Raw genomic sequence first — 71,467 nt, 5'->3', positions numbered from 1 at the left:
TTACGTGAGTGATCCTCAGATATGTATGCAACTTTCATTCAATTTGAGCATTTTCATTTGAGCAAGTCTGGTGCCTCGATAAAATTCGTCAATACGAACTGTTCTGTTTTGACAGATTCTGCCTTTTATTTCGCATTGCCTCTTTTGCTATGTTGGATGAATTTCTTTGATCCATTAATGTCCAGTAGCTTTATGCAATATCCAGAAGTGTTAAGAATGATTGTGTCACCTCTGAATATGTTAATTTTTATTGTCACTAACCCTCTAATGAGTTGTTCTAAGTTTGGTGTGGAGAAAGTTTTCAAGGATCAAGAGAGGAGTATGATACAACATGATCAAGAAGAGTGAAAGCTCTAAGCTTGGGGATGCCCCGGTGGTTCACCCCTGCATATATCAAGAAGACTCAAGCGTCTAAGCTTGGGGATGCCCAAGGCATCCCCTTCTTCATCGACAACATTATCAGGTTCCTCCCCTGAAACTATATTTTTATTCCATCACATCTTATGTGCTTTGCTTGGAGCGTCGGTTTGTTTTTGTTTTTTTCTTTTGTTTGAATAAAATGGATCCTAGCATTCACTTTATGGGAGAGAGACACGCTCCGCTGTAGCATATGGACAAGTATGTCCTTAGTTTCTACTCATAGTATTCATGGCGAAGTTTCTTCTTCGTTAAATTGTTATATGGTTGGAATTGGAAAATGATACATGTAGTAATTGCTATTAATGTCTTGGGTAATGTGATACTTGGCAATTGTTGTGCTCATGTTTAAGCTCTTGCATCATATGCTTTGCACCCATTAATGAAGAAATACATAGAGCATGCTAAAATTTGGTTTGCATATTTGGTCTCTCTAAGGTCTAGATAATTTCTAGTATTGAGTTTGAACAACAAGGAAGACGGTGTAGAGTCTTATAATGTTTTCAATATGTCTTTTATGTGAGTTTTGCTGCACCGGTTCATCCTTGTGTTTGTTTCAAATAAGCCTTGCTAGCCTAAACCTTGTATCGAGAGGGATTACTTCTCATGCATCCAAAATACTTGAGCCAACCACTATGCCATTTGTGTCCACCATACCTACCTACTACATGGTATTTCCCGCCATTCCAAAGTAAATTGCTTGAGTGCTACCTTTAAAATTCCATCATTCACCTTTGCAATATATAGCTCATGGGACAAATAGCTTAAAAACTATTGTGGTATTGAATATGTAATTATGCACTTTATCTCTTATTAAGTTGCTTGTTGTGCGATAACCATGTTCACGGGGACGCCATCAACTACTCTTTGTTGAATTTCATGTGAGTTGCTATGCATGTTCGTCTTGTCTGAAGTAAGAGAGATCTACCACCTTATGGTTAAGCATGCATATTGTTAGAGAAGAACATTGGGCCGCTAACTAAAGCCATGATCCATGGTGGAAGTTTCAGTTTTGGACAAATATCCTCAATCTCATATGAGAAAATTATTAATTGTTGTTACATGCTTATGCATAAAAGAGGAGTCCATTATCTGTTGTCTATGTTGTCCCGGTATGGATGTCTAAGTTGAGAATAATCAATAGCAGAAATCCAATGTGAGCTTTCTCCTTAGACCTTTGTACAAAGCGGCATAGAGGTACCCCCTTGTGACACTTGGTTAAAACATGTGCATTGTGATGATCCGGTAGTCCAAGCTAATTAGGACAAGGTGCGGGCACTATTAGTATACTATGCATGAGGCTTGCAACTTGTAAGATATAATTTACATGATACATATGCTTTATTACTACCGTTGACAAAATTGTTTCATGTTTTCAAAATCAAAGCTCTAGCACAAATATAGCAATCGATGCTTTTCCTCTATGGAGGACCATTCTTTTACTTTCAATGTTGAGTCAGTTCACCTATTTCTCTCCACCTCAAGAAGCAAACACTTGTGTGAACTGTGCATTGATTCCTACATATTTGCTTATTGCACTTATTATATTACTCTATGTTGACAATATCCATGAGATATACATGTTATGAGTTGAAAGCAACCGCTGAAACTTAATCTTCCTTTGTGTTGCTTCAATGCTTTTACTATGAATTATTGCTTTATGAGTTAACTCTTGTGCAAGACTTATTGATGCTTGTCTTGAAGTGCTATTCATGAAAAGTCTTTGCTTTATGATTCACTTGTTTACTCATGTCATATACATTGTTTTGATCGCTGCATTCACTACATATGCTTTACAAATAGTATGATCAAGGTTATGATGGCATGTCACTCCGTAAATTATACGTGTTATCGTTTTACCTGCTCGGGACGAGCAGAACTAAGCTTGGGGATGCTGATACGTCTCCGACGTATCGATAATTTCTTATGTTCCATGCCACATTATTGATGTTATCTACATGTTTTATGCACACTTTATGTCATATTCGTGCATTTTCTGGAACTAACCTATTAACAAGATGCCGAAGTGCCGATTCTGTTTTCTGCTGTTTTTGGTTTCAGAAATCCTCGTAACAAAATATTCTCGGAATTGGACGAAATCAACGCCCCGGGTCCTATTTTGCCACGAAGCTTCCAGAAGTCCGAAGAGGAGACGAAGAGGGGCCACGAGGGGGCCACACCCTAGGGCGGCGCGGCCCCCCCTTGGCCGCGCGGCCCTGTGGTGTGGGGCCCTCGTGCCGCCTCCTGACCTACCCTTCCGCCTACTTAAAGCCTCCGTTGCGAAACCCCCAGTACCGAGAGCCACGATACGGAAAACCTTCCAGAGACGCCGCCGCCGCCAATCCCATCTCGGGGGATCCAGAGATCGCCTCCGGCACCTGCCGAGAGGGGATTCATCTCCCGGAGGACTCTACGCCGCCATGGTCGCCTCCGGAGTGATGAGTGAGTAGTCTACCCCTGGACTATGGGTCCATAGCAGTAGCTAGATGGTTGTCTTCTCCCCATTGTGCTTCATTGTCGGATCTTGTGAGCTGCCTAACATGATCAAGATCATCTATCTGTAATTCTATATGTTGCGTTTGTTGGGATCCGATGAATAGAGAATACTTGTTATGTTGATTATCAATTCATGTCTATGTGTTGTTTATGATCTTGCATGCTCTCCGTTATTAGTAGATGCTCTGGCCAAGTTGATGCTAGTAACTCCAAGAGGGAGTATTTATGCTCGATAGTGGGTTCATGTCTCCGTGAATCTGGAGGGGTGACAAGAACCTCTAAGGTTATGGATGTGCTGTTGCCACTAGGGATAAAACATTGGTGCTATGTTCAAGGATGTAGTCACTAATTACATTACGCGCAATACTTAATGCAATTGTCTGTTGTTAGCAACTTAATACTGGAGGGGGTTCGGATGATAACCTGAAGGTGGACTTTTTAGGCATAGATGCATGCTGGATGGCGGTCTATGTACTTTGTCGTAATGCCCAATTAAATCTCACTATACTCATCATAATATGTATGTGCATGGTCATGCCCTCTTTATTTGTCAATTGCCCAACTGTAATTTGTTCACCCAACATGCTGTTTATCTTATGGGAGAGACACCTCTAGTGAACTGTGGACCCCGGTCCAATTCTCTATACTGAAATACAATCATCGCAATAATCTTGTTCTACTGTTTTCTGCAAACAATCATCTTCCACACAATACGGTTAATCCTTTGTTATAGCAAGCCGGTGAGATTGACAACCTCACTGTTTCATTGGGGCAAAGTACTTTGGTTGTGTTGTGCAGGTTCCACGTTGGTGCCGGAATCTCTGGTGTTGCGCCGCACTACATCCCGCCGCCATCAACCTTCAACGTGCTTCTTGACTCCTACTGGTTCGATTAAACCTTGGTTTCTTACTGAGGGAAACTTGCCGCTGTGCGCATCACACCTTCCTCTTGGGGTTCCCAACGGACGTGTCAACCACACGCATCAAGAGCCAGAGAAGAGCCAAAGGGGGGGGGGCAAGGGCCCCCCACACCATAGGGGGCGCGGTCCCAACCCTGGCCGCGCCACCAGGTGGGGAGGGCACCCTGGGGCCCCTCCGAGGCCGCCCTTCCGCCTATATATTCTCCGAGATGCGAAAACCCTAAATAATCCGGTCTTCCTCCACGAAAAGTTACGTAGCCGCCGCCATCGCGAAGCCAAGTTCGGGGGACAGAAGTCTCTATTCCGGCACGTCGCCGGGACGGGGAAGTGCCCCCGGAATCCATCTCCATCGACTCCATCGCCATCTTCATCGCCGTTGCTGTCTCCCATGATGAGGAGGGAGTAGTTCTCCCCCGAGGCTGAGGGCTCTACCGGTAGCTATATGGTTCATCTCTCTCTCCCATGGTGTGATCTTTATGTGATCATGAGCTTTGTAATCTAGTTGAATATGTAGATGTTACTCTTGTCTATTATGCACTCTAGAGGTTACTTTAATATGAACTCCGGAGTTACTCTCCACGGTGTGATGGTGACAGTGTGCGCATCGTGTGTGATTCCTTTATGAAGTTGTGGAGCTTGTTTACTCCGGCTTGAGGTGTGCTTTTGCAGCCCTACACAATGAATGGTGTTTGTTATCCAACAAGAGAGTGTTTGAGAGTAGCATTTATTTATTCAATTATGTGATCATTGTTGAGAGTGTCCACTAGTGAAAGTATGATCCCTAGGCCTTTTTTCTAAGCATTGAAACACCGTTTCCAACAAGTTCTACTACATGTTCGCTTGCTGCCATTTTTATTTCAGATTGCAATTACTACTTATAATCATCCATACTACTTGTATTTCACTATCTCTTCGCCGAACTAGTGCACCTATACATCTCACAAGTGTATTAGGTGTGTTGGGGACACAAGAGACTTCTTGTATCTTAATTGCAGGGTTGCTTGAGAGGGATATCTTTGACCTATACCTCCCTGAGTTTGATAAACTTTGGGTGATTCACTTAAGGGAAACTTGCTGCTGTTCTACAAACCTCTGCTCTTGGAGGCCCAACACTGTCTACATGAATAGAAGCGTGCGTAGACATCACCCATCTAATTTCTTAGTATGTAATTCATGAATTGTTTCATGGAGTATGACTACCCCTTCCAAAATATTCCTACCTGGCATAAATGCGGATTAGGTTGGCTTTATAACTCTTGGGGCAATCCCTGAGATGCGATTCGTACCAACCTTAGTAAATATCTTAAAACACACATTTAGTAAACAAATAGGTTTGTATTGTTGTATTTGGACCGCATTATCTTTTTAGGTAACAAAGTAATAACACCAAAATTTAGTTTATAAAGGGGCAAGTCCCCTCTGCTAAACTGTGAAAATAAAGCCATCAGATCCACTTTTATTACATTCCAAAAAATTTGGTAAAACTCAGCTGGAAAACCATCTGGTCCAGGAGCCTTATTCAGTTCCATCTGAGAAATTTCCTCAAAAACCTCCTCTTCCATAAAGGGGGCCGTCAAGATGTCATTCTCAATTGATGAAATTTGCGTAATATCACGGATGTCCTCTTTAACTAGAGAAATATTGCTTGGTTCCGGTGCCCCAAACAATTTCTTATAAAATTCAGTAATGTAAACCTTCAAATTATCTTCCCCAACAATAGTCCCCTCTTGTTGCTCTAACTGAAAATTTTCTTTTTACGATGTTTACCATTGGCTATTAGGTGGAAGTACCTTGTATTATTCCTCCCTTCCTGAATATGTTTAACTTTCGCTCTTTGGGCCCATTTAGACTCCTCTTCTCTTCTTAATATGTCCAGGCTATCATTTGCCTTTTTTAATTCCGCTCTTTCATCTATATTCAAAGTATTTGTTTCCGCTTTCAAATCAAGGTGATCAATGATATTTAACAATATTTCTTTTTATTTTTTATATTTTCCACTTTGGTTTTTTGCCCATCCCTTAAGGAATCTTCTTATATGCCTTAACTTATTCAACCAAACATCCATCGGACTGGCTCTACCTACAACTGAATTCCACTCCTTTACTATCATGTCAAAAAAAACCTCTTGTCGCAACCAATGTAACTCAAAGGAGAATTTTGCCTGATTACCCAGGTGTGCTTTCACCCCTGAATCAATCAGTATTGGAGTATGATCGGAATCAGCTCTAGTTAAAGCTCTTACCGTTACCAAAGGAATTTTTTGTTCCCACGATATTGATGCTAGTACTCTATCAAGTTTCTCATATGTAGGTTCTTCTCTCCTACTTGCCCATGTAAATTTTCTTCCAGTTAAAGCAATTTCCCGAGAGTTCAAATGTTCAATGATCGCATTAAAAACAAAGGGCCAACGCGCTTTGAAATTATCATTATTTTTCTCTTGTCTCTTGCGAATAATATTGAAATCACCTCCTACCAACATAGGTAATGTTTCAGATTCGCAAGTTCTCACTAATTCTGCCAAAAATTCTGCTTTGTGCAAGTCTTGGGCCGCCCCATAAACCGGCACCAGAATCCATTCAAAACCATCTCTCTTACATTTAATGTGAAGTTTAACACAAAAATCTCCCGTACTTACTTTTAACACCTGTAGCGTGTCAAAGTTTATTCCCACTAGAATACCCCCCCCCCGAGCGGCCATGTGGTGGTAAACAGAACCAAGAGAAATTATAACCCGCAGCTAATTGATTCAAAAAAGGAATCGAGAAATTAGATCTTCCAGTCTCCAGCAAGGCTATGAAGTCTAATTTATGTTCCCGAATCGCCTCTTTGACAAACAAATGTTTAGCAGTATCACCAAAACACCCTGGGTTCCAATTAATTCCTTTTAAATTCTGCATTATGAAAATTGTTTTTTAATTCTTTTCCTGGTGCTTTTGTGAATATTGTTAGTATTATACACTTTTCTCTGTCTAGTATTTTAACCTTGACCACTGGTTTAATATGATCCAAGTGATCCTCAAAATCCAAAGAGGTCTCATCATCGTCTATTAAATCCTCACAAAGGGTGGAAACTTTTGACAATACAAGAGTCTCTAGACCTTCCTCTTTATTCTCGTTCTCAGTTTCTTTCTTTTTCAAAATTGTTAAAATTTGACCCTCTTCCACCATTTTAATCCCTTTAATCGATTTGTCTACCTCTCATGCTGAGGTTACTAAAGATACCCCTATCCGATTCGCTCTCTTAACTATCTCAGAATCTGGAATATTACAAATAGAGTGCATGGGGATCGCCGACTGACCTGTTGTAAAAACCTCATCCCGCAAATGTGCATTCTTCATCGCCTTCTCCAACCGAGGCATGTCGGCATCTGGCTGGCCACCGAGTCGTTTACTCGACCTCACTCCAGCGGTGGGCTGTGGGATCCCTCCAAAAGCAATAACCTCCTCTGTAGAGGGATATAGAGACATATTATCATTATCCATTAGAGACAACTATAAAGTGGGAATAACAGTATTAGTTTTAAAAGAGGTATATGACTCACTAGTAATTTTCCTAGGTGAGGCAATCCTCAACCTATCCTGGAGATCAATTGTCTTCTTCACCCCTTTCATCTCCAAACTGGCATTCCCCATCTTATCCATCACGGCGTTCCCCATAGTACCAATCCAAATGTTTCTCAAAAGAGCCCACTAAAGTTGAGTAGGAAGCAGGTCCTACATCATTAATATCATTCCCATAAGATGCAAATGGAGCAGAAAATCTTGGTATAAACTGATCAAAATCAAAAGAGTTATTATTGAAAAGCAGATCATCAGGAACCACACCTTTACCCACAGCATTCTTATTCACAGAGGATCCCGCCAGACTGGACAAGACTGGCCCAATCATTGGCTCATCATGGACCGGATGATTGGCACGGTTGCCAGTGAGAGCAGCAGGCTCAACAGCTTGCACAACCCGGATCTTCTGTGGCGATGAAGTGGGAATCAACTACTTGGTGGTGGACTGAACGCCCACAGACGATCCCGCTACCCTGTTGCGCTGGTCCCGCGCAGACCCGACCACCTGATGTACCTCCTGCATGCTGTCGACGCTGACAGTCGTCAGCTTTTCAGGCGGTCCCTGCTGACCATGGACGAACGGCAGCGCGCCAGCTCCTCGCACAGTGCCCACGTCCACGTCAAGCGAACACATGGGCACAGCGGACAGGTCGGCCAGCTGCTTGTCGCTGGCAGACGCACAACAATGGCCCTGCCTGGCACATGATCCCACCTCTGGCAATCCCGAGGAGGATCCAACTGACAACGAATCTGCATGGAAATCAGTGAAAACTTTGTTGTTTAGTGATGTCTACGGGTGCTTCTATTCTTGTAGACAGTGTTGGCCCTCCAAGAGCAGAGGTTTGTAGAACAGCAGCAAGTTTCCCTTAAGTGGATCACCCAAGGTTTATCGATCTCAGGGAGGAAGAGGTCAAAGATATCCCTCTCATGCAACCCTGCCACCACAAAGCAAGAAGTCTCTTGTGTCCCCAACACACCTAATAGGTGCACTAGTTCGGCGAAGAGATAGTGAAATACAAGTGGTATGAATAAGTATGAGCAGTAGTAACGGCACCAGAAAAGTGCTTTGCTGTCCAGGACTGGCGTGTGGTTGATGGTGGTAATATTGCAGGCAGTACAAATACAGTAGACCAGTAAACAAGCAGTGATAGCAGTATTTAGGAACAAGGCCTAGGGATTATACTTTCACTAGTGGACACTCTCAACATTGATCACATAACAGAATAAATAGATAGATGCTAGACTCTACACCCTCTTGTTGGATGATGAACACCACTAACTCTGTAGGATTACACGAACCCTCAATGCCGGAGTTAACAAGCTCCACAATATTCGATGTTCATGTTTAAATAACCTTAGAGTGTATGACAGATCAACATAACCAAACCAAGTACTAACATAGCATGCACACTGTCACCTTCACGCTACGAAAGGAGGCATAGATCACATCAATACTATCATAGCAATAGTTAACTTCATAATCTACAAGAGATCACAATCATAGCCTACGCCAAGTACTACACGATGCACACACTGTCACCATTACACCGTGCAGGAGGAATAAACTACTTTAATAACATCACTAGAGTATCACACAGATAAATTATGATACAAAACACATTGCAATCATAAAGAGATATAAATAAGCACTTCACTATGCCATTCATAACAGTGAATAAGTATTCTGTGAAATATAGCCTAAGAGACCCACATGGTGCACACACTGTCACCTTTACACACGTGGGACAAGGAGTCTCCGGAGATCACATAAGTAAAATTCACTTGACTAGCATAATGATATCTAGATTACAAGCATCATCATATGAATCTCAATCATGTAAGGCAGCTCATGAGATTATTGTATTGAAGTACATAGGAGAGAGATTAACCACATAGCTACCGGTACAGCCCCGAGCCTCGATGGAGAACTACTCCCTCCTCATGGGAGACAGCAGCGGTGATGAAGATGGCGGTGGTGTCGATGGAGGAGCCTTCCGGGGGCACTTCCCCGTCCCGGCGGCGTGCCGGAACAGAGACTCCTGTCCCCCAGATCTTGGCTTCGCGATGGCGGCGGCTCTGGAAGGTTTCTCGTACCGTGGCTTTTTCGTATCGAGGTTTTAGGTCGAGGACCCTTAAATAGGCGAAGAGGCGGAGTCGGAGGGTCAACGAGGCGATGTCACCACAGGGGGGCGCGGGCCACCCCTGGGCCGCGCCGGCCTATCTCCTGGGGGGCCTGTGTCCCCTCTCTGGCGGCTCTCGGGTGTTCTAGATGCTTCCGGAGATTCTAAGATGCTAGGCGTTGATTTCGTCCGATTCCGAGAATATTTCCTTACTAGGATTTCTGAAACCAAAAACAGCAGAAAACAGCAACTGGCCCTTCGGCATCTCGTCAATAGGTTAGTTCCGGAAAACGCATAATAATGACATAAATCAATAATGTGGCATGGAACATAAGAAATTATCGATACGTCGGAGACGTATCATTTAGTGACATATTTTCAACATGAAATATAGGCTTATTAATTCGATTTTCTTCACCCAAATTTGGAAACAAAGAAGCACTACCTGTAGGGGATAGTTGCAACTTTATTGTCCCAATTAGAATACCATCCATTTGTTGACATTGCTCTTGCATCCCTTCAACACCATCTTTTGTATTATTTTCATCTTGCCCATTATTGTTGGAAGTTGCAACTACCTCCGACCCTTTAGCATCCATATCCATCTCATTTCCACCATCAACATTGCTTGCCCTATTATTTGGATCTCCTCCCCCATCTTTGCTATTATTTACCGCAACCATATTCACCTCTTGAGATACAAGAGCTCCCTCCACCTCAAAATGAAGTTTGTAGAAACCTCTCCTAATGAAAACATCACTATCCGCAGGAATAAGGTGACGACCCAAGCACCCAATCTTGATCCTAGGTAGCTTATTCTTTCGAGTAAATGGCATGTCCACATCTAATGTTTTTTCCAAAAAGAGACCCAATTCCCCATAGAGACAAATAATCAGTTCTCATGTCAGATGGCACCCCAGAGACACGTACCCACACTTCGGGCAACATATATATTGGCTCCTCCACCGAAGACCAAAGATCAAAGAACAAAATAGTTTCCTTCTGTGGGCACATGTAAGAACCAAAATTCTTTAGCCTCTGAACTTCGTGCTTGCTTGGTAGTTTCACTCTATAGATATTATGTTTATAATGGAACACTTCCCATCGAAATTTCTCGTACGGTACAATCCTCTTCAACTGTTCAATTATCTCCGGTATGGTCATTACCTCTCCCTCCACAGTCACTTTGGCAAGCTTAGGATTCTCCACCTTAGCTTTGAAAGCCCCACATGGCATCTCAAAGAACATAAGAGCCTCGTTGGCATACCCATGCATAATGACTGTAGGTTTTGGCGCTTGCAAAAGATGACATGCGGAAGATAAATGATGAATTGACTCACAAATATCACAAAAAGGTGTGGTGCAATCATCAATATGGTGCCCAGGTTTCTTGCAACGAAAACAAGCATCCTTGTCTTCTTTCTTCTTCTTAGAGGGTTCTGGTCCTTCAATCTCTTTTGTAGGAGCTTGAGCCACTTGGGGCTCCACTGCCTCTTTGTTGGTCATGGTTGGTTGTTGCAAAACCCCAGTAGGTTCTATCACCAGCAATACCTAACCCTGAGAAGTAGGTGTCCCAACCGAAGTTGATGCATTTTTTACTTAGGGAACCTTCTGAGCCGCAGTTACCGCTGCAACAACAACCTGGACGGTTTGATGAAGCAAATCAGCATCTATAGGACCTCTGGTCGCTGCACCATCTCTAGTACCACGATAACGTTGCTGAAAACCACCTCCTCTTCCACAATTATTCTGAATGACCCATCTCTGCTGAGTATTCCCATAACCAGCTCTAGAATTGTTGTGAAAATTTGAGTTATAAACTCTCTGGCCGCTACCCCAATCATCTCTAGAACTTGCATAGCTACCCATGCCGACAGTCCCCCTGGATTCACCTTGTGCATAATTCCGACCAAAGGGAGCATTGCCATTACCTTGATAACCGCATCCGCCAGCAAAGCCTGGCCCTCCTCGACCGCTGCCATGACCAAGGCGTCCCCTGGCGGCAGAGCCAGAACGCCCATTACCAAAGCCCCCTCGAGTTGGAAAACCTCCACGGCCATGGTTGAAACCACCCCTACCAGGGTGAAATCCACCATTACCACCGTCACCGTTCATTGGCGAGTTGGACACCCGCCGTTGGACGACCTGTTCCCCTGTTGCGATCTTCCTTCATCCAAACCCTAGAAAATGACGAAAGGCTCGCCCAGCGACGACGCCTCCGACCTTTACCTGGATAGGCCGATCGGTCTGAGCCGATCGATTATCGATCGCGTGTATCGGCCTGCGGTGGATCGGCAACCCTGAGCCACCCCGACAAACTGAATCGGATCGAGGCCTTAGATTCATCGGGCCCATGCCACGATATTTTGAACCCCCCGAAAATTTCGGATCAGACATTTTCCTGTCGGACGCCGGCGACCAACACCGCCGAAGAACGACGGTCCAGCCCTCCTGACCGTCATCAACGAACACAAACGGCTCAAGGACAGGAAAAACCAACGGCTTACTCTTGGAGACAGACATGCCCAATGGCATCTTGACCGGAGAGACCGACTCACCTTCAGCCTCCATGAACTCCATGGCGGCTCTTCGTTGCTGTTGCTGTCAGTTGATGCGCTTGATTGCTCTCCTCGCCAACTCCTGAGGAGATTCCTTCATATCTCTGTCCGTCTCCACTTCCGGTGATCTCCACAGATACCGTAAAGTCCCGATGTCATCGAGTGGCGATATGGCCTCCCTCTCTTCACCATCTTCATCCTCCGATTCCAGCACCCAGAAACGTCCGCCGATAGGACGCTCCGGAAACTTTACACCATTGTTGTGTGCCTGGACGAACGCCGGCGGCGGTGTGACTGGATCGCCGCCCGAGTCGCCCACCGCGTCGCACGCGCCTCGCGTAATGGTCATCTCCCGTTTCCCGCCATCTCTGGAGTGGGGAACCCAGTAAATCCTTCGCTGCATGAGAGTATGAAAGCTCCTTTGTGATCCCTGAAAACAGCTCCCCAACCCATACGTCGTTCAGCAGGGAACAGGGCCGCATCGACATTTACACAGATCCATCCCGCTGGTGGAGGAATCCAGCGTGGTACCATTGTATTTGTCGCATCCCTAGTCGCACTAGCGCTGTTGGGTACATTGGTTTTGAAACAGGAGTTCATGATCATCTCCACATAGGCCACGACCTTGGAAGCAACCCGTAGAGGATGTAGTTGTACCTCGTTATTTCTAGTGTCATTTCGAGCCTCCCACACGTACCAGCAAGTGACTGCCAAAACAGTGGCACCTCTGTCGCTATCTCGTTTCAGAAACTCAAAGATCCATTGCTTCATATTGGCTCCTTTCGGCAAAGCTTCAGCCGAAAATGCTCCTTCACCTCGCGAAGGGGCACAGTAAGAATAAGTGCTCCACCCGTTCCAGCTTGCTGCAGAAAAAACAACGATCATCCGCTGGTATATGTCGGTGTGAGAGTTGATGGCTAGTAGGGAGGCAACCGTGGATCATGCACCAAAGGACAATCTTCATCTTACTTGGCGCTTGGATAGCCCATACCGCCTTCCACATTTTTGCCTCAGCTTCTCGGTCAGAGCCAGATCCCTTACCAGCACTACTCCGGCTCGAGAAGAACTCATCAGTTTTTGCCATGTTATAGGCTGATTTCACAGTGTAACAGCCGTGCTTGTCATGCGTCCATGAGACAAAATCTTCTCCACCATGCTTGCTAATTGGAAATTGCAAAATAGTTTCGCCATGTCTTCATGAAAGAAAACCCGAACAGTGTCCTCCACCCACTCTGTACCATCGCCGCTCATCAGGAAACGAACTCTAGCGTTGTTAGGATCGGAGACAAAGGTTTGAAAGTACCAGCCGCGGTTCCTGGTATCCAATTGTCTTTGGTGATACTGATCCTCTCGCCATTCCCAAAACCCCATCTGATGCCTCGAACAACGCCTGTGCCTTATTGGATTGTTGTTTAGGGCCTGTTTGATTCCCAGCCACACTTTGCTAAGCCTAACTTTGGCAAGTGTGGCAGCCACAAAAGTGTGGCTAGGATTTTGGAAGCCACAATGTGTGGCAAAAGTTGGCAAAAAATTCACTCTATAACAAGTGGGCCATATGAATAGTGAAGTGTGGCAGCTCTAAAGTGTGGCAAGAACCAAACACATGTTAAATTGCCAAACTTTGGCTTGGCAAAGTGTGGCTGAAAACCAAACAGACCCTTAGTCCCGTCGTTTCTATTTTGTGATGAAGTTAAGCAGGTGAGCTCTGTGTAACCCAGCGGTTTTTTGTTAAAAAATGATATTCCAAGCATGACCCTAAGGTTATAACACGAGTGTGCACTTTACCCTCGAAAAAACACGAGTGTGCACTTGATGCTATCGCTTTATTGTACTGTAAGCTCGATTTAGTTAAAATATAAGCTAAATGTATCTAAATTCATTGAATCCAAGACAAGTATTTAGAACCGGAGACAAGTATCTAAATTGTCTTTCAGTAGTTCTCTCCTTGCTACAATTACATTGTGGGTCCTGAGCTTTGGATATATCCAATGCCCAAGATCATTGTACCAATTATCCTTATAACTACTATATTAAACCTTAACAAACATCTTTTTTCTCCTAATTTTGGGATGATTAGAAGATTAACCTCGCAGCGACACGTGTTCTTTTATTTCACTTGCATTTTTTCGTGTACCATTTGGTACCGCTTAGCAATTTCGGGTAATATGCTACTTTGCTGGTGAGCTGTTGTGGTACGTAACTGGTGTGGTCATAGCTACAAGGTGGACTGACGATGTGTCCCTGGTAGCACCGCTTTGACGACTATTTTGTCTCTTTACATCCGGAAATCCTCTCCCCCCTCTCTGTGACTCTGTCCATATATTCCTCGGAATTTTTTGCCGACGCGAGCTTCTTCCTGCCAGATTGTCGTCGTGGCGAACGAGCAGATGCCATGGGATGGCTTAAGTTGGGGCCGAATGGGCGCTAGAGGATTCGGGGGAGGGTTTGCGACTAGATGGGATGAACTTCCGGATGCTTTCCTCAAGAACACAACCAAAGGCCGGTATGCAAGAAGAGAGACAAGAGGAAGAACTCTTTACTAGATCGCCTGCTTCATTGATCTCAACATGATTACAGGTGCTTGGATACAAGTTCTATCGTCTAATCTCCTCTGTGGACACGCGCCCGTATGAGGCAGTGCCCCCTCTCCTTATATAGGGGAGAGGGTGGCTTACAGAACAAGAAACCCTAATGGCATCTTTGACTGGACAAACTACTTTACAAAGCTACTTTAATCATAGATGACGCCGGAATCTTCTTTAATCAGGGACGCTGACGTCCTCCGGCTTCTTTCAGCGTCATCTCTCTCTTTGGCGCCAGGGCTCTGATTAAAGCCGCTTTGCTTAGCTCATCCTTGTCTTCTTGCTCTGAAGAGAATCTTTGACCAGTCCCGCCGACAGACCCTTCTCTCCGGTATCTTCTTTACCGGGTTCCGGTATACCCCCCTTGGGGATACCGGCTTAGCTTCACTTAGCCCAAACTCTTACCTTTGTGTTCCGGTTAGAATATTAAACCGGTATCTCGATGGCTCAAACCATCCGGTTTGGCATGCCTTTGGCATACCGGGGGTCATCCCCCCAACATTAGTCCCCGAAGCTGGTATAGTCTGGCGGATTCTATCCTACAGACCATGCCAGGTTTTTATCTTTTTAGGATACCGGTTTAATCTCTCCGGCTTTGAACTTGGATCCGGCATCTTTGCCCTTATTTGTCTTTTCTCTCTTTGCAAGGCATCCCCCGGCATCTCTTTTCTCCGGTATCATTCGCATTTACTCTTTCCTCGGCGAAGTCGAGAATATCTCGGACCCCGCGCACATCGGTGACATGCGCATCAATCGGCGCGCGCCGATGTCAGTTGTCACTTCGCTTCGACTCCCGCGCGTTCATTAAATGCACCACTGCGGATCCCACTAGCCACTTCGGATCTGTGTGTGCCTCCGTGTGGCTTCTTATTTTTTCGCGTGTACTTCCTCGCCACGTGGCGGCCCGTGGTGCGAACCGTCGCGGCCCGCGAAGCGAACCGCCGCGGCCCGGCGGTTTTCGGCCCACCTCCTCTCTTCTTTATAAAGAGAACTGCCCCTTCTTCTTCCTCTTCTTGCATTCCCCAACCTTCGCGCATAGTACTCCTCGCCTTCTGCGCCTTCGCTGCTCTTCGTCCGCCGTCGTTCGCTTGAGCTCTGTCGCCCGGCGAACTCACGCCGTGTTTCCGCCGGACCTCGCCGTGCGGAAATCTTCCGCAGCACCTCCGTCGCGACCGCAGCATTCTTGCTTCTCCGCGCCCGTTCCCGCTTCGCCGTCGACGGTGTACGTCGGCGACCGTAGGCCCGCTCCTTCGCCGGTGAAAGTCCTCTCCAGCGACCGCACCGCCTCAGGTTAGTACCAATCTCACTTTGCTTGCGCTTTGCTCGTTTTCTAGATCTTGGGTCGACAGTGTTCTTATTTCCCCTTTTTCTTTGATTTTCTTCTTACTCGTAGATCTTCGCGCGGGGTTCAACTGTGGGATTTCTGTTTTTTCACCCCTAGAACAATGTCCAGTGAGGAATCTTCCTCTGCCTCTTCTTCTGCTTCCTCTTCCGGTAGCCGGAGTGGGCAAGCTTCCAGTAGATCTATGGCCTCAGATCCGATGGATACCGATTCTGGCAGCCAGCAGGAATCCGGTAGCCATCAAGAATCTGGTAGCTCTAGCCAAGCTTCCGGCGCCGAGCCTTCCCCTATCACCCGCGGAGCCTGGATGGGCTCCAATGTTACCGAATTCGAGATCGACTGGCTTTACCGGTCTCGGAGGATTCCGGAAGGAGTATCTTGCCGGCTTCCCGGTGACGAGATCGTACCGGTGCTCCAGCCCGGTGAACACGTTGTTTTTCTTGCTCATTTTGAGCGTGGCTTCGGCCTTCCTGCCTCGCCTTTTTCTGGGAGTTCTTAGATTTCTATGAACTCCAACCTCATCACCTTCCTGGCAATGCCATCTTTTACCTTTCCTGCTATGCCACCTTCATGGAGGCCTACATCGGCATTCGTCCCACTCGTGAGACGTTTGCCCGCTTCTTTTCTCTGCGGATTAATTCCGTTCAGGGCAAGGAAATTCCTAAGCCCAAGCCGCCTGTGGAGTGCGGGTCCTGCATCGTTGGCTCCCGCCAGGGGAGCCCTTTCTTTAAGTTCACCGGCCTCGAGTCCTGTCGCGCCTGGCAAGGAACTTTCTTCTACGTGAAGAACAACGGCCGCGCGAATCTCATTGATCTTCCGCCGTTCAAAGTGGGGCCTCCCAGTAGAGCCAACTGGAGCTATAACCCGAAGACGGATCACATCGAAACCAACCGGGTGGTACGCTTCATGGCCACTTTGAAGAAGGAGACCAATATCTGCTCGGATGATATCATCCGCACTTTTATTTTGCGCCGGGTGCTTCCTCTCAAGCGCCGGGTGCATAGGATGAGCGAGATGTACGGTCCTGGCGATCCCACCAAGATCACAGGCCGTCCCCTTAGCAAGAAGGACGTCGTCCGCAAGGCTAGGCAGATCTGCCAAACTGCCATTCCGTTTGACTGGGAATGGGGCCTCCTTCCCCTCAGCACTACTAACCCTCCGACCCAAGAAGTAAGAGATTACACAATTAGGGTCGGTTTTGCCGGTAACTTTTTTGCTCTTGTTAACCCTCTTTTTTCGTGTTTCAGGCCAAGGACCGCTTCCCCCTCATTCAAGCAGAGCGGCATGGGATCTGCGTGAAGCGCGCCCTTGACTCCGTCGACCCGGATCCTTACATTTTTTGGAAGGATCTGAAGATGGGCAAGACCCCAGCCTCGCGCCTTGGCAGGTCTCCGCCGAAGCCAACCGGTTCTTCGGATGATCTGACCATGCTTGAGGTATTTTTCTTTTCCGGTTTCTTCTTCTTCTTTCATTGTTGCTTTTTCGCGAATCGCTTCTTAGCCATTTTTAACTCATAGGTCCATGAGCACGCGCCGCCCTTGCGCGCCGAGGCCGGCTCCGAGTTTGTGGACAAACTCATGGCCCAGGGCCAAAAGAACAAGATGCCGGCATCTGATGCTGGTTCCAGTCAGGCCCCTCCCTCCAAGCGCTTCTGGACTGAGCCCTTGGGGGAGAAGGAAGTGGGCATGCGTCGCTACGGGCGCAAGCAGATGCCGACTGCCTCCGGGTAAGTTTCTTGTTTTCTTGCTTGCCTCTTTTTGCCAAGTTCTTTTTCCGGTTGCTTTTTTCCAACTGTTTTTCTTTCTTTTTCTTAGCCCTGCGCTCAAGCTTGGCTCAAGGCCAGCGGGCTCTGAAGGTTCCGCAAGGACCTCAACCCCTCCTCCTCGCTCAAGCTCGGCACCATCTGGTGCCGGCAACACCTCTGCCTCCCCTCTGGGGGGCACAACAAGTTTGGGGCGTGCGGCCCCTACACCGCCAGAACACCGCACGGAGGAGGATCTTTCCTTCCCTCCAGAGAACCAGGATACCGGCGCCAGCAACATCGGCGCCGAGGAAGAAGCTGCCGGGCGGGCGGAGCCTTCGGCTCCTCCCGTCCTTGAAAAGAAGACAACTTCCGCGCCGGAAACTTCCGTGACGGAAAGTTCCAGCTTGGGTGGTGCCCCTAGCGCACCCCCTTCTCCAAGAACTACTCCAACGCCGCCACCGGATGCGCCTCGCCCCAAACCTGCCGGGGCTGCTCCAACTACGCCGCCGCCCAAGCTCTCCAAGCTAGTCAAGGGGAAGGCGACGGCCTCCAAGGCCCCTTCCGGTGGACAGCAGCCCTTGGTGCTGCATCTCTCCAAGGCCGCCAGCGATGCCAGCGGGAAGGCCACCGGCTTGCTTGGCCGCATCACTGTGGTGACCCGGCATACCACTGCATGGTGTAGTATGCAAGTCTGATATAACACCAATGAAACACCGTTCCACTAGTATTATATCGCTCAGAGTGGTACAACAGAAACATATGCGGGTCCAAGGCATGTCTATAGAATTACAACAATGACTCTGTTACATAAGATCATCACAGCCTCCTACTTTACAATGAGGTAAATCTGCAAATAAACTCCAGAAGAACGACTCGTAGTCTAATCCTATCACGAACTCTATTTGTAGAGTATTTAACTATCTATAGAGGCTATGAATAGATTCTAGCTAAATAGGAGCTAAGTTTAGGAAGCTAGTTCCCTTCTATGGCTAAACTAGGTTTTCTCCTTGTTGGATGTGGTATCTGACTCCTTTGACAGGGTCCTGTATCTTGAAGTAGTTGTTGACTCCTCGTTCTTCGAGTTGCACTGTAGATCCTCCTTCGATGCCTCCATATCTAAGCAGGGGATTTAAGAGTGGGATGAGTACGAGCGTACTCAACAAGTTCATTATAGGAAAGAGGTGTTTAATGCACTAGCTACGGCATTAGACCAGAAAGTCTAATACCAATGCAAGTTTTCATAACCATTTCTTCAAAAGGTTGCTTTTATTCAGAAGAACTATGTCCGTCAGCCTTCACCGGTTTACTAGAACTTCATGGAGCTCCTTTCCGGCCGCGTTCGCAGTTCCTTATCCCGGAACAGGGAGTGACAGGTCACGGTTCTTTACACTCTGCAGAGGTGTGTTGCTTTACCCATAAGAGATCTTAACCTTGGTGCCAACCGAGCCGCGAGCTCGTCCACACTTTCTTTGGTGTGAGGCCCGGTATAAGGTCATAGCCAATCATATTCCTCCGCTACCTCGCACACCCCGACCCTGGGTCCTCGTCGGTCCACTTACACCATTTAAGGACGGACCCCGACCACGACAACAGTCTGGGATCGAACCAAACTCCTTCGCCGGTAGCTGCAACCCATCATAGACCACATTACCGTGGGGACTTAGAATGGGTTCCCCACCCACAAGTTGTTCCGCAAGCCGCAACCGCTACGGTATGCACAGCATAACCGTGGGGACTTAGAATGGGTTCCCCACCCACAAGTTGCTCCGCAAGATACAACTGCTACGGTAAGCGCATCCGTTGATGTACAAGAGGTGGAAATACAATTGACTATTCCGTCCCACTCCAGATCTTATGGTTAACACGGGTATTACGGCACAAGAATCACTGGCGACATTTGTTGTTTAATCCTAGATGGATATAAACCCGTGCAATGGAACCTCCACCATATCAACACAATCCATGGTTCCATTGCCCACCACATAGTCATATTCATAGTTATGAAAGTAGTGGTTTTGGTTTTTCTGCAATAGTGATAACCATAGTACTTTGCAAGTAATTTGATAGAAATAATCAAATGACATGAGCAAGCGATGAACTTGCCTTTCTTGACTGCAAGATTATGCAGGCAAGGTCTTCGATACGCAATAACTCCAAATTCTGAAATAGCATCATCGTCCGGTAAGGACGATGTTTAAAAGATTGGCAAGGATGCTATAATGCATAGTATGAGATGCAATCGTCCCGAGCGTAACCTAATCCCGATGATTTAGGATTGATGAGTTGTAAAGATTTCTTTAGGGTGTGTTGCACTTTTAGAATGGTTCTCAAACAAGGTTATTATTAGGGTTGGTGATATTAATAGCATAAACAAGTAATATAATGTATTATAACAAGCATACACATAAAGGAATATTGATTGCATAATAAATCAAGAGTAGTTGCCCATTTTAAGTTCTACAGGACATGGTTGATGATTGTTTATATTACACTTCACAAGAATAACTTTTGAAGAACATGTTCTTTAATGAAGAACAAGTATAATAATTAGGTTTGTGGGTTCTAGGGTTTAACTATGGTTTTCATCTGGTTTCTAGGGTCAGTATTAGATGGATCCCAACCATGTTGGTTTCATCAATAGCTAGAGCTTGTGGGTTTGAGTTGAGCCTAAGCATCTTGAGAAATTTATTATAATTTATTGTTATCAAGGTTGTTATACCTTGCTGGTGATAGCTGGTTATTGGCTATAGGTCCTATTAGGCAGAATTGACGATGATTCCTTATTTTCTTCAAAAGAATAACTTTTGAAGAACATACTTCTTAAGTAATAAGAAGTATTACAATTAAGGTTGAGGTTGCCTAGGGTTTACATTTGAATTCACTAAGTAAGGACTGGTTGGTTCCTAAATAGGATGATTCATAATTATCTAATACTAGTAGGGTTTAGTGGAACAGGTTTATGTAGTGCAAAAATAGTAGATATGGTTGCTATTAGGGTTCATTACCCTGGTGTGATACTAAATATGGTTAGATAAGGTGATGGATTTGGTAATAGAAACTAGGGTTTACACTTGGTTGAACTTACTTGATTAACTGGATTATATTTAGTATGAACACTTAAACTACCAATTTATTAGTTCTATGGCTGCTATTATTTTATGGAAACAAGAACAAGTACTTAATTGCTAATTATGGATCTATAAGTCAAAGGAATTTATCATGATCATACTTTGCCATCCTAAGGTTTTAGGGTTAGAAGTAAATTAGATTTCACATAAGATAATAGAGTTAGGGTTTTAAATAGGATTTAGGGTTTATGATTCTCAAGAAATTATGAGGTTATGATTTCCTAATGGAACTAAGTTTTTTCCTATTTGTAATATAATTCCTAAAAACAATAATTGGCAATAGAGTTAAGATTATTAATTACTTGGAAATAAAGTTAATAATGGTCTTACCATTTTGTTATTATTATTTTAACTTTATAATATTTTTACTCTATAATATTTTGACTAATAAAAAGAAAAATTGGACTAAATGGCCATTTGGGCTGAGCCCAACTGGTCCAACCAGACCAGGCCCAACTGGCTTGGTCGGCCTGCCCTAGGTCGGGTCAAGACCCAGGCCCAACCAACTCCTCGCGTCCACCCCTCTCCTTTCTCTCGTTCTTCCTCACACACACGAACCCCGAGCTCCCATAGCCTGGCCGTGCCGCCGCTCTCTCCTGGCCGCCTCCGGCCCTCTCCACCGCCGGCGTGATGGGGCTCTGGACCGCCTGGATGTGATCTACAACTTCCCCCTCCTTGATTCTGTTCTTGCGTTCTCTGTCGCTCGCCCTCGACCCCGACTGGGTCGCCGTCTCTGCCACTACACCGGCCGCTCCTGGTCAACTCCGGCGTCGGCGATATGGTTTTCTGGCTCCCCTCGGTGTTCCCTACCTTTCGGCTCCACTCGATTCGATTCTCGAGCCGTATCTGGTCCGCCCCCAAATCGAGAACCCTTGCTCGATGTTGGCTCAATTCGGCCGTCGCTGGCCGATTCCGGCGGCGCCTCACCCCGGCGTGATGCCTCCACGAACTTCGCCCTGCGCCGCCCTCGCGTGGCCCTTCCCTCGGCTAACCCTATCCGTGGCTAGGTGGTTGACCGGCTCCCGCATTTGTCCCTCTGGCTTTGCCTCTCGACGACGAGCTTGGCTTCCTCGTCATCCCCCACGATTTCTACGTGACGCTAGCAGGACGGTGCCGCGGACGCAACCCTGGCGCCTCGGTCCGCTGCCCTGTGGCCTTTGCCATTGCGGATGCTGCTGTTGCTCGTGATGGAGCTGCTGCTGTGAGCTGTGGTGCTCGACATCGATGGACGGCGCTGCAAGCGCAACCTCGGTGTCGAATAGCTCGCCTACGCCATGTATTCCACTGTGAGCTAAATTCCTCTCCTCCCTGTCTATGTTCCGGTTACAATGTTGGGGTTGTAAAATGACTATTGGATCATACTTGTGCTCCTGGTGGTATATGTCTGTTTGTAGTGGGGTTAAATATTGGGATTCAATGGATCATTTCCTGATAAGTGTGTGTGATTAATGTGCCTTGTGGGACTTGAGCTAGTCAAGTACTAAACTACATGATATGTGTAATATGCTTAATTTGGTGCCTCAACTTGGATGATTTACTCACCCCATATTTGACGAAACTGAACCTCGGATTCGATCAACAACTGAAATAATTCAGCTATATCCCTATGTATCTTATTACTAAATTTGGAAATGTGAGATGCATCCATATTTGCTTGCAGATTGATGCTTTGCTTGGTGGCTTGCTTATGAGCTTATATATATACTTTATTACTGTGCTGCAACTATGGTACTACTTGGTTGGCCTGGGATGATTTCCTGGACCCTAAGTAGATTCATGTATTATGTTGGTTATTAACTGTCGGCTTGTGGTGATGACTAAAGCATGTGCATATATGATATTGGACAGTAGCTGTGTTGGAATGCACAAACTGATGCCTTTCCTGAGCTCTTGAATATGATCTAGTTGCTGATTATCAACTAGAGATGATGTTTGCATGGTTGGATTTTATTGGTGGATCATGATGTTCCCCTTTTTGAATAGCTATAACTGATAAGAACAGATTTGGCTTGATCTTGTAGCCTTGCCAGTGATGCAAAGGCTGAGGCTTTAATTAATACTAAGAACAGATACTGCTTGTGCCTTTTTATTTCTCAGTGATGAGACTGGCATAGCACTTCTATGCCAATCTGAGAGAAATCCATCTCTCTATCCTCCTAGGTGAAAACCTAGTAGAAGGGTAGCTAGATGATTTTACTGTTTATAAAGTTCCATTTCCCCGAAAATGTCTATGGAAGAACAGATATTATGTGATATATATTTAAGCTAGTGGTTGGTCTCTACCTGTTGCTCTATAGCTTGATAGCCGGTTGGTTCTTCTAGCTTTTGTGATACTTTGCTTCTGGTAGCATGCCTGCTCCTCTTTACTTTCTGATCTGCTTCTTTATGATCTAGCTGATGAATGGTTTACTGCTATCAACTGAACTATTGATATGATTTGGTTGGTTTGGTTAGTGGAGATATTGTGAAGGAGCTGCAGATGATTCTGCTGGTGTGCTCAAGATGTGGTGCGGCTGGGATAAGTTGGGATGTGCTAGAAGAGCTGGTAGGACAGCTGCTGGGCTATTTATATACAGCTGAACTATTCATGTGCTCGTGACAACACAGAGGTTGCATGTGTGTGTGAGCTGCTAGGTAGGTTGCTCCCTCTCCATGTGCAGGTTGCAAACTTGACTTTGTTTGCCTCATTTGCAAGGCACGGCTCAACCTTGTACTTATCCCTTGTTGGAAATTATTTGAGATACAACCAAGTGTATATCTCCTATTGGTCCCCTGTGACTAAATGGATTCAATTGATGAGCTTAAATATTGATAGCTCAAGTATTAATTAGACTTTGCTTAATTAGCAATAGACTTCGCATTAAGTGCTTAGGATCATTTTGACCCTTCCATGTCAAACATGATCCAATTAAATAATATGGTGAGCTTTATGGTTTCTAGCTAGATTAGAGGGAAATTTTTAATAGTTGCCTTGTTGCCTCAAATAATGTTGCCTTGTGTCCCTGGTTGCCTTCTTGATCACTGGTTTTCTATGATAATGCCTCGTTGATGCCAAATGACCCATATGTCCCTTTACATGATCCATTTGTTCATGATGTTGCCTAAGAAAGAATTCCCTCTAATCACCACCTGGGGATCAAGACTAGTTCTTGACTCCCATTGGCTAGTTTCCAAAACTAAAATGTCTCCCAAAATGCGGAGACAAACATTTTAACCTTAACACAACATTTCTTTGTCTATTGTTTATTTTTCTTATTGCAGGGAAAAGAAGAACAAGAAATGTTAAGAAGATTTAGATTTAGGAATTCTTTTAGTTCCATTTTGTAATCTCATAATTCTTTTGTAGCTTGTAATATTTTAATAAGTGTTGTAATAATACTTATGTGAATTGTTATTTGTAATATTTGATTCTCATTTATATTTATATTTACTTTGTATTTATATAATTGATTAGAATTCAAATTCCAATCCAAGATCTTATTTGAATTCTGTTTTTTATATTTGAATTTGAATTCAAACTATTTCCCTCGAAAACATAATAAATTAATAAAGGTCATGTCGAAATTTATCGCACCCACATCGAAGACTAACTCAATTCCACCCATGTAAGATAAACCTCGACCCCTTTGGAGGTTTTAAACAAAAGCGCGAAAATTCCCCGGATTTTCTTTGCATGAATGCAATGCACACATTTGTTCCCTCTCTTTTTGTAACCCCCAATCCTGGGATATTACAGTCTCTCCCCCTTAAACTAAACTTCGTCCTCGAAGTTTGAACTCTCTTACGTTTCCGGAGTGTGGATCTGACTTATGCAGACTACGACTTCTCTCGAACTCCGTGGTGATCTCACTGGGTATAATTGAATATATCCCTTGTCCAGATTCTTCCTGGAATCCATTAGTGTTCTCCTCTGAACATTAGTTTCCTACTCCAGTTCTATGATTTTTCTCTGGAATCTAATAATACTTGTCTCTGAGCCATGGCTTCTAACTTTAATTAGTCTTTCAACTCTATAAGCTTGTTTCCTTTCTCATTGAAGATTCAATGATTCTGACTTATTCGGATGCTGCTAGTCTCAACTGAAGACTAATTTAACAACATACTCCTAATTGGTAAATAGGTCTTTATTTTCCCTTACTACCAAAACTGCAATAATGGTACTAAGTAAGGTACTTAACATGGAATTGGTCATGATGGTTTATTCCTCTAAGAATGGATTAGACTCATTTAGTCCATCCAATCATGGTTTATAGTTGATACTTATAACTATTTTGGACTCTTTAGGTTCCATGATAGGGATCTTTCAAATGGACTTTAGCTTTGGTATAGTCAATCTCCTTCGGTCTTTGGCCTTCTTGAAGTGTATTTGGTCTATGGTATTTCCTTCATCCAACTTCATTAACCTTAGTTTACTTGAGCTATCGAACTACTGAGTAAATATTACTCACTTTCTCAAGTTATAGTCCACTTCTTACTTCCTCGAGGTATGAACCTCGGCTTTTGGTCTGACATCCTTCTGAAAGTAGTGTTCAACAATCTTATGAAAATAAGATCGAACTTTCTCTCAGTTCAGACATTCTGCTTCTATCAGGCTTACAGTATTGAGTTATTGTATACCCAACTCAATCTTTACTCTACCCCTTAGAGTTTTCTTATGGTCTTCAACTCCTTTTATTCCAACCATTGGATTGATGGTTAGAATATTGGTCTAGGTGTAGCTTATGGTTTTTATTCTTCTAAGGTCTTGTGAAGAATGTTTGTGGTATATCCACTCAGTTGTGGACATCCAATGTGAATCCTTCGACTAAATGATTATAGGTCATTGTTATTTGGTTAATCAAAATTTTATTTGTTCACCACTTCTTGGTACAAATAATCCAATGGTGGACTACTTGATACCAATTGTGGCTATTTGTTATTTAAAAATGGATTTTATTATAGGTTCTGATCAATTGGACGAGACATTCTCTACTTTATCTCGCGGTATTGATACTATACCAATTGTGGTCTTCTGATATCAACTATGGCCTGCTTATATTTGCTATGGTTCCATATATCATCTTCCTTCATTCAGGGTTTATTTTGCAAGAAAACCACTAGCTGACACTATGAATATAGTATCCTGAGTGATTTCCCATGCATTTCCTCTTCTGTAATAATTATGGATCTGCTTAAGCTTCACCATAATCACCAGATTTCTCACCTTCATGCTTCTTATGTACTAAAGTACTCCTCTGTTGAGGTAAAGCATGAGCTTTGGTTGGTACTATCTTCAGAGTATTGTGGTTACTTCCCACAACTTTGCTTCCTTTCTCTGATGAACCGTCATCTTGTCTTTGGAATCTTCCAGAGTTCGTCGCTTCCTCACACGAGTACTATTACCCTCTAGATCTATAGCATTAAGTAAGAACTTGATATTGCAACATGCATTTGCATATCAAAGTCAAACTTCATGTATGGATCTAGTCAAACAATGAAAATCCAATAAAATCCAAGAAGATTCAGCTTTGTGCATATAATACACACCATCATAAGCCTGAATATATTAGTTGAGTAAGACATCTCTAAACATCAGGCTCTGATGTGTAGTATATAACACCACATAAGATAGGTTATAGCGTGATACTTAGCACGACTATTGGGGACTCTACTATTTGTCTCAACATTTACCTTAATTGCACAATTGCAATGAGATAAACTTGAAACAAAGTGGTTTGGGATGGTTAAAGTTAACCTAGTTTTGTTTGGAAGTACTAACTTAACTTCCATTATATTGAGGACTACTTCACATGATATGTCTGTTTCTAACTTTATTATCCTAGACACATAACTATTGGAATATAGCTCCTATACTTCCTAGTTATTGTACCATAAGGCTATGGTTCTGATGTGCTTGGCACCCTTCCCGTGGTTTTGGAATACAATTCTTGCACTATTATTGAACAACTGGCTTCTTATTATTCTCCTCCTAAGTATTTATGATGTTCTAGTCCATCACATAACGATTCTCAGGTGAATCATATATGATTACTACCTCTAATCTGTAAGTAGACATGTTTTATTTCTATCCCTATTCCTTACTTCCCATGATTGACTCATCATGGTCTATACTACCTTATATCACTTATTTTTATCACTTACTATCAGTTGTTTCACAAGTTTGGATAATTTTACTTACTCATTACTTAACTTGGTTTACATCTTCTATTAGGATATCTTAATTATCTTCATCAATTGATATCACTTCTATTACAGGTCTGGATAACTCTTACTTAACCATAACAGGTGTTGGTACACATCTTCCAATAGGATAACTTCCTTATGGTTGTATCCTCTCTTTGGACTACCATGTATTGTATACCAACTGGGTCTACTCATTTATTGTTTAAGTACTTCATGGTGTACTACATGTTTGGGGTTAGCTAACTAACTTTATTTTATCTTGGTAAGCTAGATAAGAAATTTTGACTCAAGTGTGTCAGGATTATTCTCAAGTGAATATCCATCTCAAGTCATATGAAGTATTTGGTTTACCTAGGACAACTTCCTATAGACACTACCAATCCTATAGGTCTCTTTTAAAGGGTTTTAATCCTAGGGTCAAAGCATTTGCTCTGATACCAGTTGTGGAGACCCGGCATACCACTGCATGGTGTAGTATGCAAGTCTGATATAACACCAATGAAACACCGTTCCACTAGTATTATATCGCTCAGAGTGGTACAACAGAAACATATGCGGGTCCAAGGCATGTCTATAGAATTACAACAATGACTCTGTTACATAAGATCATCACAGCCTCCTACTTTACAATGAGGTAAATCTGCAAATAAACTCCAGAAGAACGACTCGTAGTCTAATCCTATCACAAACTCTATTTGTAGAGTATTTAACTATCTATAGAGGCTATGAATAGATTCTAGCTAAATAGGAGCTAAGTTTAGGAAGCTAGCTCCCTTCTATGGCTAAACTAGGTTTTCTCCTTGTTGGATGTGGTATCTGACTCCTTTGACAGGGTCCTGTATCTTGAAGTAGTTGTTGACTCCTCGTTCTTCGAGTTGCACTGTAGATCCTCCTTCGATGCCTCCATATCTAAGCAGGGGATTTAAGAGTGGGATGAGTACGAGCGTACTCAACAAGTTCATTATAGGAAAGAGGTGTTTAATGCACTAGCTACGGCATTAGACCAGAAAGTCTAATACCAATGCAAGTTTTCATAACCATTTCTTCAAAAGGTTGCTTTTATTCAGAAGAACTATGTCCGTCAGCCTTCACCGGTTTACTAGAACTTCATGGAGCTCCTTTCCGGCCGCGTTCGCAGTTCCTTATCCCGGAACAGGGAGTGACAGGTCACGGTTCTTTACACTCTGCAGAGGTGTGTTGCTTTACCCATAAGAGATCTTAACCTTGGTGCCAACCGAGCCGCGAGCTCGTCCACACTTTCTTTGGTGTGAGGCCCGGTATAAGGTCATAGCCAATCATATTCCTCCGCTACCTCGCACACCCACCCTTTGTTGCAAACCCCGACCCTGGGTCCTCGTCGGTCCACTTACACCATTTAAGGACGGACCCCGACCACGACAACAGTCTGGGATCGAACCAAACTCCTTCGCCGGTAGCTGCAACCCATCATAGACCACATTACCGTGGGGACTTAGAATGGGTTCCCCACCCACAAGTTGTTTCGCAAGCCGCAACCGCTACGGTATGCACAGCATAACCGTGGGGACTTAGAATGGGTTCCCCACCCACAAGTTGCTCCGCAAGATACAACTGCTACGGTAAGCGCATCCGTTGATGTACAAGAGGTGGAAATACAATTGACTATTCTGTCTCACTCCAGATCTTATGGTTAACACGGGTATTACGGCACAAGAATCACTGGCGACATTTGTTGTTTAATCCTAGATGGATATAAACCCGTGCAATGGAACCTCCACCATATCAACACAATCCATGGTTCCATTGCCCACCACATAGTCATATTCATAGTTATGAAAGTAGTGGTTTTGGTTTTTATGCAATAGTGATAACCATAGTACTTTGCAAGTAATTTGATAGAAATAATCAAATGAAATGAGCAAGCGATGAACTTGCCTTTCTTGACTGCAAGATTATGCAGGCAAGGTCTTCGATACGCAATAACTCCAAATTCTGAAATAGCATCATCATCCGGTAAGGACGATGTTTAAAAGATTGGCAAGGATGCTATAATGCATAGTATGAGATGCAATCATCCCGAGCGTAACCTAATCCCGATGATTTAGGATTGATGAGTTGTAAAGATTTCTTTAGGGTGTGTTGCACTTTTAGAATGGTTCTCAAACAAGGTTATTATTAGGGTTGGTGATATTAATAGCATAAACAAGTAATATAATGTATTATAACAAGCATACACATAAAGGAATATTGATTGCATAATAAATCAAGAGTAGTTGCCCATTTTAAGTTCTACAGGACATGGTTGATGATTGTTTATATTACACTTCAAAAGAATAACTTTTGAAGAACATGTTCTTTAATGAAGAACAAGTATAATAATTAGGGAGTGTGGATTTGGTGACCGGGTGTATACGTGAGCACCCTTTAGATGCCACACATTTTGCTTTGAGATCAGGTTCTCTTCACACAGATCGGATGCCCTAACTTTGTCTTATCCTTATCTAAGCGTGCTTCCCGTGGGCTGCGGGTCCCGCGATTATCTGATTGGTAGCGGCAATCATTAGTGTATCCTTTGGCAGCGGGGTTTCGCGCGGGACGTTGTGGCGCCAAGTCGGGAAAAACCGTGGGTAGTACAGCGCTTGGCGCCAAAGACTGAAAAAACGCGGATCCACGCTCTGATTCACCCGTGACTTCCTCTTGGTAAGCATTTATAGGGCAGCTGGCAGCACATCCTTTGATGTGATACTAATCTAGGAAGTAAGGTAGGCACAGAACCGAACTAGCCATGGCATCTCCTAATCTTCTTCTTCTCCCCATCCGCCCATCAACTCCATATCGCGTCGTGATCGCCGTCCACGTCGCCGCCGGTCGCATCGGCATCCCCGGTAGCGAGAACTTGTCCATACATACACATGGATGAGGGGACTAGCTACCCTCGGACGGCACGCTCTGGTGACGGGAGGCCAGAATGCTCGAGGGCGCCACCGCGGACGACGAGGTCGTGCAGCTCGCCGCCGACTCCTCTTCCCTAGTGGCGCATGGGGCGTGCTCCGACCTTCCGCCATGTACGAGCCTCACGCGGTAGATGCTGAGCTGCTCAAGGGCGCCCCCCAGGAGGACGAGGCCGTGCAGCTCGCCGCTAGTTCCTCTTTCCTGCCCGCCGCCTCCTCGTCCATGCCCGCCACCAGCTCCCGTTTCCTGCCCATCGCAGCCTCCGGCGCATGCCAGGAACGCGCGGTCGAAGTCGCCGTTGTAGCCTGGGACGGCAGCCGAGATGTGGCTGGGACGCGTGGACGAGGTCGCCGTTAAAGGCAACCAAGAATCCTGTCCCGCATCTCCGCTGCCTCTTCGCTGTCCACAAGTCCCCCGAGGCCGCCGCCTGGTCCGTACGGATCACGGGGGCAGGGGTGGAGCCCCGCATGGAGGAGCGAACAAGGACCTCCAAGCCAGGTACATGTTGCGGCTGGCCGGTCCTGTTCGGTGTCGAGGGGAACGGAGGAAGGGGCGCATCGTTCATGCACGCGCTTGGCGCGGCCCCGCAACAGCGATGGCTGGTAGGGGCGGCCATGCTCCGTGGGAGGTCCGATTCTCCGTCGCCGGGGTCGGGCCGCGGCTGGTCCAGGGATGCATCGAGCGCGAGGTCAGTTAAGCTAAACCGGTAGGTAGCTTCTTTCAATTCATATTCTGATTTTATTCCCCTTTTCGTTCTTGGATTGGTTCTGAGCAATTATATCCTTGTTGTTCTTACAGCTTGCGCCAAGAGAGCAAACCGCCGAGTTGTGGAGAGGAATTAGTGCAGCAGCCAAGAGAGGGCGATGCTATCCTCGGCTCTCACGGCATTTTTTTTTTCCTTTGTTTCTGGGATTCCTAGTGAATGACATTTTTCCATTGATGGTGATTTTGGTGATGGGATCAGTGCATTAGTTGATTGGTTTTGGTGAATTTGGTTTCATGGTGAATCTTTTAATTTTAGTCTTGTGAAATTTTGTGGGATATTTATTGTGATTCCTAGATTTCTAATTAACTTTTTTAACTTAATTGAGAAATTTCTAGAAGTAAAACAATAAATTTCTCAGTTTCTGGGTGACGGAAGCGCTGGATCGGCGAGTGCCGGCACTGGATCTGTGTGCCCCGCCCGGAAAACGGCACCTCGTGCCCCGTCACGCTCATCCTGGGTGACGACATCGGACCCCTCGTCCCCAGAGCCGTGCAGCAGGTCATGGAGCTCGCCCCTCTATTTCAAGACCTGGTCACGGGAGACGCGCAACGGAGCTTGACCCTCTACTCCATCCGCCCCTGTTCTGCCTCAAGGGTGAGAAGGAACAACGAGATCCGAATGGTGCAAGTGCGCCATATGCGCCGCGAGGTCGGCAGCTGCTCGACGGCAACCAAAACAAAGACGGCATGAATCAGGGTAATCGCCATGCTCCCCAATCATCCAACATGTCCATTTCATCCCCATACGCCTTCAGCTTGTGATTGCTGCACAGTTCATCCGATTGGTGATGCTATATTGTAAATGGGTCGCATCTACAACTGAATTTATTAGAAAGTCATTACAGCATCAACTTTCTGCTAGATGACCGAGTGCAGCTCTGCAATAGGATGTTCTTTGTTCCAAGAATCAGGGTTTCAATTCTTGTTTAGGTTTAGATGGCCTACATATCAGTGTTGTATCTTCCAACAATCAGTCTGTGTGATGTCCAATTCTTTCCCTAGCTTTGTACCCGATCTCTTCTTCTTTCATTGGTTTATGATTGAACTTTGTTATTCATTTTGTAGGGAAAGCTGAAACTGAGTTCAGACTGGTAGCACGTGTAGTCTGATGGATAAAGGTATGTGCCTTGTTGCTTTTTTATTGAATACTCAATTTTACGATCAGCGTTTCAATTATGTGTCCCTGTGACCTTTTTGGATTAAGCATTAGCTTGTTTTTTAATGGACTAATTGAAGACATGAAAGTATCAAACTGTATTGGGGAGTACCATTATATGATTCATCCATATACAGTTTAGACATCCATTAGCATGGCCTGAATAAACCTCTCGTCTTTGATCTGTGCATGGGAATTTGATCTATGCACGGGAATTTTTGTTTATTTACTCATGTCTAGATTTTCCAAGATTTATTATTAAAACTTGTTGACCCTTGTGCATAATTATTCATGTTATTGGGGACTATGAATCTTCACCAACTTCCCCGATTTTGATAATGTGCATTAAACTGAAAGTAACTCATGACGGCTCCTACAACACCGGAGTAGCGAGAGGACGCCGCTTGCGCATGGGAGCACTGGGACGCCGTCAACTTCAACTTCTTATCGGAGCAGCACGATGACCGCCACCACTACCAAGACCAGTAAGTCCATCTTCCCTGAACTTACTCTAGTGTAGTTTCACTCTAGTTCTTCTCTGAATATGTTCCATGTCTCTGAATATTTTTCCAGGTAACTCTAGTTTTTCTCTGAATATGTTCCATGCCGCGGCCACGATTCCACTTTTTAGCCCCGCCTCTCATCGTGCTCCCGTCCATCCTGCTTAGTTTCTCAAATCAAATGAAGACCAGAGGGCGCAGGCGGGCAACTGGTTGAGCGCAGTAGAGCTCGAACCCCTGGCGCTGGAGAGGGTGATTCGTGGTCCATGTTGTGACATCCTGCATGGTCACTGTGTCTATCAAATAAGCACTAGACTATACCACAGTATTGCAGCAACAAATAAAGGTATCTGCAGTTATGTACTTGTGCTTGTGCACATCTTCTGATGATGCTTGTGCCTAAAGCATTCTTTGCAGTACTCCAATTAAACTTAACTGAAATTGTTTAACTAAGCACTCCAAACACTTGCAGTACTGCTTGCTTGTTAAATTCCTGCGTCGGCTATGAGTTACTGGGAAATGGAGGCGCTGGATCTGCCGTGCACGGCTTGCCTTAGGTATGAATTTGCATGATCACTGAACTCTGACTACTCCTATAATTGTACTACTCCGTTTCTCAGTATAGTTTAGAATTTTGGTATGGTCTATGGGGACTGATCTTATGACTATCGAAAGAATACCATTATCTCAGAAGTCTGCTTGACCAACCAGCGTTGAACTTTGTTTACTTTAGTACATCTAGTAATGGCCATTTTCTTGAAATCAGTACTGATTTTTCTGGTTGAGGGGGAATCACGGGCATTTCTGATGTCAACACAATGCAGGTTGATCACAATGCTGCGGGAAGACTATCGCCCGCCCCGCTACGTCTCGAAAAGAAACTCAGAAAGGTACTCCCTTTGCACTCAGTCCCATCTCTCTTAGCGCAATGCATAGCAATGCCATGCTGACATGATGTGTGTCTTTTCTGAGAACAAGCAGAGCAGTCCTATATTCAAATTGTTAAATGATGCTCTGTTTAGTAAGCATATTCTGAGAATAAGCAGAGTAATTTTCTCTGTTTACTTTAATTTTTAGAAATTGGAGTACTGCTAGGCTGTAGTTACTGATGTGCTGCAGTTACTGATTTGCTTCAAAAATTGTTGTAATCTCAGGGATATGTGTGCACTGATGTGCTGTAGTTACTGATTTGTGTGTGCCCTGATGTGCTACTTGCTGTAGTCTGTCTAATGTGTGTGCACAATATCAACAACAACTATAGGAGTTAGTGTAGTTTGTCTGTAAAAAAGTTTCAATTTCCCAGCTGCTATCCCAATTGATAGTGAATTTGCTTCAGAGTTTCTATCAATTCCTTTCTGCTACTGCACTGCATTAACTGTAGGAGACTGACGAAATAACAAAGATGATGTCACAGTAAGTAAAGTATTGCATTGCTTGCTTGCGGTGGCATTACTCATAGAATAATTAGAATAATAACAACTAAATTTATTGGAGACAACAACAAGTACAAATAACTTGTTCAAACACACAACATACTCATACACATAGTGTCATCTCTGTTGGCAACTTGAAAATCTGCTGTTATTTGCTGTGTCAAATTTTTTGCTGGGTATTTGCAGGTGCTTCAGGGAGATCAGGGCTAGGTGTTGCTGGGGGATGAAAGTGGAATAGCTGGGTGGAGGAGGAGCAGCAGGAGGCTGAAGGTGGAGTAGATGCAGAGATCGGGAGCATCCGGTCGAGCAGTTGAACATCGAGGCAGAGCCAGCTCTTCGCTGAGCACCTGATGACCTGATGGTCGATGGGCGAAGGGGAAGCAGATCCCACATGATCGTGGCTGGGCGGAGGAGAAGCAGCTACCAGGTGCTCCTGGGCGAGGGATCATGGTGGAGGCAGATCCCAGGAGCACCTGGGCGATGAGATCGTGGTCGAGGTGCTCCTAGGTGAAGAGATCGTGCTCGAGGACCTGGGCTAAGGCGAGGCAAGGAAGAAGGATCCGCGAGGAGGAAGCGATCGCGAGGGGAATCGCGATGTGCGATCTGAAACAAATCAAGGGTAGGAAGGACTTTTTAGTGTTTTTTCACCTGGTCGGAACATTCCCCCAACATCTTACTACATTTTAGAATGGAGGGAGTACATAACAAAACATACAACAGCATACAGCAGTGTGGAGATGATAAGGACTGAAAATATGAGGAGTCCCTGTTGCTCCCGTGACTATCATGATTGGTGTCTAGATATTTTCTACAATGTGACCACATATCGATGTTCTGTTCATCTTCTCCTACCTCTCCTTCTATGGTGTATAAACAAGAAAATGCTATGGTGATAAAATATAGGCTCATTTCTATAACCTGGGGCAAAGTAAAAAAGATATCTTAAGTTTAATGTCATATTGCTTACTACACGAGCATAAAAAGAGATGTGTTTGCTTGGAAAAATTGTATCATACATCCCGGATTAGACACTATATAATTGGTAGCCGCTGTTGTGATGGGTGTTACGCATGGTGAGTGGTGTTAGTACGGTATGAACTATAGTGAGGGTGTTAGTATGGTACGACAAACTAGAAAGGTTTCAAGTTGTATTATACCTAGCTTCGTTTACTGCAGGTGTAGATCTCAATGTTTGATCTAAAATGTAGGGCCAGTTGGTAAGAAGCATCCGGGCCCACTTTTTTTGAATTTGAAAAGCGGGTCCCATTGTACTTGGGTCCCACTGTTTAAATTCAAATGTAGAGCCATGAGGTGTGTAGCATCTGGGCCCACTTTTTTGAATTCGAAAAGTGGGTCCCGCAACACATAATTCTGATCACCTGCAATGATAGGATGTACTAAGAAACTAGTGGGGATAACTACATCCCCTAATGGGGGACACATGTCAAGCATTGAGCGCGTGCTCACGTATACACCCGGTCACCAGGCTTCTTTTGAATAATTAGGTTTGTGGGTTCTAGGGTTTAACTATGGTTTTCATCTGGTTTCTAGGGTCAGTATTAGATGGATCCCAACCATGTTGGTTTCATCAATAGCTAGAGCTTGTGGGTTTGAGTTGAGCCTAAGCATCTTGAGAAATTTATTATAATTTATTGTTATCAAGGTTGATATACCTTGCTGGTGATAGCTGGTTATTGGCTATAGGTCCTATTAGGCAGAATTGACGATGATTCCTTATTTTCTTCAAAAGAATAACTTTTGAAGAACATACTTCTTAAGTAATAAGAAGTATTACAATTAAGGTTGAGGTTGCCTAGGGTTTACATTTGAATTCACTAAGTAAGGACTGGTTGGTTCCTAAATAGGATGATTCATAATTATCTAATACTAGTAGGGTTTAGTGGAACAGGTTTATGTAGTGCAAAAATAGTAGATATGGTTGCTATTAGGGTTCATTACCCTGGTGTGATACTAAATATGGTTAGATAAGGTGATGGATTTGGTAATAGAAACTAGGGTTTACACTTGGTTGAACTTACTTGATTAACTGGATTATATTTAGTATGAACACTTAAACTACCAATTTATTAGTTCTATGGCTGCTATTATTTTATGGAAACAAGAACAAGTACTTAGTTGCTAATTATGGATCAATAAGTCAAAGGAATTTATCATGATCATACTTTGCCATCCTAAGGTTTTAGGGTTAGAAGTAAATTAGATTTCACATAAGATAATAGAGTTAGGGTTTTAAATAGGATTTAGGGTTTATGATTCTCAAGAAATTATGAGGTTATGATTTCCTAATGGAACTAAGTTTTTTCCTATTTGTAATATAATTCCTAAAAACAATAATTGGCAATAGAGTTAAGATTATTAATTACTTGGAAATAAAGTTAATAATGGTCTTACCATTTTGTTATTATTATTTTAACTTTATAATATTTTTACTCTATAATATTTTGACTAATAAAAAGAAAAATTGGACTAAATGGCCATTTGGGCTGAGCCCAACTGGTCCAACCAGACCAGGCCCAACTGGCTTGGTCGGCCTGCCCTAGGTCGGGTCAAGACCCAGGCCCGACCAACTCCTCGCGTCCACCCCTCTCCTTTCTCTCGTTCTTCCTCACACACGCGAACCCCGAGCTCCCATAGCCTGGCCGTGCCGCCGCTCTCTCCTGGCCGCCTCCGGCCCTCTCCACCGCCGGCGTGATGGGGCTCTGGACCGCCTGGATGTGATCTACAACTTCCCCCTCCTCGATTCTGTTCTTGCGTTCTCTGTCGCTCGCCCTCGACCCCGACAGGGTCGCCGTCTCTGCCACTACACCGGCCGCTCCTGGTCAACTCCGGCGCCGGCGATATGGTTTTCTGGCTCCCCTCGGTGTTCCCTACCTTTCGGCTCCACTCGATTCGATTCTCGAGCCGTATCTGGTCCGCCCCAAATCGAGAACCCTTGCTCGATGTTGGCTCAATTCGGCCGTCGCTGGCCGATTCCGGCGGCGCCTCACCCCGGCGTGACGCCTCCACGAACTTCACCTCCAAAAACTTCTGCCTCAACATCGCCCTGCGCCGCCCTCGCGTGGCCCTTCCCTCGGCTAACCCTATCCGTGGCTAGGTGGTTGACCGGCTCCCGCATTTGTCCCTCTGGCTTTGCCTCTCGACGACGAGCTTGGCTTCCTCGTCATCCCCCACGATTTCTACGTGACGCTAGCAGGACGGTGCCGCGGACGCAACCCTGGCGCCTCGGTCCGCTGCCCTGTGGCCTTTACCATTGCGGATGCTGCTGTTGCTCGTGATGGAGCTGCTGCTGTGAGCTGTGGTGCTCGACATCGATGGACGGCGCTGCAAGCGCAACCTCGGTGTCGAATAGCTCGCCTACGCCATGTATTCCACTGTGAGCTAAATTCCTCTCCTCCCTGTCTATGTTCCGGTTACAATGTTGGGGTTGTAAAATGACTATTGCATCATACTTGTGCTCCTGGTGGTATATGTCTGTTTGTAGTGGGGTTAAATATTGGGATTCAATGGATCATTTCCTGATAAGTGTGTGTGATTAATGTGCCTTGTGGGACTTGAGCTAGTCAAGTACTAAACTACGTGATATGTGTAATATGCTTAATTTGGTGCCTCAACTTGGATGATTTACTCACCCCATATTTGACGAAACTGAACCTGGACAGTTCAGTCAACTGAAATAATTCAGCTATATCCCTATGTATCTTATTACTAAATTTGGAAATGTGAGAGGCATCCATATTTGCTTGCAGATTGATGCTTTGCTTGGTGGCTTGCTTATGAGCTTATATATATACTTTATTACTGTGCTGCAACTATGGTACTACTTGGTTGGCCTGGGATGATTTCCTGGACCCTAAGTAGATTCATGTATTATGTTGGTTATTAACTGTCGGCTTGTGTTGATGACTAAAGCATGTGCATATATGATATTGGACAGTAGCTGTGTTGGAATGCACAAACTGATGCCTTTCCTGAGCTCTTGAATATGATCTAGTTGCTGATTATCAACTAGAGATGATGTTTGCATGGTTGGATTTTATTGGTGGATCATGATGTTCCCCTTTTTGAATAGCTATAACTGATAAGAACAGATTTGGCTTGATCTTGTAGCCTTGCCAGTGATGCAAAGGCTGAGGCTTTAATTAATACTAAGAACAGATACTGCTTGTGCCTTTTTATTTCTCAGTGATGAGACTGGCATAGCACTTCTATGCCAATCTGAGAGAAATCCATCTCTCTATCCTCCTAGGTGAAAACCTAGTAGAAGGGTAGCTAGATGATTTTACTGTTTATAAAGTTCCATTTCCCCGAAAATGTCTATGGAAGAACAGATATTATGTGATATATATTTAAGCTAGTGATTGGTCTCTACCTGTTGCTCTATAGCTTGATAGCCGGTTGGTTCTTCTAGCTTTTGTGATACTTTGCTTCTGGTAGCATGCCTGCTCCTCTTTACTTTCTGATCTGCTTCTTTATGATCTAGCTGATGAATGGTTTCATCGCTATCAACTGAACTATTGATATGATTTGGTTGGTTTGGTTAGTGGAGATATTGTGAAGGAGCTGCAGATGATTCTGCTGGTGTGCTCAAGATGTGGTGCGGCTGGGATAAGTTGGGATGTGCTAGAAGAGCTGGTAGGACAGCTGCTGGGCTGTTTATATACAGCTGAACTATTCATGTGCTCGTGACAACACAGAGGTTGCATGTGTGTGTGAGCTGCTAGGTAGGTTGCTCCCTCTCCATGTGCAGGTTGCAAACTTGACTTTGTTTGCCTCATTTGCAAGGCACGGCTCAACCTTGTACTTATCCCTTGTTGGAAATTATTTGAGATACAACCAAGTGTATATCTCCTATTGGTCCCCTGTGACTAAATGGATTCAATTGATGAGCTTAAATATTGATAGCTCAAGTATTAATTAGACTTTGCTTAATTAGCAATAGACTTCGCATTAAGTGCTTAGGATCATTTTGACCCTTCCATGTCAAACATGATCCAATTAAATAATATGGTGAGCTTTATGGTTTCTAGCTAGATTAGAGGGAAATTTTTAATAGTTGCCTTGTTGCCTCAAATAATGTTGCCTTGTGTCCCTGGTTGCCTTCTTGATCACTGGTTTTCTATGATAATGCCTCGTTGATGCCAAATGACCCATATGTCCCTTTACATGATCCATTTGTTCATGATGTTGCCTAAGAAAGAATTCCCTCTAATCACCACCTGGGGATCAAGACTAGTTCTTGACTCCCATTGGCTAGTTTCCAAAACTAAAATGTCTCCCAAAATGCGGAGACAAACATTTTAACCTTAACACAACATTTCTTTGTCTATTGTTTATTTTTCTTATTGCAGGGAAAAGAAGAACAAGAAATGTTAAGAAGATTTAGATTTAGGAATTCTTTTAGTTCCATTTTGTAATCTCATAATTCTTTTGTAGCTTGTAATATTTTAATAAGTGTTGTAATAATACTTATGTGAATTGTTATTTGTAATATTTGATTCTCATTTATATTTATATTTACTTTGTATTTATATAATTGATTAGAATTCAAATTCCAATCCAAGATCTTATTTGAATTCTGTTTTTTATATTTGAATTTGAATTCAAACTATTTCCCTCGAAAACATAATAAATTAATAAAGGTCATGTCGAAATTTATCGCACCCACATCGAAGACTAACTCAATTCCACCGATGTAAGATAAACCTCGACCCCTTTGGAGGTTTTAAACAAAAGCGCGAAAATTCCCCGGATTTTCTATGCATGAATGCAATGCACACATCTGTTCCCTCTCTTTTTGTAACCCCCAATCCTGGGATAGTACAATCACTGAGTTCCGGCGCGGGGGCCGGGAGCTGGGGCATCTGCTGCCCTATGCCCAGCAATGGAACGCCGCGGATGTGACCCGGGCGACCCACGGCGTGGGCAAGGACAGGCAGCCGTTGCCAGACCCTGCTGGGGACCGATGCTCCGAGGAGCATTTCATGCGGCTCCGCCGAGCCGTGAAAGAGCTTGACAACGGGTGGTTTGATTCCACGAACAATCTGAGGGTAAGTTTCCAACACTCTTTTCAACTTTTGCCGGTTCCCTTACTTCCGGGTTTTTTCTATCTTTTCTTCAGTTTCGTGCCGGTTTCTCTCTTGTCTATCTTCCCAGTCCCCGAGTTTTGTGGTGAGAGCGCAGCTTTTAGCACAAAACTTTAACTTAAAAACTTAGCGTGAAACCGGCATTGCCAGTCCCCGAGCTTCGGGTTAAGAACCTTGTTCTTAGCGCGAAACTTAGCTTAAAAACGCGCAAAACTAGCACTGCCAGTCCCCGAGTTTCGGGTTAAGAACCTTGTTCTTAGCGCAAAACTTAGTTTAAAAACGCGCAAAACTAGCACTGCCAGTCCCCGAGTTTCGGGTTAAGAACCTTGTTCTTAGCGCAAAACTTAGCTAATCTCTTTTTCTTGAACAGCTCACGGCTGACGCTCGGAAGGTCCTCTTTGAGGAGCTTCTATGGGAGCATCGGGACCTCGCTGAGGCACATGATAAGTGCCAAGGTAAGCTTTTGTACCACCGGCATCTTCTTACCGGAAACCTTTTTTCCTCCTAACATTTATAATCTTTGCTTAACAGTGATCCCGGAAGCTTCCATTGAGGCTCTCAAGGAGCAGCTCGCCGCCGCCCAACGTACAATTTTCCCTCTTTCCTGTTAGCTTGGCTTTCTTTTCATCTTAATCAGCACAATTTTGTTAACACCTTCTTTTCCGGGTTTCAGGGGAGAAGGACCAGCTCATCCGGCAGCATCAGGAGGAGCTGAGCGCCCAAAAGACCAGCTACCAGGAGCTCAAGTCCCAGTTCATCCAGCTGGGGCTTGATCATGCTAAGGCTCTCAAAGCTGCTGAAGCTGATGCAGCGGCCAAGATGCATGAGGCTCTTGAAGATGCCGGCAACTCCAACATGGTGTTGCAGACTGAGCTGGAGGAGCTGGCCAAAGCCCGGAAGGCTGCCGAGGAAAAAGCTGCACGGCTGGAGGCGGAGCAGAAGGAGTACGACCGGCTGGTCGTGCAAACTGACGCACACGCCTACCGTAAGTCCTTTCCTTTTGCACTTTCCGATTACTGCCCACAAGCCTTTTTTCTTCCGATCGCATTTTCTTTTCGTTATCTTTCCTTCCGGTTGCATTTTCTTCCGGATTCCTTTCCTTAGCCTTTTTCTTTCTTTGCACATGCCTCTTCCCGGACTCTCAGAGGTTTGCTATCAAGAAGGTTGACGAGCACTGCACTGCCCAGGCCCAAGAGAATCTTGGCGTGCCATGGACCCCCTATGACCATCTGGTCGCGCTGAACGCGCGGGTGTCTCATATGCGCGCCATAGATCGCAACCTGTCTGACATTCCTGATGTAGCTACCCAGCTCTTCAGGACTCTGTGGCCTGGCGAGGAGGTGCCGGATACTTTCTCACTGATCAGCGACCGCCTTAAGGGCGCCGGCAGGAGGATCCGCGAGTGGCAGTGCTCTGCTGCCCGCGCTGGAGCAGACTCTGCCCTCCGCGTCGCTTGCTCATGGTATCCGGAGCTGAACTTGGATGCCCTCACCGGAGTGCGCGAAGGCGCGGAAACCGATCTGGACCCGATTCTCACCGCTAAGCGGCAGGATCGCGCGTACCACATCGCGGAGTACGCTGACATGCGCACCTTCATCCCTCCCCCTCCTGACGTCCAAGATTATCTCGACGAGGAGGAGGATGAAGCCGAGGAGGAGCCTCTGGGCGATGTCGGTGCTGGCGATGCCCCTCCTGAAGCCCCCGCTGCCTGATCATCTACTTGCTTGAAAATTTACCTGTGTTATGCTCTTTGGTCCTGCTTATCTCAAAACAATGTCCCGTTAAATTCTACCCCGGTATGCCAGGGTTTATGATGTAAAACTCTAAGTTCGCTTTTGGTTGCCGTACAACAGTTTATGCCGGTAAGTTATACCGGTAGTCAATTATCTTAAGTTTGCCTTAGTATAATTGCTTTTGGTTTTGCTTTTATCCTGCATTGCAAAGATTTCCAAATTGTTTCCGCATCCAATTCGATGCACACTTGGTTCTTTTGCCTTGGCTCTGCCTGCCTTCTCTGGGCGTTCTTTGGCGTATGAGCACAAGGTTCTTTCACCAAACAAGCATTTTCTTGAACTTAGAAATAACTTCGAAATTTTGCAAAAAACCGGTTTAACCGGGGTTAGTTAAATTTTCCGGATTGTTTGTTCCCACTCTCTCTCTTCGCAGTTCGCGTGCTTAGTTGCTACCGGTTTATCTTGCTTGCCATGAAGCCGGTTTGCGGACAGCAGCAGAGTCGAAGACTCCGGTAGGTTTAGCACGCTACTAAACCGGAAAGAAAAAATGTTCACCAAGCAACCGGTGAACTGAAAAAATAAACATGTTGCATGCAACTTAGGTTGGGGTAGTCCCCGAGATTCATTTGAGGTTCCGACATCTTTTATTCATAGCATGTAAGGTACAAAAAGGAACTTCTTACTCCACAACTTCAAGAGTAGAAAGGGGGACGCAACAGAGCTACGTTCCATGGACGCTTGCTCTCCTCCCCGGACCTGTCTGCCTTTCCTTTTTTCCACTCCTATGCATCGATCAAGTAGTATGCATCATTGTGAAGCACTTTGCTCACAATGAAGGGACCTTCCCATGGTGGTGAGAGCTTATGCCGGCCTTCAGTGCGCTGCACTAGGCGTAGCACCAGATCTCCTTCCCGGAAAACTCTCGGGTTAACCTTCCGGCTATGATAGCGTCTGAGGTTTTGCTGGTAAATGGCTGTTCTTGCCAAAGCCAGCTCTCTTGCTTCTTCTAGCAAGTCCACATCATTTTCTCTGGCCTCTTTGACCTCTTGCTCAGTATAGAGTTGTACCCTTGGTGAATCATGAATGATGTCAGTTGGTATGACTGCTTCTGCTCCGTATACCATGAAGAATGGAGTGTACCCAGTGGACCGGTTTGGAGTTGTTCTTATGCTCCACAACACTGATGGTAGCTCATCAAGCCAACACCCCGGTGACTTTTCTACCGCCTCAACGAGCCTTGGTTTGATACCGGAAAGTACCAAAGCATTCATTCTTTCCACTTGGTCATTGCCTTGTGGGTGTGCCACTGAGCACAAATCCAACCGGATGTTGTTGTCCTCACAAAACCTTTTGAACTCACCTTGAGCAAAGTTGGTTCCATTGTCAGTGATGATGCTGTGCGGGTATCCATACCGCAAAATGACATCTTTTAAGAACTTCACCGCTGTATGCCCATCACATTTTGCGATAGGTTTCACTTCTAGCCACTTGGTGAATTTATCCACCATAACCAAGATGTGAGTCATGCTGCTCCTTGCAGTTTTGAATGGGCCGACCATATCGAGGCACCAAACGGCAAACGGCCATGTTAATGGTATTGTTTTTAAACCGGACGCTGGGGTATGATTTTGCTTGGCGTACCTCTGGCACCCGTTGCATTTTCTTACTAAATCCTCAGCGTTTTCCAAAGCAGTGGGCCAATAAAACCCATGCCGGAATACTTTTGCTACCAGCGCCCTTGATGAAGCATGATGCCCACATTCTCCTTGGTGAATCTCCTCAAGCATTTCTTTCCCTTCTTCCGGTTCCACACATCTTTGAAGGACACCGGTAACGCTTCTCTTGTACACCTCACCATTGATGAATGTATATGCTTTGGACCTTCTTTGGATTCTCCTTGATTCATTTTCGTCATCCGGCAAGGTGCCGTTGATCAGGAATTCCTTAATAGGTTTAACCCACGACGGTGTCTCTTGAACCAAAAACACCGGTGCATCTATCTCCATGCTATCTACCAGCATCGTTTCTTCCGGTACGGCTACAGCAGTCCCCGAGCTTGCCGGAGCAGTCCCCGAGTTTACCGGTGCAGTCCCCGGGTTTCCTTCATCGATATCCATGGGTACTACATGCGATTCCGGTACGAAAATTGATTCCGATTCCGGGCTTGGTTTGATTGATGGTACTCTTAAGTGTTCCAAGGCTATTCCAGGAGGAATTTCCTGCCTAGATGAGCCCAGCTTGGACAAAGCATCCGCGGCTTCGTTTTCTGCCCTTGGCACATGGTGAAACTCACAGCCCTCAAAGAAGCCGGCAATCTTTTGCACGTGAAATCTGTACAAGGCCATGTTTGCATCCTTCGCGTCCCAATCGCCGGAACATTGCTGCACCACAAGATCTGAATCTCCATAGCAAATGATCCGGTGCGCACCGATTTCTTTTGCGACCTTTAATCCATGGATCAAGGCCTCATATTCAGCGACATTATTCGATGCCCTGAAATGCACTTGCAAAACATACCGGAGATGATCTCCTTTTGGCGAGGTAAGCAGCACACCAGCACCTAGACCCTCTTTGAGTTTGGATCCATCAAAGTGCATTTTCCAGTATTCTATCTTCTGATCTGGCGGTTTGTATTGCATCTCCGCCCAATCGACGAGGAAATCAGCCAAAGCCTGTGATTTTATGGCATCTCTTCTTTCGTACGCTAGTACATATGGTGATATCTGGATTGCCCACTTTGCAATCCTTCCGCTAGCGTCCTTGTTGCACATGATATCGGAGATTGGTGCTTCACTCACCACCTTCATAGGATGTTCTTCAAAGTAATGCTTGAGTTTTGTGGCGGCCATGTACACGCCATAAGTCATCTTTTGGAAGTGAGGGTAGTTTTGTTTTGAGAGGGAGAGCACCTCGCTCAGGTAGTATACCGGCCTCTGGACGGTTTTTCCTTCCTCTTCTCTTTCAACCACAACCACTACGCTCACAACCCGGTTTGTTGCTGCTATGTATAATAGCATAGGCTCTCTTTCTAGAGGTGAAGCCAGTATAGGTGATGTGGCCAACATTGTTTTCAGTTCTTTAAACGCTGCGTCTGCCTGAGGGGTCCAGACGAACGTGTCAGATTTTTTCATGAGAGCATAGAGTGGCAGAGCTTTTTCTCCCAACCTGCTTATGAACCGGCTTAGCGATGCCAAGCTACCGGTAAACTTTTGCACGTCTTTTAGATCGCGCGGTATTGTCATTCTTTCGATTGCCCGGATTTTTACCGGATTTACCTCAATGCCCCGGCTTGATACGAGAAAGCCAAGCAACTTGCCGGCTGGGACACCGAAGGTACACTTTGCCGGATTGAGCTTCATCCGGAACCCTTCTTAGGTTATCAAATGTTTGCCGAAGGTCATCGATTAAGGTTTCCTTTACCTTAGTTTTTACCACCACATCGTCCACATACACTTGCACATTCTTTCCGATTTGATCAAACAAGCATTTTTGCATACAGCGCTGGTACGTTGCACCAGCGTTGCGCAAACCGAAAGACATAGTGACATAGCAATAAGCCCCGTGCGGGGTAATGAACGCAGTTTTTATTTGATCTTCCTTTTTCAAGGGGATTTGGTGAAAACCGGAATAAGCATCCAAGAAAGACAACAGCTCACATCCTGCAGTGGAATCAATCACTTGATCGATCCTGGGTAAGGGGAAAGGGTCTTTCGGGCAAGCTTTGTTCAAGTTGGTGTAGTCAATGCACATGCGCCACACCTTTGGAGCTTTTGCTTCCATGTTTTCTTCCTTCTTCTTCTCGACCAGCACCGGATTAGCTAGCCACTCGGTGTGCAGTACCTCCACAATGAAACCAGCAACCAGTAACTTTGTCACCTCTTCTCCAATGATCTTTCTCCTGTCTTCAGCAAACCGGCGCAGCGGCTGCCTTACTGGCTTTGCATCTTTCCGGACATTTAGTGAGTGCTCAGCCAGCTCCCTCGGAACACCTACCAAGTCATCAGTAGACCAGGCAAAGATATTCCGATTCTCACGGAGGAAGCTGACGAGCGCGCTTTCCTATGCCTCATTCATACCGGCACCGATACGAACGGTGCGCTCAGGGTAAGCTGGATCCAGCACGATGTCTTTTGTCTCTTTTGTTGGCTTGAACGCCGGTGTGCCCAAGTTTGCACTCATTGCAGCTAAGCTCAGCTGCGAGGACTGAGCCAGCGCAACCGCGGTTTGCATCCTCCTCTTCTCTTCAGCAATCACCAGCGATTCTGCCAGGTTTGATCCGGCGGAAGCTGTTTCCAGTGAGACTTTGTAGTTTCCCACCACAGTCAAGGGTCCACGAGGTGCCGGCATCTTCATCTTGAGATACGCCGTGTGAGTCGAGGCCATGAAAGCAGCCAACGCCGGTCTCCCCAGCAAAGCATGGTAAGGACTATCTAAGTCCACCACCTCAAACTCAAGGTTTTCAACCCGGCAATTGTCACGTCCTCCAAATGACACATCCACCCGGACTTTTCCAACCGGTGCGCAGGACAGTCCCGGAACGATTCCATGGAACGTTGTGCGCGTTGGCTGAAGCATGTTTTCTGTTATGCCCAGCATGTTCATGGTGTGCCTGTACATGATGTTTATGCTGCTCCCATTGTCTATCAGCACCTTGCTGAACTTGACTCGAGCGTTTGGCCCTTGCATGATTGGGTCCAAGACGAGAGCATAGCCACCCGGGTTCGGCATGACCTTAGGGTGATCCTTGAATGACCACGAGATCTCTTGATCAGACCACAGCATATATTTTGGTATTGCCGGCATCACCGCGTTCACTTCCATAGAACGGCGATACAGGCTTTGTTTATCAGTTGGCTCGATTCTGAACACAACGCAGCACATATCTGGATCTTTGTAAATATTCTGGCCCAAAGGTGCCGGTGGAGGTGGTTGGTCATTGCCCTCCATCACCTGGTTAACCTGCTGGTACTGCTGCCGGTTTGGCTGCACCGGTAAGGCGTTTGCCCCGGTAAGCGGTGGTGGTGGTGGTAGCTGTTGTTGCCGCGGCATGTCTTGTGGTGGTTGTGCATCTTTTACCGTTCCTTTTTGCATCAAGTACTTGGTCCAAGTGCAATCCTTCGTCAGATGGTTTGACGGGTGTGCCGGGTTCGGTGTGTGCCACCGGCAAGGTTGGTCCATGGCAGCTTCCATGGTGTACTTCGCGGGTTCTTGCCAGTTCTTTTTCTGAACCCAGGGCTTCTTTTCTACCCACTGTTTTTTAGGACCCGCCCATGGCTGCGATCCGGTTCTCTCGCTCCTGATCGCCGCTGGCCTCAGAGTTTTCTTGCACTGCAGCAACTTGCTGCGGACCGTACCTTCGATCCGGAAAATCTTCCCTTCTTTTGTTATTCCGGTTATCCCGGTGTTGCTCTTGGCGCTGCTGTTCCGGCTCAGGTTGCACTGCCGGCTACGTTGGGTCTCCCAACGCATAGCTATCCGCAACACGTATCATCTCTGCCAACGTTGTCGGCATGTTCCGCTGCAGCTTTTGCCACAACGGTGAACCTCTCCTGCACCCACTGCTAAACCAAGCAATGGCCTGTGCCTCTATTACCCCTTCACAGGAGTTCCTTGTGGTGTTCCACCGGGCCAGATAATCCCGGTCTGTTTCGTTCTGGCGCTGTATGCACAGAGCGAGCTGCTGCGGCCTGTTTGGCCTCTGATAGGTGCTGCTGAAATTGCTCACAAAGGCTTCCTCAAAATCCAGCCAGCCATTTATGCTTCCTGCCGGCAAGTTCTTTAGCCAGATTCTTGCCGGCCCAACCAGAAATGATGGTATGATTCTCACGGCCCATCGCCGATTTCCTCCTCCTGCTACGGTTCCTCCGCCGCCTGCGACGTACACTGCGGTCACGTAATCCGCGAGCCAATCTTCCGGCTTCGTGGTGCCATCATATGTTTTTGTGTCACGGGGCAACATAAAGTTGCGAACTGGTGGTTTTTCTTTCATGATCCTTGGGCCAAAGCATTTTGGGCCTGGGGGACCTTCCTCCTCGATCATTTCTGACAAGTACACTCTATCCAGACGGTGCCTCGCATCCCGTTCCGGTAGGTACCTTTCTCCCAAGCGTTCTCCCAACGAGTTCCGGTATGCTGCCGGTCTTGCAGAATCAGCTTCATCATAACATTCCGGTACCGCGGCCCTTGCCTGCCGGTACCTCGGGGGATCTATTTCCTCCTCATCGTACGCTGCCCTTGCAGCCCGATAATTTTGCCCGGTTTCTTGTCTACCGGCATGATTGTTTCCGGCATAGCCCTCTTTGGCGTAGCCTCTGTTTGCCCCTTGGCCTTTTCTGCCGGCATCATATTGCCCGGCTTGTTGCTTTCCGGCAAGAACTGGATCGTACACAGTCATCTGCTGCGCATTCACTTCTTTTTCTCTTCTTAAGTCCGGATGGGGGGACGAAGCCTGCCCATGGGACTTGCTACCGGCATTCCTTGTCGAACGCGCGGATTTTGAAGCCACAGCCTTGTTTAGCCTATCAAGCTGCTCTGCATGCTGTTGCTCGATAGTTTCAAGAAGTTCCCGGACACGCTCTTGTTGTTTTGCCAGAGCGTCCCCGGAAAGCGAGTCACACAGCGCTACGGCAGCTTTAGCAGCTTTTATCGTTTTATCCGGGCTACTGTACTTAGGTTTCTCTACAATGCTCACAGATGCAGAGATACTTTTACCGGCAGCAACTTCTTTGCGCAGGTCCTGATCTAGATTGCGAGCCTTAAGCCGGTTTTCCGGTATCCTAGCAGCATGCGCGCTAACAGAAGCAAAGTCATGGGCAGCGTTGTACTCACGTAGGGTTAGGTTCAGCTCGCGCTGCGCTCTGGCGATGTCCTTGCCGCTCTCGAGCATCTTCTGGCGCTGCGCCTCCAGCTCCGCCTGAGCCGCTGCCGGGTCGATGTTCTGCGCGATGGGGGTGGCGAGGACGTTCATCGCCGCTTGGAGCGGTGTTTCCGGTGGCGCGGATGATGCTCCCGCTGCGCCTGCGCCTCGCTCCAGTGGTGGCTTGGCTGCACGGGTCGAAACCGCACGCCCGGCGCCTTCTTCTCGCAGCTTCTTTGCCGGCGTCGACTGCGCCTGCCATCATCACCTCCACGCTCCCTGGAGCACGGCCAGCATGTAGCCACCTTGGCGGATCCGGCGCCACCAGCACCGGCGAGAGGCACTGACGCACAGGAACAGTGCCGAAGTAGATGCGGTGGCTGCCGAACTCGATGATGCGGCCGTTCTTGGGAAGATGCCGCCGTTGGCGAAGCAGCCCGCGTTGTCGTTGATGAAGTCCATGGCGTAGATGCGCTGCACCAACGCGGAGACCGTACGCTGACCGGCGACGTCGAGGATGCCCGCCCGAATGTGAACTCCAGCAAGCGCCACTTCATGCCCCACGGTGGGCGCCAACTGTCGTCGTGGCGAACGAGCAGATGCCATGGGATGGCTTAAGTTGGGGCCGAATGGGCGCTAGAGGATTCTGGGGAGGGTTTGCGACTAGATGGGATGAACTTCCGGATGCTTTCCTCAAGAACACAACCAAAGGCCGGTATGCAAGAAGAGAGACAAGAGGAAGAACTCTTTACTAGATCGTCTGCTTCATTGATCTCAACATGATTACAGGTGCTTGGATACAAGTTCTATCGTCTAATCTCCTCTGTGGACACGCGCCCGTATGAGGCAGTGCCCCCTCTCCTTATATAGGGGAGAGGGTGGCTTACAGAACAAGAAACCCTAATGGCATCTTTGACTGGACAAACTACTTTACAAAGCTACTTTAATCATAGATGACGCCGGAGTCTTCTTTAATCAGGGACGCTGACGTCCTCCGGCTTCTTTCAGCGTCATCTCTCTCTTTGGCGCCAGGGCTCTGATTAAAGCCGCTTTGCTTAGCTCATCCTTGTCTTCTTGCTCTGAAGAGAATCTTTGACCAGTCCCGCCGACAGGCCCTTCTCTCCGGTATCTTCTTTACCGGGTTCCGATATACCCCTTTGGGGATACCGGCTTAGCTTCACTTAGCCCAAACTCTTACCTTTGTGTTCCGGTTAGAATATTAAACCGGTATCTCGATGGCTCAAACCATCCGGTTTGGCATGCCTTTGGCATACCGGGGGTCATCCCCCAGATCCCATGTAGTATCTTCATGAGCTTGCCCTCGCCGGAGCTCCTCCTCGCCTAATCCCACACACTCCGCATGGGTTCCTCACTATCCGACCCTCTGCATGTTCAAGCAAAGCAGAGCTTGCAGCCGGAGATGAGGATTGCGGTGGAGAAAGCGGGAGGCGAAGGCGTCGCCCGACCGTGCAAGATCGTCATCCTTGGCGTTTTTGTCTCTCTTCCTCCACCGTTCTGCCCCATTTCCCAATCCCCTTGCCCCGGTTTCCTCCCACCCTGATCTCTCCCGATGTGAAAGTTGACTAGCGGTGGGGAACACCGAGAGCCCTCGCCGACGTCTTCAATGCTTCTGCGGCAGGTGGCCGGCGATGTCCCGAACGGTGCGTGGAAGAGGCTGGACATGCCGTCGCCATGGCACAACACGGCAGCAAGTCGTGCCGGCCACGCCGTGGCCCCGAGTGGCTGCTGAAGCCGGTGGAAGACCCGTCGATGCCCACCGGCAAGGGCCACCTCGCGTATGTCCTCTCCCCTGGCCGCCTCCCTGCTCTTCCCCACACCCCTCCTCTTGGCGACAAGTTGTGCTGCTCTTCGATGGCTCGGTCAGCAAGCTCATCAAAGTCGTCGCCAATGGGAGGTAATCAGCCTCGCGAGCACCTGCGAGGGGGCGCCCTTCGTGGCGGCAACGACAAGCTGCGTGGTTGCTCCTTGGCCGCCGTGGGGCTGCGCCGCGATGCGCGGCCATGCTTCCGAGATGGAGGCCGCGTGCGCCACAAGTTGCGTAGTGCCTCCTTGGCCGCCGTGGGGGCTGCGCCGCGATGCGTGGCCATGCTACCAAGATGGAGGCGCGTGCGCCGCCATGCTCCGCCGTGCTCCGCTTCGCCCACATGCCGGTGCTGATGCTAACGAGCAGCCGCGAGCCGGACCGGATCTGGTTCAATTTCGACTATGATGAGCTCAGGCTGCTGGGCGCACCTGTTCGGCGTTTGCCTGGTCCCGCTCCCTTCCTCCACATCTGGCCGGCCTGTCCCCATGGTCGCCGCCACTATCCGCATCTTGGCCGTCCCTTTCTGCCGCATTGCCTATGTTCCGGTAAGTCACGCTCGCGTTGCTTCCTCTGTTCGATCTAAATTGTTGACTTGGGCTGTGATGCGTCCTGCTGGGAAATTGCACGCGCAACTGGTTGGGCTTGGGTCAATGGGATGTTATTTGATATGGAGATCTTTTACTACTTACCACGGATAAACCAAATCATGACTAATTCATCGTTTAATCTTGCCTCTAGGTAGTCTGGCAACATTTTGTTGCGTCAACTTGGAGTCGTCAATATAATCTACAACAGCGGTGATGGTTCTATCATTGATGAATTTTAAGGTACTCGCTGTAGTTGGTGGATTTTGCCTTAATCAATAGCCATTTTTCATGCTAAGTACCTAATTTGTGGTTTCACAATCTTATGGTTCATAATTGATTGAAATAAGTTTGGTAAATAGGATTTGTGTACTGTTGGGGAAAATTGTCAACCCAACACATCTTATCGCAATAACATGCTAAGTTCACCTTTTGATCATACATTAATTAATTCAGGTAGTTAGTCTACTGTTTACGATTGCCCATGGGCTAGAATTTTGGACTATCTTCTTGAACTGAATGGAGCATAGTCCATTTTTGTAATTATGCTTTACAACATTGCAATCTTCCGATATTCAAAAGTGAGCGCGTGTAATTTCACCATCAATCTGACTATGTATTGATGTGCTGCATATTCTTGTGCAACATTTAACCGCATTGAGCATTTTTTTTACATATAGTTATTTGCCTGAAATGGCAGTCCATAATGGACATAGAAAACAAAAAAGGAGAAGCCATGTTGACTGTGTGCCCACTCTGATTATATGTATATCCATTCTCTGTCCATCGTGTGTGCTCCTTTATATTTAAACTTTGATAAATCTTTGCACCTACATCTGTATAATAACCCATTGATATTTTCTTTCAAACATACTCATACACCGAGGTTCCTTCGGGCATTTGTTTGTATACATTACCCTCACATGTATTACCCTCACATGTAGGTATTTTGTTGATGCGGTGCAATCTACTGGATATTTTCTCTAGCAAACAATTTAAAAAGCGGAAACCATCGAGACAATGAAGTGCCAACTATGCCTCCTCATAGGTCCTTTATTTGATTATTTAAACCTTATTTGCTTATTATGGATAGATAAGCTAGCTATATGAAATATACTTCTAGATTCTCCATGTTCAAGTAATGACACACACATTCATATATGTTATACCTACTGTGATTTTTTTTTTTTTTGTTTTCGATGAAAACTACAGAGGGATGATAGGTAGAACAACTTCCATTCACCTCTGCACTTTCTTGAAAAGAAGGTAAGTATATCTCTTTTGTGAGGAAACACTTTCAAAATCCTCCTTTTTTTTTATGATGAGACCACAAAATATGAGCTAATCGAGTAAGGTACATTTGTTTTTGCTGACATGACAAGGCTAAATAAGAGTTGTGGCTTATCACTGGGTTGGTTTCCACTGACTCTTTATACTTTTCTATCTTAGAAATTAGTTACATCATGAGGAGACGAGTTATTGGTCGATAGAGCCATAATGTGACCCAGCCATTTTCCTGGTAGTTTACTCCTAAGACCAACTCCTGAGTGGATTTTGCCAAATATAATTCAATACTATATTTGAAAGTCACAACTATAATCTCACATTACATGCACCATGATCAGTTACATATATAAAAAGATGGCAATGAAAATCTTTGTGGTGCATTACCATTTGTTTATTCATCATGTGTTTTCATCTGAAATTCATATCTAGGACAAAATTTGTTTAAGATAAGCGGCAATGTTCCTCCTTGCATCCAAACTTATCCATAGATTGACTACTCAACCTTAGATATTCTGTGACAATCCAAAAGGATATTCCCATATGCCACTAAATTTTTGTCATATATAATTTCCACCAATATTCGGAAGATGAAATGCATTTTTTTCAATACATTGGTATTAGATAGATTACTTGTTACGAAACTAGGTTGTTTGATGCTCAAAAACCAATTTCTTTATGCTCTAACACGTAATAGTGTAGGACTATTTTGCCGCTTCTTTTTTATTGGATCGGACATGGAGGTTTTGATCGTACATGTTTTAGGTGTAACCATTGATGCTGTTCAGTACATGGTCGGCGGCGACACAGGCTGCACAAGACCTCGGTGGCGGTCAGTGGTGGAAGCCCGGAGCAGGAGTGAGCAGAGCGGCACTTGGGCTCAGGTGAACCATGATTTTGTTGTTTCAGTCCATGAGTTTTTGACATTGTCACCCCACCATGCTTTGTCTACGCTACACCGCATATATTGGTGTGAGTAAATAGTGACCTGCAATCTTTCATTTCATTTCTCATTTCACCATGCTTTTCCTATGCATTTTAATTTCCTGTATGAATTATTTAATTATTCCAATGTTAGATAGTGCCACTGATGCTGCATCGACATATTTATTGGATGCAAATTGTGTGTACTACATCAAATAATATTAGATGGTAATATCATCACACAAATTTCTTAACTAAAACTGATGCCATCCCTGATTGTTGAACTTCAGATGCTGGTGCTTGAGCATATTCTTGGGCGTGTACAAAATTCTGATGATTTAAAGCATGTTTGGCATTTTGAGGACTTGGCATGAGTCTTTCACTTGATTAGTAAAACCATGATTATCCCAAGGATCGGAGTAATTAGATTAAGGGGTAGTACTATAAAGGGAAACATTGTAGGTGTTCAAAAGTGCACCATGCCAACGCTAATAAAAACATTAGTTGTTACCTTCTACAATACTGATATGATCCATTTCTGCAGGTTGCGGTTTCGAATAAAACATTACTGTGACTTTCTTTCTGGTATGATTGTCTTTGGTCGTAACACAATTTAAACCCATATAAATGTGTATAATTGAACTTCATAGTTGTATGTAGGACATGTTAAAACATGAATACCTAATTTGGTTCCACTTTGGAGTATGTACTGAAGTTACTTGAAAGTTCTTATATTATTGTGCACGAGTTCGAAACCTAAATAAATCCCGTCATTATGTAACTTTTATTGTGAGGCCACTATGTTATTCCACTTTGGAGCAATTGGAAAGCTCTTTGATAGAGCTTAAATGTTATATAAGGGCTTAACTGGTTATTTTCTTGTCTTTGTTCAAGTCTTTTGTACCCTGCATCTTTACAAGGATGAATTAGGCCAGTGATTTATTCAAATGGCATATAGTTTATATAGGAACCTTCTCGCATAGTATATTGCAACCTTTTCTTGACTTATCTTTAATAACGAATATGATAGTACCCGAGTTAGATACATCGAGGTAGTATACATAAGAGGATATTTATTCAATTAAAAATCAATGCATGCAGATTGTTGAGTAGAGGTACTTCCACGATGCAGAACAAATGCACATGTGGTAGATATGGGATCCAAACTGAAGCTAACTTTTGTACTATTGTCAGGTGTGAACATTTCTGGAAGATAATTTGTCTTGTGTTGGACTATGCTATACTTCGTAACAGTAGCCTGTTGTGCCTTATTATTTTATGCCGATGATGCACCTAATGTTCGGAAGATTCAGCAATCTAGAAACAATATTGTACATTAAAGGTTGAATCTATCTCTTCATGCTACTATGGTTTTTTTTTTTTTTGTGTGTTGGTCAGTTCAATACACCGCTACGCTTCCAGAATGGTATTCAGCGAAAGAAGGACAAACAGCTGAGCCACTGCTGTTGTAGGCTCTGTGTAGTAACAATGCCGCTCATGATCAGTATTCTTGAATTCTTGATGTGCTACATAAGCAATGGTCAATCCATTTGTATCGTGTCGACTGAGTATGTGTAGAGAACTTCATAATACTCTAGGTTGTGTTCAGTTTATTTTCTTCTTTTAGTAATTGTTCAGTTCATTAGAACTAATAAAGTGATGAGACAATAAAGTTGATCTTCTTTAAGGACAATTTGATCCCTTCTATTTGGCCAGTATTCCAGATTTATTTTAAGCAATTTTTCATCCACTAGCCAGATCGCATGCGCGGCGGATATTTTGCTAGTATAGATAATGCATGCAAGAACTGATTATGTCATAGTGTTTCGTACCTTGTAGCGGTTCTGTCCTTTCTCTGGCTGTTGTAGTGGCCGCTTAGGGTTGCGGTGGTTCAAGCTCATTCTATATTTTTCACATATACTTATAGATGCAAGTAGGCAAATATTAGGGTATTCTTTGCCCAGTTTAGTGCAAAAATGAATTAAAATGATGACACATCTAAAAAGAAGTTAGTTTACTTTTAACCAAAGAGGGTAGAGGGTACCTTAATCTTGGCCCACTTGCATCACTACCCGTTCTCTCGCCCACTTGCCACAGATTTTGGTATATAATTGTCGGTGCACCCCTCCCCCTTCGTCTTCACCTGTCATCTTCCCTTGTACTTATGTAATCCAGATCCGATCTAGGGTTTTGCAGTGTTGTGTGTCCTTCATTGTTCCCTGTATCAATATCTATTTTTGGTTGATTCCCAAATCCCACCACCATATACCCCATATTGCTAGGGTTCATGGTATTTATACACCAAACCTAGTTTAACTCAATGCATTTGGTCCTTAACGATATGAAGAACATTGAAAGCTTGATAAAGAAACTAAATTTGCCGGAGGCAAATCATGAATGAGTAAATATAGGCTGGAAGGGCAACAATAAGTATCGGGCAGTGCAACCACCAGCTCTAGGGAAGCTGATGTCATAGCTAGTGGTCGTCCCTTGTAGATGTGTTGGCAAAATACGTGGTCCAGGTCTCGTGCCCCTTGAAAGGTTTTGCCACGTGGTCAGAACTTTTAGTGGAGTGACCTCCACCGGGCCACTCGGTAGCATAATAGGTTTCAATCAAAAGGTGAGTATATTCAAAGGTTGAAAGGGTCCTATAAAATCTAAATCCCACAAATCAACAAGTTCTATGGCTATAAAACAATTCATATGCATTTAATGACACTTATCAATATCAATAGTTATGTGGCCACATATTAAGACTGGCTTTTCAGAACCTTGGTGCATGTGAACCCACTTTTTCAAAAGTGTGTTTGTGATGTAAAAACATGTTTTAAACATCGAAACACAAAATAAATTCAAAGGTGATCTCAAACATGCATGTGCCCTGGACATGAGTTTCGTGACGAAAAAACCTTTTATTTTGCCTCGACAAAAAAGTGAAATTTTGCATGGCTATATAGCAGTATATATGTGACGTATTTTGTCTTTTTTTTTATTCTGAAATAAAAAAGTGGTTTCTCCGCGAAAACTTTCTACGCACACATGAAACATGCATACGTACCCGTTATTTTTATTTCAGGATTTTTTAACATTTGGAAAATGCATTTCCCACCTGGATTCACGTGCATCCAGGTTCAACCGGGACTTTTCCGCCACATATTGTAATACCTTACTCGTAGTTCTTTGTCAAGCGTAATGTCCTCTATAAGCATGATAATGCCACTTCCTCAAAATAGGCTTATGTTGTACACGACTTCTAATAATGCCATCAACTCATTTTTTGTACAAGAAATTATCATCCCAAAAGTATTTCCTCAAATCATAGAAAACTTTTTTTTATCATAAATAATATGAGGAGGGACTTAAATATCTTACAGATAAGAAAGAGGCTAAGCCCGTGCAAAAGATGATAGCTAATTTTTTTTGGTAGTAGCATAATTTGTCTGAGCTACATCAAGTATTTTTCTAGCATAATAAATAACTTTTAATTTCTTGTTAACTCGATGACAAAGAACAACACCTATTGCGTAATCACTACTTCACTAGCATCGAGTTAGGAGGTTAAATAATTTTTACCGAGCAACCGATAGGAGCTTTACCTTTCTATGTAGAAGAGGGAAATATACAAAAAAAAAATCATTTTTATTAAAGAAGCAAGTGCAAACCCTTATAAAGGTGGTTGAACAAAAGAGGTGGTCACAAGGGATTTTCTTCAAAGTCTAAAATGTATCAACACTCTTCATGGAAAGAGAAACACACATAGTTGTGCAAAATCTTTGTAAGAGACCTAGATATTTGCAAAAATATTCAATCAACCACAAGCTAAGAACGGCATGATAAAATAATCTTATTATACCTTCTATATGTATGGTGTATGGTAATTTCTCGATTGCATCAATTTTTTTTCTTTGTCCACTTCAATTCCTCTTCCAGACACTCGGTGACCAAGAAGAATACTTTCATTTACGATAAATTAGAAACAAATCCAATTCAACACAAGATGGTGATATTCAAAATCTTTCAAAACTTAGCTAAGATTATAGAGACAATTATGAAAAGGAGTAACATATATAGAGAAATCATTTATAAACAGCTCCATAATCTTTTTACAATAATTGATAAATATAGCATTCGTCTGCTTTTTGGAAAAGGTAGAAGGTGTATCACATAAACCAAAATACATTCTTATGTATGCCAAAGAACCAAAATGATAGGTCAAAGTTGTTTTTTTCCTGATCATCCCACTGAATGGGAAATTGAGAGAATTATGAATACCCATCCACAAAGGAAAAAATGTGAATGTTAGACAATGTTTTTAGTACTTGAGCAAGGTAAAGGCTACTCGTGCAACAAGTGCAGTTGCTATCACGGATGGATATTATTACTTGGAGATGTACGACATGAGGGATCTATTTGGTGTCATCGACATACCGTGATGTCAGTATGATACTACACATTGTAGGGTGGTATCATAAACTATTGTGCATGATGCTAGTGTACGATACTTCCCATTAGGCTGGTCATAGTGCATAGTGCAGTATCATATACTAGTATCATGCATATGATACTTGTCTACGATATTATCTCTATAGTGAGTAGTATTATAAACTTCTAAATTTATTGTTTTGTAGAATTCCAATGCAAATATATGTACAAGATTTATTTGGCATTTACTTTTCTCATAACGTGTGTTATGATACAGTATCCACCTATGTTACTTTAACCTTATCTCTCTTCCTTAATTAGATGTCACATCATCATCTTTGTGGCCTAGGATGCATGTGATACTACCTATGATACTAGCACTATGGCCAGCCCAATAAATAGTCTTATATTCTATCTATTTATCTTGCCAATTTAATGAAAGTACCCATGTTGCTCCCCCCACCCCCCACCCACACCCAAAAAAAAAAAAAAAAAAAAAAAAAAAAAAAACTTGTCCTAAACGAACAGCTGAAACATTTGGACTACCCAGCTCCCTTGGAACGCTACTAAGATTGAGAACCCACATCCAAGAAACTTCTTCACTAACTCAAGCAGCATATGGACGAACAACTTGCACACACAAGTTAAGAGGTGTCACTGGCACATTCCATCCATACACAGGTTCAGAGTTCACAAGGAATAAATCGATTGATGTACATCTCCCGTCCGCCTCACAAATCCGAGTTCAAAACCAAGCTCTAGCTAGAGTACTAACGGTTCATCCGGCCGATCGATCACGTCGCGCCGGCGCTCCAGACTGCATCTTGGCCTTCGCCGCAGGCGTTGTGGATGAGCTTCATCCTGTCCACGGACCTGCAGACCCCGCTGCAGGACCAGTCGAAGGACGCCGCGCACACGTTCCCCGCTCGCTTCTTCCACTCGCAGTCTACAAAACGCACGGCTGCTGATGGGCAAAAGAAGATGAAATAAAGTTGCACAGTGTAATCGATCATGCTGTGCATTTGTAGAACAAAGTGATTGCCAAGATGAGTTTATAGCCACAGACCTGGAGGCGTCGCGCAGCACATGCTCCGGTCGTCGACGTGCTCCACCTCCAGCCCGATGAGCCACGCGCCCAGAGAGACGTCCTCGTTCGCGTACCTGTGCAGGATCGGCCTGGGAAAAAAACATCATCGGATCGGTATCACGCGAGAATTAAGAAGGATTCAAGCGAAGAAACACAAGTGTTTAGAGCTTACTGGTTGACGGAGATGTAGGCGGCGAGGTCCTTGGAGACGGCATAGATCTGGCCGGTGGCATGGCGGAAGTACTTGTTCCCGACGTCCCCGAATTTCCAGTACTCCGGCTCGTGGTACTTGACTCCTCTGCGATCAACAACACATGATGGACGTCGAGGAATCAGCAGTGTACAGAAATGCATGCTCATATTAGGGGTGTGAGATCGATTTCCATTACCTCTGTGAGAGAACAGGCCCGGACTTCATGCAGCCGACGTACACCCTTGGCCGCGCCCTGTACTTGGCCAGTCTACTTGTCAGCATCCCTGCAGATGATAAGATCACAGATGAGCAAGGAAATTAACAAAAGATCGAATGCCTGACATGAAACGGCTGTCCAGTTCCAGTCCAGGTGGGCGTCCGACGTACGTACCGAGGTTGACGTGGACGTCGTCGTCGACCTTGACGTAGAAGTCGGCGTCCCAGGTGGCGACGGCGGTGGCGAAGTAGATCCTGGTCTTGGAGGACAGCTCGTGGTAGCCCTCCACGTGGTTCTCCAGCCGCATGAAGTCCTTGTACTCCGCCTCCTCCGCGTCGATGGCGCGGTCCGCCGGCCCGCCGCCCGCCGCCGTCCCGCTCCGCCCGATCACGAACCGGATCACGATCCCCTTCTCCTTTTCCAGCCTCCTCAGCTTCTCCCCTGAAAGTGCGACCTATGGTGAGAATCTGTTACGTTACGCCGGTGACAGGTGCATGTATAAAAGTCGGTTACCTGTGGGGACCCAGGTCTCGCGGAGGGAGTCGCGGCGCTTCTTGCTGCTGAAGGCCGTGTTGATGCCGATCACGACGAAGGCCTTCTGTGGGACCCTGGACGACACGCCGGCGCCGGTGCCGCCGCTCCTCGCGCGCTCCACGGCCAGCTCCATCTCCAGCGAAGACACCGCCTTGTCGAGTGACCTGTAGTGAAGCATGCACGGACTCATCAGACCTCACATAGACCACATGCGTATGGCACGATCAACTGCATGCAGTGGTTCGAGCAAGAAGAAATATGCTTACCGAATCGCGTGGTGCGTCCTGGACACCTCGTTCATGATGCCCTTGGGATCATGGCTCTGCCCCAGCTTCTGAGAGATTCAGTTCAGAGCAAGCAGCCCATGTAGTTAGCACACAGCAATTGATCGATGCAAACGCAGAATTACGAATATCTGACTTTGATCGATGCGGCATATACACTTACACTGTTGTCGTCACAGCCAGAACCATCAGAGGTCGCCTTCACCTTGCTCGACGCCGAGGCCGACGGCAGAAGCGACACCCGGCCGCTGAGGAGCAGCCCCACGACGAAGCTCGCGACGCAGAGCGCGGCCACGGCCTTCCCCGTTAGCGGCGCCCTGCCCCGCGGCAGCAGCTTCTTCTCCAGCTGCGGCTGCGCCTACACCATCGATACATCAGACGCACAGTTAGTTTCGCCATAGGAAGCTACCATCGATCATCAGGATCGCACGGCCGGACACGCACCATCATTGGCCAATCTTGGTTGCCAGAAGCCCAGAAGCTACCCGAACGCGTACATACGCGTATGAGAAAAGAGGGAAATGGGTGGCTTCTTCATCGGGCACCTGCGGAACGAGGTGACTTATGTGCCGGCCGGCATGGCGCGTGATGGAAAACGCCGGTCATCTGCCGGTCCCCGGGCGCATGCGGTTGCGGTTGCACCGCGAGCGGGTTCAGTTCGGAAGGCCCGTTTGCGTGAGGCGCCCCTCATGCCGAGCGCGTGAGGACGAGACTGGCTGGCTTGGCTCAGTTTTTCTTTTGGGTGTGTTCGGATTGCCACGCCAAATTTTGGTCATGAGTAAAAGATTGATTACGCCATTTGCTTTGCATCGTAATTTGAGGTAGTCATGAGTTGTAACTGAGATTTGATGAGAACGAAGTTAGTTCTACTCCTTGTTGTTTTGATAGTTGCCAACTTTTTAGCTTGTCAATGCTCCACTAGCAACTTTAGTTCATTTCTTTAGCGAATGTTGACCAACATATGTTTTACGTTACAGTTGGGTAGTTCAGCCAAAATATTGGGTAGTAACAGCAGGGCAATTTTAGGCAAAAACCAAAGACAGCCTAAGAAACGCCTTGTCTCGGCCACCGCCACCGCACGGCAAGGAAATGCGGTCTTACCTTACAGTTGTCAGCCTATATTCATGTGCATGGTTGAATCATATGTTTTACGTTGTAGTGATGTGCTGACGTGCAGGCGCATTAGAAAAGGAGATTGCGTGAGGCGCCTCATGCCGGAGGTGGTTGGAGCACAAGAAACTGAAGATAGCTGCGCTTTCCGTAGAGAACGAAACTGCAGTGCTCTTAGAATTGAGATTGTCAAAGGTCAGGCCGAAAAAGAATCACCGTGCTTCGAGTCACAAAAGGAGTTATATGTCATTTGGTATCATTATTTGGACCTGGAATCCTGGAATTCATTTTAAAATTTCCTCCTCGAAATAGGCTTTCGTCCCGCTATATTAATATAGCAACCAACCGATACAAGATGGAGATCACCGCTGAGGCAAACAGCACACCAAAGCCCAAAAAAAACAAAAAAAGAAGAGAAAAGAAAACAATGTCGACAAAGCCGGATCAACGAAAACGCTGATGATCCGCAACCGCTGCGCCCTTCGGAGAATTCCCACCACGAACTTAGCTCTCTGAAGCGCCGCATACCAAAGCAACACCTTCAAGAAGGGATGCGACGATGACGCCGCTGCTGCCCGGACAAAGCCTAGGGTTTCCCCCGGTATGCGGAAGGGTTGTGGGGAGGAGGAACCCCGGCGCCCGTCAAGAAGGAATGGCGGCGCCCATGAACGTCACCGTGTCGGTGTCATCCATCCGACAAGGATTTCTCCCGTCCCCCCAGAGAACCACAACCCCGGACACTTCATCGTGCTCCGCCAACCTCGCCACCCACCAGCATGCGCCACCACGGCCTTGCAATCACCAGCGCCGTCTCACCGTGGCCGACAAAACGAGACCAGCAGGCAGGAAGAGAGCCAGCCAAGAACGATAGACAACGGAACAACCACCACGCAGGAGGGACCCGCCTCCACCGCCGCCTGCGGTTACCGTCCGGACGCATCAACATGATCACACCAGGCCCAGCTGGCCCGGCCGAGCCCGGCTCATAAAGATCCCTGTCGCCGCCGCAAGATACTGAGCTGCCGTCACCGTCGTCGCCGCGCCTCAAGCCGCCTCTTCCACCCGCCGGAGATGGCGCAGACCCGCATGGGCAGGCCCGCCCTACCCGAGATGGGGCCCAAGAGGCCCGGATCTCGAGCATGGAGGGCGCCGCCGCCAGCTGCACCACCCCGCAGCCAAGGCTGGCCAACGTCGTCGCCGCCACCCACCCGGAGCCCCGCCGTCCTGGACCGCGCGCCGCCACCGGAGCCGTCGCCGACCGAAGAGCACCGCCGCCGGCAGGGACCGCCCCACGCCATCCCTCCAAGCGCGCGGGTAGAAGCAGGACCGTCATTTTATTTAAAATTTCATAGATGGACTATTTGGTTGCCACACTGGACCGTCATTTTATTTAGGAAATCCAGCAAAATGTCGCCATGGATAAACACGATTCCGAGCTGAGACCTGTCATTTACGTTTCTCTATGAAAACCATTTACAAATTCAATATTGAATTCTGCTGTTATTTGCAATTCCCTATAGCAACCAAACAAGTGTCTATTTCTAGAATTACAATGTAAATGCTACAAACGAAATGAAAGCCTAGCTTCCAAACGACTTCTTATAGAGTCTGCTCCAACAAACATATCGCAAAAGCACCCTTGGTTAATCGCAGCATCTCATCGGTAAACACAGCTCAATTCTAAACCAACTGAAGTAGAAGCCAATTTGCACCTAAGAACTGCCGTTATTTGCATGGTAACTCAACAGTACATACGATACGTTCTCCCCCCTAGGGAATATATTTGTGGTATTCCCAAGTTGCTAATTCACAAAACCCAGCAAGCTTTCAGTGCTAGAATACAGTTTATGTGCCGGTATATACAGTGTTGGAACTAAAATGGACTCCATATGATAGTACCATGCCTCAGGAACAACCTTCAACTCAACTTCTAATCCCAACATAGCTGCAGATATTGGGTGTAAGGAGCCCGCCAGACAACGAATCTGTTCTGCCAATCATTAAAATTTCATGGCATGCTGCGATAACGGAAAGATAAAACATAAGCCTTGAGTTTCTGGAACTCTTTTTCATCTACTGGTAACACATCATACCTTCAAACATAATGCAGGAATATGATTTCTCACTCATTTTGTCCTCAACATATACTTCTCTTATTAAAGGATTCCATTGTCAGGTTAGCAGTGAAGGCGGGGATGGAATTCATCTTTCTTATGAAAATCTCGACCTGAAAAGTATGGTTATATCATTATAAGCGGTTAATCTAGCTTTGGTTCAACAACAAACTATAAACAGTTCCAGAGTTTCCTTTACTTTGCAGGAGTGCTAACTTCACCATAACTATATGACTGGGTCAAGTACCTAGACCCAAATATTTCATACGCAATTTGACAAATAGCTTCGTTCCTTACTCAAGTAACACAAGAGATGCCTTGACTGAATTGCAACATTTTCCAATATTTTTCAGGAGAACTATATCTATCTAATCACCTAGACTAGTTCATTGCACAATAGTTTGTACAGATAGCATACTTTAATGTGCAATTAAGTCTGAAACACTTAAAACCTATACGTCAATTGTACTAAGCCGGTTAAGCCTTACAACAGTAACAACACTACATGTTATTTGTACAATAATTCAGAAAGGAAACATTCCAATGCAATGAATCAGTCCGATACCTGCTGAGCAATCTCATGTTGGGACGTGTAGCCATTGACCTGCATTTTTTGGTGATGTCAAACAAATGTTCCTTTAAACTATAAAAAAGAACATTTCAGCACTGAAATAAACCTACCACAATATTGGTGCTTCCTGATTCATAGACAAACTCAAGTTTTTCATCATCGCTTTGGGCATATACTGATTGCAATGTAAATCGTGTTACGTGGATCCCATTTGACTGCTGCTCATCATTCATCACTATCTAAAAATCCAAAAAGTAAGAAAATGATGTTTTAACAGTCGAGTGTGACTTAAGAACCAAGTACCAAGAAAAAAAAAGGAAGCTGGAAAAACGAGAATGGTGGCAAAGCGTCATTGTTGCTATGAGATTAAGTTGCCTTGATAATTCACTATGTGTAAGCAATTGAACATGTCATCATGCAAGAGATGGGAGGATCTGGGAGCTGTTTAACTGGCATATAAGACCTACAGCTTTGAAGTTGGGCCTGGAAGTTAGACTCTGAAGATAACCGAGGGATGCTAACTGGACTTTTTGTTCCTTATTTCTCATAAATGCGTGACTCTTTTAAGCCTCGCTCTCAAAAGCAGGATATGAAGAGAAGCTCACAACTGGAGAACAGTCGACTTGGAACAGTGCATGCAAAAAATACTGTTACTACAAGTAGCTGAAAAGTAAGATGTCTCGGCTGCTAAAAGAGAGCTCTAGGGCTACTGCACAGGTGCGCTACTTCTTGAGATCCAGATGGCTAACAGAAAAGGTTGAAAGAATTGACCCCACGATCAACTTTGTAATATTATAAATAAATACCTTATAGCCAAAAAGCGAGCAGCAAGCCTTTCGGAAGACTGAGATCCTCTCAGAAAATACTGCCTTATATCTGTTTCCAAGCAGGTATAAGGTCATCTCCAATAAATCAGAATATAAAGCTTATAACAGATATAAACTAATAAACTAGATTACCTTTCTTCACGTTTCTCTAGTGTGGCAACTTGATTTTTAAGCTGTGCTAGCTTTTCAGCAACATTTACATCTACTACAGTTCCAGCATCTGCAAGTAAATATCCAAGTTATAAATGCATTCAAAGAAAAACCAGACAAGGCCTCTCAGAGCTTGAACATATGAAGCACAGGATATTAGCAATGGAGTCATCCGGCAGAAAATGCAGATGTCTATCCTCGTTATAAATGCAACTAAGTCAAAGAATAAGCTATCAGAAATTGTAGAATGGGCAAATTTACTCAGGAAAGAAGCTGAAACTAATTACTGCATGCTACTAGTTAGATAATAATTCCCATGCGGAATGTCGAACTGAAAAGCTGGAGCATACAAGAAAGTCAAACATGCAAACAATATGTTGAGTCCATGAATAGTAAAAGTAATTCATAAGATTACTTACCAGCTTGTCCTTTTAGTTCTTCGATTGCCTGCAGCCTCTCTTTTGTTTTCTTTAGCTCAGCTTGCAGTGTTTCTATTGTCTGCTTTGCTTCACTATCCACTGCAAGAGTATTTACCATACGAAGTACTTTTGTGCTTGAGGCAGAGTAATCTCCATGACCCAGCTGTCAAATATGACAACAAATTTGAAGACATAGAAGCGTACAACACAGAGCAAATAATTGTAAGATAAACTATTATACTTCATAGTGTAACTCATAATTTCACCAACAGCTGGTTATGCTATTGGAGCAAGATGACATGCCTAGTTAAAACTTCAGTGAGACACCACCGTACTACAAAATATAACACATATGAAGACAATAGTCTGCTTCAATGAAGTTCAAAGGACAATAGCAATTGTTAAGTCGTGATTTGTTTACAAGGCAGCATATGACAGAAGCCTGCACAGCCAGTAGCTTAGGCCTGCTGAAGAGAGAAGCTAGATTGGCCACTCGCTATTAAAAATTGATCTCCATCCGTACCTTTGACTCGAGTAATGCCACCTGAGAGCGCAGTTGATCTCCCTCACGCTCCAAAGATTTTGCTTTTCTTGCTTCAATGCTCAACTTTTCATTCTTCAGATTGAGCTCTGCATTTTTTTGACTAATTAGTGTTCTCTGCTCGTGTAGAGAGCTCTCTAGTTCTCTTACTACCTTTTCCATTTGAGATAGGTCTGGTTCCATTTTCTGCATTATTAATCAGAAGAGGTATTATAAATTAAGAAAGTTATAATGGCATATACCCTCCAATATTAAGAATAGGAAAGTTACTAACCTTAAATGATGTGTCATCTCCGTCCCTAGATTTTTGGCTAGATAACATAGTATGGTCTTTTCGTAATCTATCTCTTTCTTCACTGACTGCAGTAAGCTGTTCAGAAGAAACAAGTCACAAAGGGGAAAGTAAAGCATGCTAATGTGAATTCTTGACCTATAAATGGATGAACACTCAATGTAAATATACAGAAGATTCACCATCGCAAGTATTTCTTAAGATAGCTTACGCAGCAAAAGTGCTATGGGAACATGGGACTACAAGTGTACTTATGGTATGTGTTATAGACAGAAAAAAGGGAAACATAGGTCTCAGTTTAATCCTACATGTGGCAGGGGACAGCAAAACAATACCAGAAGTTCAAGCCGCTTCACCTCCCTGCTAGCACTTTCTGCTCTCTCTTTGGCAAGGGTAGCTTCACCTTCTGCACGTTGCTTGCTGATCTCAGCAAATTCTAACGTAACCTCCAATTCTTTCAAACGTGATGTTACTTCACCAAGTTTATTCAAGTCTGTCAATGCTTGCCTGTTTAACAGTTCAAAGAACAGTATAAGTCTTAATGGGACAGGAGTACAAAATGGTACCTCCTTGTCGACAACACTATTCTTTCTCCCATGTTTTGAGCAAAAGTTATATCAAATTTATCAATAGTACGATCATAGGAGAAGATAGTAATCTGAATAGTTTTTAATAACAATGAACTATATCAGCATTTTTTTTCTTTTGTCAAAGTGATAATGGACATATACCGTTGCAAATCTGCAAAGTTGCTGTAAGAAGACACATCAGGTATGTTGCTGAGTAATGATGTACATGACGCTAATTCCAGCTCCAACTTATGTGCTTTCGCTTCGATTTCTCGCAGCTTAGATAATTCCGTTTCGGCCCGTTCCCTTCGTCCCTGCTCCTCCAAAAGCTTTTCACTTAGCAGCTCAACATTTGTGTGGACAGATTTTAGTCTTCTAGCTTCATGCACTTCTTTTTCCTGGATGTGTAGAAATCATATGGGTAAAGGACTTTATTTATTTTGGAAAATTACATGGCAGATTATTATTGAAAACCTGTGACAAAATTACATCATGCACTAACAAAATGTTTCAGGTGGTGTAGCGACCCATGAAAGAAGTCATCCAGTCAAAGAAATATCTGTGCTAAAATTACAGCTTCCTACATAGATTAAACCCTTTTTTACTTTCATGGCAGCTCAGAGAGCCACATAAGACAGCAAAAACCTCTCCCTACATGTATCCTGGATCAGTGATTAGTGCTAAGAATGATGTAAGCTTACAATAGATGTGAAACACTGATAGGTTACATATTTTTATGACAGTCATAAGATTTGCTTTCCTTATCAAAGAGTAAATGAAAGAAGCATTCCATCAAATATTCACATAACATCAGCTATCATCAAGGAAAATTCAACTTTTCAAGGCTAAATGCTCACATAGTTTCGGAGCTCCTCTTGCAAAAGCTTTATTAACTTCTGATCATCAGTTGGATTACGCTGAACAGACAGAGCACCAGAATCCAATAACCTGTGCTCTGTTTCGTTCTTTTCGCGAAGACACTGACCAAGAACATCAAATGTTAATCACTGTAGCTGCCGTACCAAAATGTAAAACAAATAGGCACGAGTATTAGCATCTGATGAGAACTCTCACAGCAGGGAAAGGAGTGGGAAATATTGATCAGCATGTCAATCAATAACTTAAATTACCTCGTCTAATTTCTTCTTCAAGTCCTCCAACTGCTCAGTTAACATCTTTGCTTCCTTCTCAGAGTTTTGGGCCCTCAGACTCATTCTCTCCAGCTATGACAAGGCATGTTCAGACAGATAAGCTAACATGCAGTGAAAAACCGATGTTCACAAGAGTCTAAGAACACAAACCTCAGCATTCAGTTTAGCGATGGATAGTTTTGAGTCGTCTTGCATATATGAAAGTTCCTTCTTAAGGGCTTTCTTCTCCCTTTCTGAACTTTCTGACAATTTCTGCAAAGTCCGTTCCAACTCCTTCACCGACTCCTTCGCAGATGCTGCTGATGTTTCGGCACTAATTCGAGAATCAATCTCTTTATTGAGTTGAACCTGCAGCACAAGCAAACCTATCATCGGTCATGTCAATTGATAAACAACAAGATGACAAAGCACACTAAAATGTGACTATGTGACCAGGTTATTATCACAGCAACAAAACGGAATTCATTTGCCAAAGGGAAAGATTTTTACACCTCAAGTTCCCCTCTCTTCTTGACTTGATCTCGGTATCGTTCGTTATACCCATCCAGCTCCTTCAATAGCCGTTCTTGCAATGCACTCTCCCGCCCTTTTGTTGCTGCTAGTTCTTGTTCAACGTAGTTCAGTTTATCCTTATATGTAGTCCTTTCATCCTCTGAAGTAATAGAAAACAAGATAGTTTATCTGTTTGTAAATATGTGCACATCCGATGGATAATGCTAAGTTGCTAACATCTAAATTCTAGACCCAGATTGCTTCGAACAGCAAAGGAAACCTACATATTGTTCATATCTTGTATAGTTCCCCTACACCCAACAAATATGAACTTATTACTATGATATAACTTGGAGGATTCTATATTATTTGACTTCCACAGTCGACGCATATTTCCTTCTTCGGCAAGTTTAACAGCTAAATGAACTGTAATTCGTGAAACTAACTCGGAACAAAATCAAGTAAACGCAAACGCACCACTCTTGGATATTTGCTTCTCCAATGTGTCAAGTAAAACTCGATACTCCTGAACATGCTTCTCTGCGGTGTCCAGTGCCACCACGAACTCGGACTTCACCTATCAGAAATGCACACAGGGAAAAAAACGTTATTATGTCTATCGAAGTGGCATATAATACTAGTAACACGACAGCAAACAGGTTATCCATTTGGAAATGCGTGATCCACTGCAGATCCTTCAAATTCAACCAACAAATCGCTATCTACGATTAGGGGGCTACAGGAGGTTATAGTAGCAGGTGAGCCCAATCTGACTTGAGTATAACAAATTTGGTACAACAGGCCACTAAGCGACAGCAGCTCCCCCCTTGAAGGAGCACATGTTGTATAGGAGGATATATGCGTACACAGAGCAAGACCATAAACAGTTGGAGATAGGGGGCGACGCGATCTCACCATCTGACGGCAGTGGTAGGTGCAGACCATGTCGTCGGAGGGCTCGCCGGGGCCGGCCGCGGCTACGAGGCCTGCGGGGCGGTCGTAGAGCACGAGGCGGCGGTCGGAGACGGGGGTCCGGCCGGTGGCGACGGCGACGGCGGCGGCGAGGTCAGGGTCGAGGTCGAGGTCTAGGTCGGCGTCGGCGTCGGCTTCGGCGCGCCGCTTCCGCTGCGGCGGAGTACGGAGCATCATCTCGCGGGTGGTTCTAGAAGCTTCCTAGGGTTCTGGCGGCGAGGGAGCGTGGGGGAAGGAAGGAGTGCCGATGCTGAAAGGGTTGGGGAGGAGGGATTTGATTTGAAATTGCGCCGCCGATGTGCTGATGGGAAAAGGCCGAGCGGCGAATGGTCATTGGAGCTTCATCAAACAAACAATGCCTATTTCACTGCCGAAAACGACTGTCATGGCCCTAATTTCCTGTATTTTCATACTGTCAAAAATACAGTATTTTTTATTTTTAAATACTGTATCTTCATTTTTTTAAATACTGTATTTTCAGTTTTTTTGGTCGCCCCAATTTTCTGTACTTTTATAAAGGCTAATTTTAGGAAGGAAAATGGTATCCATCAAAACATGTCGCAAACTCACCTTTTCTACTACTCCGTACTACTAAATTCATTTCCCCAAAAAAAATACTACTACTAAAATCATGCATTGAACCGTGCATATTTTTTCGAGAACCCGCACGAGAACTACGTGTTTTTGTATTAATTTTAAGCTTAAAATAAACCATGGTCCGGTTTCTCAAGAATCAGACCAAAAACCAAAGACATTTGCCTTCTAGCTTACAACGCACACGACAACCATGCGCCTTGCCCAACCACCGGCCAAGGTAAGGGCACAAGGTCTCAAACAATGTCACATCCATAGCAGGACTACCTAACATAACCCTAACAGTAGGAAGGCACATGTCGAAGTACATGCCACCCATGAGAAGGCAAGAGGGCGGCAGGACCTGACCAGACCTAGAGGAAGCAACGATGAGCAGGCGTCGACAAAGAGTACATGGCACTCCGCAGATCCACGCTCTAAGCATTGGCCACCTCCGACTCTAGTTGTCGTCCTGGCACTCCCGAAACAACTTCAACGGAGCCTCGAACAAGAGGATGACATCGAAATGCAACCAATGCCTGATCCAACAACTAGACCTAGGGTTTCCCCTGTTGCCCAGGACTAGGTGGAACGAATAGGGACTCGAGGACACCTTCAAGAATTTGATGCCGCCCACGGGCGTCACTGTCGTCCGCAACCACATAGGATTTCTCCGAGCCCTATCTTCAACCCCATTGACCATCAGAACAAAAGCAAACAAGAGCCATCATAGGACGCCACCGAAGAGAGACGACCACATGGCATGATGAGCGATGGAGTAGGGGTCGGCCTGTAGCATCACCCAACAGCCTAACATGGTCATGTCAAACTTACACATCCCCGCGAGACCAAGCAATGTGCATCGACGGCCTCCTGCTAGCAGCATCCATGAGGCAGAGCAACAACGATGGCCCAGGTCAGCCCGCTAACACCCCAGTGCGAGCTCCCGGAGCTCGCACGCGGGCACCTCCGCCGCACCACAAAACAGATGTCGCCGCCTCACCTGGTGCGAAACGATTGCGGCACACCTGACCTAGATCGGGCCAAGATTGGGACTGATACGTCTCAAACGTATCTATAATTTCTTATGTTCCATGCTACTTTTATGATGATACTCACATGTTTTATACATATTATATGTCATTATTATGCATTTTCCGGCACTAACCTATTGACGAGATGCCGAAGAGCCAGTTGCTGTTTTCTGCTGTTTTTGGTTTCAGAAATCCTACAAAGGAAATATTCTCGGAATTGGACGAAATCAACGCCCAGGGTCTTATTTTTCCACGAAGCTTCCAGAAGACCGAAAGGATCACGAAGTGGGGCGACGAGGCGCCGCCACACTAGGGCAGCGCGGCCTAAGGGGGGCTCGCGCCGCCCTAGCATGTGGGGCCCCTGTCAGCCCTCCGACTTCGCCCTTCCACCTACTTAAAGCCTTCGTCGCGAAACCCTCTGTACCGAGAGCCACGATACGGAAAACCTTCCAGAGACACCGCCGCAGCCAATCCCATCTCGGGGGATTCAGGAGATCGCCTCCGGCACCCTGCCGGAGAGGGGAATCATCTCCCGGAGGGCTCTTCATCACCATGATCGCCTCCGGATCGATGTGTGAGTAGTTCACCTCTGGACTATGGGTCCATAGCAGTAGCTAGATGGTTGTCTTCTCCTCATTGTGCTATCATGTTAGATCTTGTGAGCTGCCTATCATGATCAAGATCATCTATTTGTAATGCTACATGTTGTGTTTGTTGGGATCCGATGAATATTGAATACTATGTCAAGTTGATTATCAATCTATCATATA

The 71,467-nt window shown here is 45.2% G+C and overlaps 2 protein-coding genes and 3 long non-coding RNA genes across 6 annotated transcripts; 3 read left to right on the top strand and 2 right to left on the bottom strand.

Annotated features, from left to right (window-relative positions):
* Window positions 1-21,841: 21,841 nt before the first annotated feature.
* Window positions 21,842-23,709, top strand: LOC127345216 (uncharacterized). Its single transcript, XR_007878501.2, has 2 exons — window positions 21,842-22,153; window positions 23,322-23,709. It is a non-coding gene; the product is annotated as an uncharacterized lncRNA (long non-coding RNA).
* Window positions 23,710-30,148: 6,439 nt separating this feature from the next.
* LOC127345215 (uncharacterized) lies at window positions 30,149-34,659 on the top strand. Its single transcript, XR_007878500.2, has 8 exons — window positions 30,149-30,669; window positions 30,780-31,443; window positions 31,812-31,864; window positions 32,260-32,387; window positions 32,476-32,748; window positions 32,875-32,959; window positions 33,227-33,292; window positions 34,022-34,659. It is a non-coding gene; the product is annotated as an uncharacterized lncRNA (long non-coding RNA).
* Window positions 34,660-36,798: 2,139 nt separating this feature from the next.
* On the top strand, window positions 36,799-38,785 carry LOC139838610 (uncharacterized). The gene is made up of 2 exons (XR_011756124.1): window positions 36,799-37,229; window positions 38,398-38,785. It is a non-coding gene; the product is annotated as an uncharacterized lncRNA (long non-coding RNA).
* Window positions 38,786-58,230: 19,445 nt separating this feature from the next.
* Window positions 58,231-62,290, bottom strand: LOC139838212 (probable beta-1,3-galactosyltransferase 8). Its single transcript, XM_071827591.1, has 9 exons — window positions 62,075-62,290; window positions 60,040-60,240; window positions 59,865-59,932; window positions 59,578-59,762; window positions 59,239-59,505; window positions 59,044-59,131; window positions 58,827-58,952; window positions 58,634-58,743; window positions 58,231-58,513 (listed from the first exon to the last, which is right to left on the bottom strand). The coding sequence occupies exons 1-9, from the start codon at window positions 62,288-62,290 to the stop codon at window positions 58,362-58,364; spliced, it is 1,413 nt and encodes a 470-aa protein (XP_071683692.1). The 3' UTR covers window positions 58,231-58,361.
* A 157-nt stretch (window positions 62,291-62,447) lies between these two features.
* On the bottom strand, window positions 62,448-69,364 carry LOC127340212 (mitotic spindle checkpoint protein MAD1). Of its 2 annotated transcripts, none has more exons than XM_071828554.1 (17): window positions 69,034-69,364; window positions 68,596-68,695; window positions 68,118-68,278; window positions 67,777-67,974; window positions 67,606-67,698; window positions 67,333-67,455; window positions 66,638-66,873; window positions 66,242-66,413; window positions 65,889-65,984; window positions 65,597-65,800; window positions 65,074-65,236; window positions 64,637-64,724; window positions 64,484-64,553; window positions 63,788-63,916; window positions 63,672-63,710; window positions 63,119-63,219; window positions 62,448-63,010 (listed from the first exon to the last, which is right to left on the bottom strand). In XM_071828554.1, the coding sequence occupies exons 1-16, from the start codon at window positions 69,265-69,267 to the stop codon at window positions 63,130-63,132; spliced, it is 2,196 nt and encodes a 731-aa protein (XP_071684655.1). In that variant the 5' UTR covers window positions 69,268-69,364; the 3' UTR covers window positions 62,448-63,010; window positions 63,119-63,129. The 2 variants fall into 2 exon arrangements, with proteins under 2 accessions (XP_071684655.1, XP_071684654.1); XM_071828553.1 differs by having other exon boundaries at window positions 63,086-63,219; window positions 69,034-69,363.
* Window positions 69,365-71,467: the final 2,103 nt, after the last annotated feature.

This window comes from Lolium perenne, chromosome 3 (genome assembly GCF_019359855.2).
Source record: "Lolium perenne isolate Kyuss_39 chromosome 3, Kyuss_2.0, whole genome shotgun sequence".
NCBI lineage: Eukaryota > Viridiplantae > Streptophyta > Magnoliopsida > Poales > Poaceae > Lolium > Lolium perenne.
Note: the sequence above shows the minus strand (reverse complement) of the source record. Positions and strands in the feature narration are given on the sequence as shown.

Excerpts from the sequence above, each read along its gene's own strand:
- LOC127340212 (XM_071828554.1), bottom strand. The coding sequence starts at position 69,267 with ATGATGCTCCGTACTCCGCCGCAGCGGAAGCGGCGCGCCGAAGCCGAC. Across the intron at positions 66,874-67,332 it reads AAGAGGAGCTCCGAAACTAT|GAAAAAGAAGTGCATGAAGC; the intron begins GTGAGCATTTAG and ends CTACACATCCAG. Across the intron at positions 63,711-63,787 it reads CAGGAAGCACCAATATTGTG|GTCAATGGCTACACGTCCCA; the intron begins GTAGGTTTATTT and ends CAAAAAATGCAG.
- LOC139838212 (XM_071827591.1), bottom strand. The coding sequence starts at position 62,290 with ATGGCGTGGGGCGGTCCCTGCCGGCGGCGGTGCTCTTCGGTCGGCGAC. Across the intron at positions 58,744-58,826 it reads GCCTACATCTCCGTCAACCA|GCCGATCCTGCACAGGTACG; the intron begins GTAAGCTCTAAA and ends TTTTTTTCCCAG. Across the intron at positions 58,514-58,633 it reads GTGCTGCGCGACGCCTCCAG|ACTGCGAGTGGAAGAAGCGA; the intron begins GTCTGTGGCTAT and ends TGCGTTTTGTAG.